We start from the raw sequence: 72,089 nt of genomic DNA, 5'->3' as shown, positions 1-72,089 counted from the left end.
ACCATAATATAATACTTTTAAAAAGCACACAAAATCTAAAATAATATCACTTATAGCTTAGGTGAGAAATTCTAATAAAACACTATCAAATTCAATACAGAATTGTAATTTTAAAAATATTTAAAAACCACAGTGCTCACGAGTATTTCTCACAGAGCTAGAACAAACAATACTAAAATTTATATGGAACCACAAGAGACTCCAAATAGCCAAAGCAGCCTGAAAAAGAAAAGAAAAGCTGGAGGATTCATGATTCCAGACTTCAAGCTGTTATTGCAAAGCTGTAATCATCAAGACAGTATGGTACTGGCATAAAGACACACACATAGATCAATAGAACAGAATAGAAAACTAGAAATGGACCCTCAACTCTATGGTCAACTAATCTTCAAAGCAGGAAAGAATATCCAATGGAAAAAAAAAAAGTCTCTTCAACAATGGTTTTGAAAAAACTGGACAGCAACATGCAGAAGAATGAAACTAGACCACTTTCTTACACCATACACAAAAATAAATTAAAATGGATGAAAGACCGAAATGTGAGAGAGGAAACCATCAAAATCCTAGAGGAGAACACAGGCAGCCACCTCTTTGACATCAGCTATAGCAACTTCTTACTAGACATGTCTCTGGAGGCAAAGGAAGCAAAAACAAAAATGAACTATTGGGACTTCATTAAGATAAACAGCTTCTTCACATTGAAGGAAACAATCCACAAAACTAAAAGGCAAACTATGGAATGGGAGAAGATATTTGCAAATGACGTATCTGATATATCTATAAAGAGCTTATCAAACTCAACACCCAAAAAACAAATAACCTAATCAAGAAATGAGCAGAAGACATGAATAGACATTCTTCCAAAGAATACATCCAGATGGCCAGCAGACACATGAAAAGATGCTCAATGTCACTTATCATCAGGGAAATACAAATCAAAACTATGATGAGATACCACCTCACACTTGTCAGAATGGCTAAAATTAACAACACAAGAAACTGGTGTTGGCAAGGATGTGGGAAAAGGGTAACCCTCTTGCACTGTTAATGGGAATGCAAACTGTGCAATCACTCTCAAAAACAGTACACAGGTTCCTCAAAAAGTTAAAAATAGAACTTCCCTACAATCCAGCAATTGCACTACTCAGTATTTACTCAAAAGATACAAAAATACAAATTTGAAGGGGTACATGCACCCTAATGTTTATAGCAGCATTATCAATGATAGCCAAACTATGAAAAGAACCCAAATGTCCATCAACTAATGAATGGTAAAGAGGATGTATTATATATATATATATATATATATACATACACACACAATGGAATATTACTTAGTCATTAAAAAGAATGAAATCTTGACATTTGCAATGTTGTGGATAGAGCTAGAGTATATAATGTTAAGTGAAATAAGTCCATCAGAGAAAGACAAATACCATGAGAACTCCTCATGTGCGGAATTTAAGAAATAAAGCATAAGAACATATGTGGAAAGAGGAAGAGAAAAGGAAACAAACTATGAAGGATTCTTAATGATACAGAATAAACTCAAAGTGAATGGAAGGAAGAGGGTGAGGGGTGGGCTAGATGGGTGTGGGTATTAAGGTGGGCACTTTTATGATGAGCACTGGGTGTAGTAAGTGAAGAATCACTGAATTCTACTCCTGAAACCATTATTTTACTGTATGTTAACTAACTAAAATTTAAATAAAATTTCGACAAGAAAAAACAAAAACAAAAAACCACAGTCATAATGTTTTTCCGCAGAAGTGCAAAACTGGTTCAACATTAGGAAATCCTTCATGTAGTTGGTCATGCTTACAGGTCAAAGGAGAAGAGATATATAATAATTTCAAGGTAATCTAAAATTTTTTAAAATTAAATTACACATTTTGGCACTTCCCTCCACTTTACCCTAGATCTTTGTAAGCCTTCCTCCTTGAAATTTAGATCTCACCTCAAACAGTATATCCACCTTATCTAAACTAGGATTTCTGTTCAGTATTATATTACCCTAAATAGAAATTCCATGTTCTTGAATAGGAAGATTCAATATGGCCAAGTTGTCCATTCTTCCCAATTTGATCTATAGATTCAATGCAATCCCAATAAAAATACCAGAAAATGATTTGTGGATAGCAACAAAATGATGCTAAAGTTTATATGGAGAGGCAAAAAGACCCAGAATAGCTAACATAATACTGAAGAAGAACAAGGTTGGAAGAACTGACATTTCCAACTTCAAAGCTTACTACCACACTACAGCAAACAAGACACTATGGCATTGGTGAAAGAATAGACCAATAGGTCAATGGAAAGAATAGAGACCAGAAGTAGACTCACATAAATTTAGTGAACTGATCTCTGACAAAGGAGCAAAGGCAATACACTGGAACAAAGACAGTCTTTTCAACAAATGGTGATATAAAAACTGGGCATTTACATGCAAAAAAAAAAGAATCTAGACACATATCTTACACTCTTCACAAAAATTAACTCAAAATGGGTCACAGATCTAAATGTAAAAGGCAAAATTATGAAGCTTATAAAAGATAACACAAGAAAAATCCAAATGACCTTGGCTATAACTATTTAGGTACAACACCAAAGATACAATCTGTAAAAGAAACAATTGATAAGCTAGACTTCATTACAATTACAATTTATGCTCTGTAAAAGATAATGTCCAGAGAAATGAAAAGACAAGCCACATACTGAGAAAAAATATTTGCAAAAGACACATATGATAAAGAACTGTTTTCTAAAAAATCAAAGAACTTTTAAAACTCAACATTAAGAAAACAAACAACCCAATTAACCAATAGGCAAAGACCTTAACAGACACCTCACTAAAGAGGATACATATATTGAAAATAAGCATATGAAAATGATATGATGTTCTACTTCATATATCATTAGGGAAATTCACATTAAAACAAGAATGAGATACCACTACACACCTATCAGAATGACCAAAACCTGGAACACTGAAAACACCAAATATGGGCAAAGATATGGAACAACAGGAACTCCCATTCATTTCCAGTGGAAATACAAAATGGTATGGCTGAGCAACTATATGCTAACAAATTAGGCAATCTGGAAGAAATGGATGCATTCCTAGAGATGTATGAACTACCAAAACTGAAACAGGAAGAAATAGAAAACCTGAACAGACCCATAGCCAGCAAGGAAATTGAAGCAGTCATCAAAGTCTCCCAACAAATGAGAGTCCAGGACTGGATGGATTCCCAGAGGAATTCTACCAAACATTTAAAGAAGAATTAGTACCTATTTTTCTGAAGCTGTTTCAAAAAATAGAAAAGGAAGGAAAACTTCCAAACTCACTCTATGAGGCCAGCATTACCTTGATCCCAAAACCAGACAAAGACCCCACCAAAGAGAATTACCGACCAATATCCCTGATGAACAAGGATGCAAAAATTCTCACCAATGGGGTCCAACAGTACATTAAAAAAGATTATTCACCATAGACTAAGTGGGATTCATTCCTGGGCTGCAAAATGGTTCAACATCTGCAAATCAATGTGATACACTATGTTAATAAAAGAAAAGATAGGAACCATATGATCCCTTCCATAGATGCAGAAAAAGCATTTGACAAAACACAGCATACTTTCTTGATTAAAAGTCTTCACAGTGTAGGGATAGAGGGAACATATTGCAATACCATAAAAGCCATATACAAAAAACCTACAGCAGGGATCCCTGGGTGACGCAGCGGTTTGGCGCCTGCCTTTGGCCCAGGGCACCATCCTAGAGACCCGGGATTGAATCCCACATTGGGCTCCCGGTGCATGGAGCCTGCTTCTCCCTCTGCCTGTGTCTCTGCCTCTCTCTCTCTCTCTCTCTCTCTCTGTGTGTGTGTGTGTGACTATCATAAATAAATAAAAATTAGAAAAAAAACCTACAGCAAATATCATTCTCAATGGGAAAAAACAGCTTTTCCTTAAGGTCAGGAACACAGCAGGGATGTGCACTATCACCACCTTTGTTCAACATAGAAGTAGAAGTCCAAGTGTCAGCAAACAGACAACAAAAAGAAATAAAAAGCATCTGAATCAGCAAAGAAGTCAAACTCTCACTCTTCACAGATGACATGATATTATATGTGGAAAACCCAAAAGACTCCACCAAAAATTTTCTAGAACTCATACAAAAATTCAGCAGTGTCAGGATATAAAATCAATGTATAGAAATCAGTTGCATTTCTTTTTTTTTTTTAAAGATTTTATATAATTGTTCATGAGAAACACACACAGAGAGAGAGAGAGAGAGAGAGAGAGGCTGAGGGAGAAGCAGGCTCCATGCAGGGAGCCCGACGTGGGACTCGATCCCGGGTCTCCAGGATCACACCCTGGGCTGAAGGCAGCGCTAAACCGCTGAGCCACCCAGGCTGCCCTCAGTTGCATTTCTATACACTAACAATGAGACAGAAGAAAGAGAAATTAAGGAGTTGATCCCATTTACAATTGCACCAAAACCCATAAGATATCTAGGAATAAATCTAACCAAAGAGGCAAAGGATCTGTATTTAGAAAACTATAGAACACTCGTGAAAGAAATTGAGGAAGACACAAAGAAATTGAAAAACATTCCATGTTCATGGATGGAAAGAACAAATACTGTTAAAATGTCTATGCTACCTAGAGAAATCTATACAATTCAATCCCTATCAAAATAACATCAACTTATTTCACAGAGCTGGAACAAATAATCATAAAATATGTATGGAACCAGAAAAGATCCTGAATAGCCAAAAGAAGGTTGAAAAAGAAAACCAAAGCTGGAGGCATCACAATTCCAGACTTCTAGTTCTATTACAAATCTGTGATCATCAAGACAGGATGGTACTGGCACAAAAACAGACACACAGATCAGTGGAACAGAATAGAGAACCCAGAAATGGGCCTCAACTCTATGGTTAAATAATCTTTGACAAAGCAGTAAAGAATATCCAATGGAAAAAAGGCAGAGTCTTCAACAGTGTTGAGAAAATTGGACAGCACATGCAGAAGAATGAAACTGGACCACTTCCTTACACCATACACAAAAATAGACTCAAGATGGATGAAAGACCTAAATGTGAGACAGGAATTCATCAAAATCCTAGAAGATATACACAGGTAGCAACTTCTGTGACCTTGGTCACAGGAATTTCTTGCTAGACATGTCTCTAAAGGCAAGGGAAACAAAGGCAAAAATGAACTATTGTGACTTCATCAAGATAAAAAGCTTTTTGCACAGCAAAGAAAACAGTTGACAAAACCAAAGGCAACCAACAGATAGGGAAAAGATATTTGCAAATGTCTTGTCAGATAAATAGCTAGTATCCAAAATCTATAAAGAACTTATCAAATTCAACACCCAAACCACAAAAAAATCCAATCAAGAAATGGGCAGAAGACATGAACAGATATTTCTCCAAAGAAGACATACACACGGCCAGCAGACACATGAAAAAATTCTCAATATCAGTCAGCATTAGGGAAATACAAATCAAAATCACAAGGAGATACCACCTCACACCAACTAGAATGTCTGGAATTAACAAGTCAGGAAACAACAGATATTGTTGAGGATGCAGAGAAAGGGGAACCCTTTTACACTGCTGGTGGTAATGCAAGCTGATGCAGCCACTCTGGAAAACTGTATGGATTTTCCTCAAAAAATTGAAAATAGAGCTACCCTATGACCCACCAATTTCACTACTATGTATTTATCCAAAGGATATAAACATAGTGACTCAAAGGGGCACATGCACCTCAATGTTTATAGCAGCAATGGATTAATAGATGGTGTACACACACACACACACACACACACAGAGGAATATTACTCAGCCATCAAAAAGAATGAAGTCTTGCCATTTGCAATGACATAGATGGAAGTGGAAGGTACTATGCTAAGCAAAATAAGTCAGTCAGGGAAGGACAAATACCATATTATTTCACTCATTTGTGGAACATAAGAAAACAGATAAACATAGAGAAAGAGAAGGGAAAAAAGATGAAAATTAAGAGGGATGCAAATCATAAGAGATGCTGAACTCTAGGAAACAAATTGAGGGTATCTTTTAGGTATTTTACCCTAAAGATAAAAATGTAGTGGTCTGAAGGTGCACCTGCACCCAATGTTCATAGCAGCAATATCCACAATAGCCAAACTATGGAAAAAGCCCAGACATCCATCAACAGATGAATGGATAAGGATGTGATTGATATGTATATCAATCTGGCTGACTACTACTCCAGCCGTCAAAAAAACAAAACAAAACAAAACAAAAAACAAGAAAGAAAGAAAGAAATCTTGCTATTTTCAACAACATGGATGGAGCTAGAGGGTATTTGCTAAGCAAAATAAGTCAATCAGAGAAAGACATTTATCATATGATCTCACTCATACGTGGAATTTAAGAAACAAAACAGAGGATTATAGGGGAAGAGAGGAAAAACATAAGATGAAGTCAGAGAGGGAGACAAACCATAAGAGACTTTTAATCATAGGAAACAAACTGAGGGTCGCTGGAGGGGAGGGGAGTGAGGGGGCTGAGGTAACTAGGTGATGTGCCTTAAGGAAGGCATGTGATATAACGAGCACTGAGTATTATATGCAACTGATGAATCACTGACCTCTACTTCTGAAACTGATAATACATTATATGTTAATTGATTGAATCTAAATTTTTAAATGTAAAAAAAAAAAAACAACCCTCAAAATGGTATAGCCATTTTGGAAGACAGTTTGGCATTCTCTTACAAAACTAATTACACTTTTATCGTATAGCCCAGAAATTAGGCTCCTTGGTATTTACCCAAAGGGTCTGAAAACCTGTCTACACAAAAACCTGCACATGGATGTTTATGCCAGCTTTATGCATAATTGGCAAAACTTGAGAGTAATGAAGATGTTCTTTAGTAGGTGAATGGATAGACAATTTGGTACATTCAGGCAATGGAACGTTATGCAGAAAAAGGAATGAACTATTGAGCCATGTAAAGACTTGGAAGAAACCTCAACATGAGTTACCGAGTGAAAGAGGCCAGTCTGAACAGGCTATATACTTATGATTCTAACTATACAATGTTCTGGAAAAAGGCAAAACTGTAAAACCAGTAACCCAGTGGTTACCAGGGGATGGGGATTGGGATTAAGGGATAAATAGGTGGAACACAGGATTATTATTATTTTTTTTTTATGAGAGACACAGAGAGAGAGAGAGGGAGAGAGAGAGAGAGGCAGAGACACACACAGGCAGAGGAAGAAGCAGGCTCCACGCAGGGAGCCAGACGTGGGACTCGATCCCGGGTCTCCAGGATCAGGCCCTGGGCTGAAAGTGGCGCTAAACCGCTGAGCCACCCAGGACACAGGATTTTTAGGGCAGTGGAAATATGCTATATGATACCAAAACGGTGGATACTTATCATTATACATTTGTCTACACCCACAGAATGTAAACACCAAGAGTGAACCCTCAGGTAAACTATGGACTCTGGATAATAACAATGTGTCAGTGTAAGTTCATCAATTGTAGCACATGCACCCCTCTGTTGGAAATGTTGATATTGGGAAAGGCTGTGGGTGTGGGGGGTAAGGGATATATGGGAAATCTCTGTACTTTCTTCTTAATTTTGCTGTTAATCTTAAAGTGCTCTAGGAAATTAAGTTGACAAAAATAGTATTGAAAAAATAAACTATAAAGCTAAAAATGAAAGGTACTTTTACTAAGGGAATAGGTGAGAGGGGAGAAAGAATAGGAGCTAGACTTCTTTGAATATGCCTCTTTTTGTAGAGTTGATGTTGGAACCAGGTAAATATTTTACATTATTGTAAAATAATATTATAGTTTTTAAGGAAATTCCTAAAAGAAATAAAAATAAAGTTAATTAAATAAACCTGTATATCTGGTGGTGGCAAAACTACACAGAGAGGAACTATTCCAAGTGGCTTTGACTCTGTAATTTGACTGAACATACCCAGTGAGATCTACTCTACAGACAAAAAGGGCTGCAAACAAATCTTACTTTGTTTTCAGTAATTCTACTCCTGGCTGTAATGTTGTAATTATGATTCTGAGGTTGTTATATGTATAGTGTGGGATGAATTGAGTGAATGTTTATGTTGTATCATTGAGAAAGATTTTTCAGTGCAGCTGAAGGGAGATATAGATGAAAGATTAATTACGAATCTAGGAAATGCTTAACATTCCCAATTATATATTATATATTCCCTGATGGAAATACCCAGTGCCATACACAAAGTAGTATTGAAAAAAAAAATCTACCCTGTATTTGTTCAGACCTCTAGATCTAGCCACTGATTTATAAGAAATTGAGGGAAAGGGAAAGGAACATGTTTCATGACACCACAGGAATACGATCAGTAAAATCTAGGCCTGGGAAACATCCATAGGATAAATGACCCTTGCAACAGAAAAAAATGCAAGGAAATAACCTTGAGAAACATATCAACCGAATGCAATGTGTGTATGTGTAATTACTTGGGTACTGATTCAAACAACAAACTTGAAATAATTAAGAAGCAACTGGGAAAATGTGAACATTGATTGGAAATTTGATGATAAAATTTGATTAAAAAATTGATGATACTAAGATTATTATGATGATGATTTTAAGGTATGGTAATTATATTGAAGGTATTTTTAAAAGAGTCCTTATCTTTTAAAAGTTCATATTGAATACTTAATTTAGAGATAAAAATATGATGGAGCTAGGTATTTCTATTTCCTGGTCAAAGGTCATTTCTTCCTTTCTAAAAAAATGTTTTAAGCAATATTTTCCTCAGTGAATGTTGAGTGACCAATTATCACTTTTTATTTGTGTGTTGATGTCTAAATGTATCATAAAAGACCTTGGATTCCAAAGAAAGTCTGTTTCCAGCTCATCCTGAAATTATCATGTTAGCCAGGGAATCTGCACAATACAGCTCTCAGGAGCCTGAGAAAACTTTATAATAAATATTATGTGTTAAATCCTCAGTGTCTCAAAGCCCAGAATTTTCCTTACAATAATGATAATTCAGGGACTCCTGGGGGGCGTCTGCCTTTGGCTCAGGGCGTGATCTCAGGGTGCTGGGATCGAGTCCTGCATTGGACTCCCCGCAGGGAGCCTGCTTCTCCCTCTGCGTGTCTCTGCCTCTATCTCTCTGTATCTCTCATGAATAAATAAATTAAAATCTTTAAAAGAGATAATGATAATTCACAGGGATTGGGAAATCATTTTTATTTTCCCTTATGGGACTTACCTGTTTCCCATTTGGTTGTAAACCTCCTTTTTTGCATATTTTCATTGGCCCAATAAGCCCAGTGAATATATCTTTGGTAGGATCCACAGCAGAATAATACATCTTAGATAGACAGACAGGGTCTTTGTAAGTGGGTCCCACTTCTTCGGGGACAGTCCATTCATAGGTGAATGTTTGTCCAGGTGCCACATGTGAAGCTGAAGGAGGCGTACCTATGAGATATGTCACATTGCAGAGGTTAGGCAGGCTTTCTGAGGTGGTCATTTGAGCCACAGAGTAGACTGGGTTCAGTCTAAGACCCACTTCTCAGTTCCTTATTATGAATTACAATGAAACCCTACTTGGATGGAGACCTACGTGTGCTCCTATGTCAGGTCATGGATGGGGGTGATTTCCTTTAGGACGCTTCCTCTTAACCACGATTGGTGCCTGCTATGGTCTGAATGTTTGTGTCCTCCTAGAATTCACATATTGGAATCTTAATGCCCAATGTGATAGTGTTAGAAGGTGAGCCCTTTGGGGGCTGATTAGACCATGAGAGTAGAGCTCCTCCAAATAGGATTAGTGCCCTTACAAGAGATTGGATCCCACAGAGCTCCCTAGGCCCTGTCACCACGTGAGAATACAGCAAGAAGTCTGAGACCCAGAAAAGGGTCTACATCCAACGATGCTGGCCCTCTGATCTTGGACTTCCAGTCTTCAGAACTGTGAGAAATGAATTTCTGTTGTTTATAAGCTGCCTAGTCTGTGGTATTTAGTCATAACAGCCTGAACGGACTAAGACAGGGCTGCTCTCTCAGCGCCTGAGGATGTCCCCAACACTTTCATGTTAGATTATGTGTACTTCCCCCACAAACAGAACTTCACTTTCTTGAAGCAAACATTATCCCTACATTTCCTTTGTTAGAACAACAACAGAAAACAGAGGGTAATCCATACATTTTCTATTGAACAAAACTGAACTGAAAATAATTTCAGAACTAAAAGGTAACTGCAGGGACAACTGGGTGGCTCAGCGGTTACGCATCTGCCTTCAGCTCAGGGCGTGATCCTGGAGTCTGGGATTGAGTCCTGCATCAGGCTCCTTGCAGGGAGCCTGCTTCTCCCTCTGCCTATGTCTCTGCCTCTCTCTCTGTGTCTCTCATGAAAAAATAAACAAAATCTTAAAAAAAAAAAAAAAAAGTAACTGCAGATGATTCTGTTCAAATATCCTGATTTTTATACTTGGGTAAACTGAGGCCAGAAAGACTGAATAACATGCCCACGGTCACACTGCAGAGGGTGGCAAAGGCGCTAGGCTTCATCAGTCACCCTGACATATAAAAATACCTAAATGCATGCATACCGGAATATTGTGTGTTATTAAAGTTATATCAAAATGTTATAATGCTAAGAAAACAAACTCAGTACAATTACAATGAAAAGTGTTTTATACAGATATGATCTCAACCACATTTAAAATATATATTATATGTACACAGATGAAAGAGTGGAGGAATTATCTAAGAATGTAATAGGGGTTGTCTATAGAACTATAGGTCATATTTTTGGCTGTACCTTTTTATATTTTTCAAATATTCTAAAACGAGCATCTAACCTTATCATTGCAAGAACATTTTTCAAATTTAAAAATCACCCAAATAGTACTCTAGAAGTGTATAGCTGATATAATCCCCATAAGTTACTACCAGCATTGTTAAAAATCATGCAATTAAGGCAGGACCAAATTCCATACACCAATTGGAAATGGAAGAAGAGGTTTACTTGCTTCCTGGCATGGTGCCTAGGAATGATATAGGAGCAGTTTCCTTGGAAGTTTCTGCCTTCGGTTTTTGCAGGGCAGTTATCCCTGGGCGACCAGCAGTGTGGGTTATTAAATGTTGTTTGGTTACAGAACATTGTACTCACTTTCAGTCCTGGTGTTGTTATGTGAAGAATAGTATGTGCCCTCGTAGTTCTTACTGACTCTCACCCCAACTGGCTCAATACTGAGGGGATATTTTCCTTTGTTATAGAAAGTGACTCTGATGGTAAATCCCACCTCTGCCCAAATGACAGGACCTAGGAACCAAGAGAGCATTGTTATCCTTCCTCGGTATAAAAAATACAAAATACACAAGATAGTTATTTTCTTTGGCTCATCCTCTGGCAGAAACTGCTGGGAACAACATCCTATTTGTGGAAGACCTGTTTCTTTAAAGTCCGTTATCAACTTGACATGGCAAGGTTAGAAAGAGGTAAGAAGGGCTTTTTTATTTAAATTCAGGCTAAGGAAATTGGTTATCATTTTTATCCAAGTCAGTTTACCAGCTTTATACAAACTATTCAATGTCTATACTCTCCTCATCCTAGTCTTCTGTTCGCCAGATGTGTGATATTTGTCCCAAGCATCAGGGGGCTTTTAGGTAAACCCTGACCTCTCAAAGAGGGTACGTTAAATTGTCTTGGAGGTGAACAGTAACACTTTGGTGGATTTTCCATCATCAAAATTAATATTCTTCCCAAATACAAAATGAAAACATAGATATATAGTACATATTTTATGTAATACATAAAATGATATTTATTGAGAGCTTCCCATGTGCTTTTCTGAGTGTTTATGTGTATTAACTCCTTTAATCCTTAAAAACACCTTTATGAGGTAAGGCCTATTATTGTTACTATTGCCCCCATTTTACAGAAATAGAACAGGCACAGCAAACCGAGTACTTTTGGAGATCACACAGCTAATAGGAGAGGAGTGAGGATAGTCTGAATCCAGACTCTGTGTGCTCATCCACTACATTCTGTCTGAAGGCCTGAGCAAGAACAGGTGTCTGGGCTGTGCACAAGGCTCTAGGACAGACCCTGCCTTTTTTATTAGTAGCCTGAATTTTATTTCTACAGGAATGTACCTTCAGCTAAGAATAGAGGCTAACAGTTTTGTTGTCTATTTAAACCAAGTCATAAACACACAGTTCTCTTTACCTCTTGAAGAAAAAAAAATCATTTGAAGTCAGCATAGGTTTCAGTGATGAAGATTTACTATTGGTAATTTGCACTGGGAAAGTAATTAGCTGCTGCATTTAATTATAGAATGGCCTTCCACATCCCTAGTTTATATGTAGAAATCATACTGCAGGTCCTGAAGTTTCTGTTCTTTCTGAAGTTGGGTCGCCCAGGACAAGAGCAAGATAGTCATAAATGCTCTGCATGGACTCACCCAGGATGCCAAGATGTTCCTCTTCAGGGCCTCTCTCCTTTCGATTTGTGAAGGAGGCATCTGTGTACTCACGATAAACCAGCTTTTTATAAGATCCTCCAATTCTTGTAGTACCTCGTTTAAAAAATACCTCGGAAGCACTGCCAAAAGAAAAAGAGTTTAACACTGCAGTTGAAAGCAGAACAGAAAGCAAGTAGTCACACAGGAGAAATTGAAGAGAAAAATTATGACCAGTGCCAAATATTTATGATTTGCCAAATATTCAAACAGAAGCAGATGGTACTAGGCACTTCACAGAAAGATGTTCAACATGAGTGGGGTATCATGGTGTAGAAGTTTCACTTTTGCAAGTGAAGTGAAAAATTTTAAGATGGCCTATGCCAACCTCTCTCTGATAGTTATTACTTTTTCTACAATAGACTCTTTTAAACAAATTATGAAGGGTTTAAAAATATAGTAGCTATTGTTTATTGCATATTAACACAGCCGGGTACTTAGGAGCTTTCATTTATTATCTGAAACTTACATGATAAGGTAACAAAGTTGGCATTATTCTCTCCATTTTACAAATGAAGAAATTAAATTTCAGAAAGGCATTTATTTGACTTGCCAAAGTCATCCCATTCATCTCTCCTCCCATTTGACAAATGTACTGGACACCTGCTTCTTGCCAGGAACCTTGTTATGTGCTGATGGCATAACCATAAGCAAGCTGGACCCAGCCCTGTCCACTGTACATCTATCAGAGAAGACAGGCTATGAACCAATCAATATAATCCATCTAATAACATGAAATAAGCACAGGGTGTTATGGAGCAGTTCTCCTGGGATTGGAGGAAGTGGTGGGAAGAGGCCCCAAAACCTTTCCAAAGAAAGCAATTTTTAAAAACTATCGAGAGGAAAGTGAGTTAAAAAGATAAGGTATATGTGGTGGGGAGGATGGGGTGGGTGTTTACAAAGAAGAAGTACCCTATGGAAGGCTCAAAGGAAAGAATGAATATAACCTGTTCGACAAGATATGACAGGAGCATAGTGTACAGGGCAGAGCAAAAAGAGAGAGAGCAGAAGAGAGAGAATGAGGCTTGGAGAAATGGGTGGTGGGCAGCAGGACCTAGTTAAAGTTTTACTCCATCCCAGAGCAGTGGGAAAGCTTAGAAAGATGTGAGCATTCAAGAGTAGTGTTTTAAGAGGATCCCTCATGTGAGGAAAAAGTAGACAATTTTTTGGAGACATTTAGGGTATAACGAGGTAGTGCTTGGTGAGGAAAGGAGGGGGTGGTGAACTGGGGAGTCAGGGATGGTACTCAGGTTTTGGCTTAAGTAATGGATGGATAGTGATACTATTCACAGAGAGGAGGAAACTAAGATATACATAGAAGACAATAGGTTCAGATTTGGACATACTGATTTGGAGGGGCCTCATCCAAGTGGGGTGTCTTTTAAGCAACTGGAAATGCAAACCTGCAATTTACAAAACCCTTCTGGGCTGGAGATCCAGCTTTGGAGTCATTGCATCTGCATGTCAGTGTAGACTGGGACTTAAACTTATGCTTCACGAGTCACAGACCTGGGTAGAACCAAGCCCAGCTATTGACCTGTTGGGGTTCATTGAGTAAGTTACTAAACCTTTCTAAGTTGATAGGTTGCAAATAAGGCTTTCCTTAGGAGGTGATATTTGAGCAGAGGCTTGAAGCAAGGGTGTGATACAATCTCATCAACATTTTCAAAAGACTGGGTGCTTCATGGAGAATGGACAGTAGTAAAGGAAGATTGAGTGGGGAAGAATGACTAGGAGGCTGTAGAGGTCATTGGACATGTCCAGGAGTAGTTTCTGTGCATCAAAGGACACTATCAAGATAGTGAAAAGAAAACCTATAGAACAGGAGAAAATACTTGCAAACCATATATGTGATAAGAGATTAATATCCAGAATATATAAAGAAGTCATATACTTTAATAACACCACCACCAAAACCAAAAGTAAACAACCCAATTAAAAATGGGAAAAGGACTTGAACAGATATTTCTCCAAATCACCAACAAGAACATGAAAAAATGCTCAACATCACTAATCATCAGGAAAATGCAAATCAAAACCACAATAAGATACAACTTCACACCCAATGAGATACCTATTATTAAAAAAATGGAAAATAAATATTGGCAAGGTTGTAGAGAAATTGGAACCCTTGTGGGAATGTAAAATGGTACAGCCACTGTGGAAAACAGTATGGTTGTCCCTCAAAAAATTAAAAATATAATTCCATTCCTACGTATGTACATAAAACAATTAAAAGCAGGGATATAAACAATACTTGTACTTCCAAGGTCATAGTTGCATTATTCATAATAGCCAAAGAGTAGAAACACCCCAAATTTCCATCAACAGATAGATGAATAAATAAAATGTGGTTTATGCATACAATGGAATATTATTTAGCCTTAAAGAGAAATGAATCTATGACATCAATGAACCTTGAAAACATTATGCTAAGTGAGGTAAACCAGACAAAAAAAGGACAACCACTGCATTATTCCACTTGTATTAAGTGCCTAGAATAGGTAAATTCATAGAGATGGAAAGTAGGAGTTATCAGGGATTAGTAAGCCACTATTTAGTGGAATCAGACTTTCTACTCAGGATGATGACAAAGTTCTGGAAATGAATAGTGTAGATGATTGTACAACTTTGTGAATGTACTTAATGCTGCTGGATTGCACAATGCTGTGTTTTCATGAAAGGAAATCAAATGCATCAACCAGTCTACTTATATTCAGTATTTTCTGAGGAATTTGTTGATGATCTAATAATTTTTAAACCCATTTTCTTTCATGAACTCAAAAGTCATATTTCTCAAACTGAGAGTCATAGCAAACACCTTAATAAATATTTAGCAGTCTAGTTACTCAGTTGCAGGTACCAATTAAAATGCTAATTGCTGAATCCATCTTTTTCCTTCCTTCCTTCCTTCCTTCCTTCCTTCCTTCCTTCCTTCCTTCCTTCCTTCCTTCCTTCCTTCCTTCCTTCCTTTTTTTAGGGAGGCATTTTTTAAAATAATAGTTCTTTTTCTGAACTACCTTCCAGGTGCTGTTAAGTTTTCTTTGGTGAAGTTGTTTAGTCCAGAGGGTGCATAGTCCCAGATGATTTCCTCAGCAGCGATGTAGTAATGTTTAACATATTTCCAGCGGATTTTTCTCTCTGATGAAGGCTTCTTACAGTCTTGCACCTGGAAAAAGGCCTGGAGACCAGCTGAAAATCCACATGGAAGGAGACATTGGTTAATGGAGCCAATGTTTTCCCCTTCTATTGCCTTGTAAACACTGCTGGTGAAATCACAGATGGAAATTGAAGAAATATACAGCTAGAAACAACATTAAAAATTAAACAGTTGTAGATGGAAAATTCAAGCAGTAAAACTTCTCTATATGGCTCAGAGAAGAGATTTTAAACACTAGTTTTTTTTTTTAAATACTAGTATTTTTAAAAATATGGAACCAATCTCTGTAGAGTTTCGCTTGGGAGGTCTTTTGATGAGAAAAAAAAGACACATTGATAGATAAGTTAATGAAGAGAGATTTGGCCATATTTAAAGGGGCAGGGTAGAGTGGGGTAGGAGGAATTGAATGAGCATATATGATTATTGTTCTCAGACAAAATAAAAATGGTTATGCACCCATTGCCCTGGGTCTTCTGAGGCCAAAGTCATATTTAATAGGCGAGGTTATGTTTGGAGGTCAGAGTTAACATATTAAAAGATCCAGGTTAGAGTTAATTTCTTCAGGAGATCATTATTTCAAACTAATATTTTTTAAGAGCTAGGAATGTTCTCATATTGAAGGATGGAGGAGAGATTTAGCAAGTTAAATCAAAGAGTAGCTGGATTCAAAGAACAAAGTTGGTAATATTTGACAGAACCAAGTAAAAAAGAAAAGCTACTTTTTTTCACAACATGCAGATCTTCTGGTGTTTACAATATTGTATATTTTACAAAGCCGAGAAGTTCTATACAGCACTATACTTTAGGACAGGACTCCACATTCAGGACCAGTTGTTCTTTTCCCAAAATTAATATGTTTTCAGATTTCATTACTTTATAAAATTCCAGTCTTTCAGTCTTTTGTTTTATTACATTATGAGGCATATCATCATAGGAACAAAATTATCCGTTCAAAGTTCAGATTATTCCAAAGACACTGAACTTTTACATTCTGATCCCCAATAATCACCCCCATTGGTAGTGTAACTGAGACATGACTCGTTTTTCAGCTGACAGTTCATTGTAGGTAAAGATGCCTTACCTTTCAGGTGGTTTAGATTCTGACAGCTAAGCATCCATTCTCCAGGATTCTGGGCCACCATAAAAGCTTCAAAGAGGGTAGCAGGAAAGAGATTGACTGTATCAACCCGGTAGTTCTTATTAGTCAACACTTGACCATGGAAGAAAGCTGCATGCACGTCCACTTCATTACCCATGCCAAAAAGATACCATTTTACTCTATCCTCTGCACACATAGAGAGTCCCGGGAGACTTCCAAAAGTGTATCCATTCACAGCTGTGAATCAAGAGCAGAGATTGTGACTAACAGACACGAATACCTGGGATAATAGTCACCCCTATAGAAACAGAATGAAATTGGGGTGGAAAACACCTGGCACACATCCTGCTGCTATTCCTCCCTCCTATACCCACATCAGACATTGCTAATCAATTGTAGCACCCTTATTTTGGACCTGAATTCAGCCTCAGGAATTTTTTCAACACAACATTAGCAGATGAACACAATACTGAAGATGAAACCTATTTTCTCTCTCTGTTATAAGCTATACATATTAGTTTGTTTACATGTGTATGTGTATTTGAAAATACAAATATGCGCATATACGCATACATATATACAAAATGTACACACATAAACTTTAAAAAGACTGAAGGTTGTTTAGGAATCAGTCATGTATCATGTTGATAGTTGTAATATGAATGATTTCAATGTTTTCTTTTTGCTTATTAGAACGTTGCCGATTTTCTACAGTGAATATGAATTTTGTAATGAGAACATGAGGAAAACTTTTTTTTTTTTAATATTGGAAGACAAAAGTGGAAGAGATATGAAGGAGGGAAAAAGGAATTCAGGAAAAGGATCCCAAGGACCAATACCAGAGCCACAAAGCTCTAAAAGTTCAAAGGCAGGATGACCCAAGCAAGACCCTTTGAAGGAACTTAGTATCACTATTCAAACCTGGTGGTCTAGAAGTAAGGTGGAAATTAGTTCTGGAAAGCACCATGAATGTACCTGATACAATAGAGGTATAATCAGACCTCCCCAGACTAGACATTTGAGTATCTTTTTCTAACATCTATTTATGAATAGTGCATAACAGAGGCAGGATTGAAGTATAGAAAGAGGGCCTTCTACACAGAAATAACAAAGGCTGGGGAAAAAAAAATCCGTATACTTCATTAATTAGTTTATTTTTCTGCTTTGGTCATTGTTTTTATATTCCCGATTTCTGAGTAAAGATTGTTTTGAAGAAGCTAAACACAAATAAAAATCTATAGTTATTGGTCTAGTTGATGTTAACAGATGTGATTTCTTAGGCAAATTCTGAGGGATAGGCAATCTTACTAAGCTCATCATTTTGTGTCTGGGGACACTTAAGATTTAAGAATTAAAGAGAAGCCTAGGAGGTAAAGAAAGCATTTCTAAAAGAAATAAAGTGAATTAAAAGATAGAAAAAATGATGCAGAGGAACAGTGTATATGTAAAAGAAATACCTTTTAGAACTATGTTCCTAAATGCAGTTCAATGCTTTATGATATAAGTATAATTTTAAACATTTAGTTTAATAATTTTAGGCTGCCTCAAATAATTTTTGGAATGAGATTAGAGGATAAAGAAATATTTATAAATAAATATGACATGCATATACATTAAACCATAATTGATGTTTTATCTTTATTAGTTTGGGAACAGTTTGGGATTCCTTTTTTTTTTTTTTTTAAAGATTTTATTTATTCATGAGAGACACAGAGAGAGAGAGAGAGGCAGAGACACAGGCTGAGGGAGGAGCAGGCTCCATGCAGGAAGCCTGACGTGGGACTTGATTCTGGGTCTCCAGGATCATGCCCGGGCTGAAGGCGGCGCTAAACCGCTGAGCCACCGGGGCTGCCCCAGTTTGGGATTCCTAGTTTTACCTGACACAGAGTTTTGATTTGATCTGTTTAGCTGATATGAAGTTGTATGTTTAATATGCCTCCTTCTCAGGGCCAGAGATTAGAAACACACTACTTATTCATGTGAAGGAATAAACCTAGCAGACTTAATGGATCAAGAAAAATAAGATAAAGTTAACACATTTTCTATGATCTTACAATACATTCTGTTACTCTCCTGGAAGTCTTCATCATCTTTGTCAACTTTCTCTGGTTCAGAGCAATAGGTCTTAATGTTGTCATCTAGGTACCAGCTGAGATTTTCATCCACCACAGAAAACATCACCACAAACTCTTGGTCAATATTTTTTTCTTTTTCATTATCCAGGGTATCTGAAGTGAAAATTGCTATTTTAGTAGAAGTTAATCCTTAGCATGTATTTTTTAGTAGATGATTTATAGCTTTAAAGATTTTTTCTTATAGTCAAATCTGGATTAGTCACTTCCATTTTACAGATGTGGAAATTGGAAATTTTACATTAAGTATCCTGGGATTGGAGATACTTATATACCTGGATGTCCACTGACCACATAGCTATTTAACACTTTTTGGCAAATGAAAACGTTGGAATTCAAAGTCATGTGTATCTCTTCTGGTGCATATAGCCATAAGCTGAGACAATAAGTCTTTGCAGATAACTCATAATTGTTCAAGAAAGATTTATATTTCAAACTCTTGAGCTATGTTGTCTTTTTTATTTAGAAATAGAGACTGTGATCTTATATTTACCAACACAATATGGATAACTACAAACCTATCACCATGGAGTGCTGCTAAGGGGGTCACATTCAGTAAAGTCACACGTCTTTTCGACACCACTGTTGGAAATTGGACACAGCAAACCTCTCTTCCAGGAAAGCATGTTTCTTGCAGCTTAGCAATGTAGTGAATGCTTATTCCACTTATCCCTTCTTTTCCTGGCCTGCTCTTTCTTTCTTTTCTGGATTCACTCCCTTTCCAACTTACCTGGCTTATGTTTTAAAAACAAACTGCCCTGTCACTTGCCTTTTGGTGATACATGAGGATGAATAAGGAAAAAAATGTACCTTTTCTACAGACTATTAAAGGTCCGATGAGTCCTGAGGCAATATCTTTTGGCGCATCAATGTGAGAATGGTAAATCCTGGTCACACAATTGCTATCTTCCTCACCAGGACTGTGATCTTGGCTGGCATCCAATATGTATGTGTACTGCTGACCTGGAAGCACTTTATCATCTGCTTTGTGAGAACCTATGGTGTTATCAGGATAGATGGCCCCTAGGATGGGAAAAAGTTATAAAGTGAATGTATTTGAACTTAAATGAGAGAATAGATGGTCCATTAATTTACTCAGCAAACATTTATTCAATTTCTAGTATGTGCCCTCTTGGGGGTGTAGTGATGTCCTATTTGAACAGAGAAGAGTAAGAGGCTAATGACTAGGGGGTTTGGAAGTTTTACAGAAAATTTGGTTATTATTTTTTATACATACTGAATCTTAGGGGAGGAGTAATAGAGAATAGCGACTTTTGGTTTACAATTTAAAGAACCACTTTTGCTCTGGGGTCATGGTATGGAAGTATGAGCAAAATGGCTACTCTCTCATAATTTGAAACATCTTATGTGATATCAAATTTTTTCCCATGAAGCAACTATGGATTTTTTAAAATTTTGTACTTTTAATTTTGGAAATTTCCAAAAATATGTAAAAGTTAAGAAAATAATACGATGAACTTTCATGTACCCATCAACCAAGCTTCAACAATGATCAACTCAAGGGCAATCCTGTTTCATCTATACCCCCACTCTTATTTCCATCACCATCGAATTATTCTTTAAAATTTTTTTTTAAAAAAATTTACCTATTCATGAGAGACACAGAGAGAAAGGCAGAGACACAAGCAGAGGGAGAAGCAGGCTCCCTGCAGGGATCCCGACATGGGACTCGATCTGGGACTCCAGGATCACGCCCTGGACCAAAGGCAGACGCTAAACCACTGAGCCACCCAGGCATCCCACCATCAAATTATTCTAAAGCAAATCCCAGGCATCATATAATTTCATTCATAGATACTTGAATATGTACCTCTAAGGATAAGAACTCTTTTTTTTTTCTTTTAACAGAAACACAATGTAACTACCATATCTTAAAAATGAGTAATGCCGGGATCCCTGGGTGGCGCAGCGGTTTAGCGCCTGCCTTTGGCCCAGGGCGCGATCCTGGAGACCCAGGATCGAATCCCACGTCAGGCTCCCTGCATGGAGCCTGCTTCTCCCTCTGCCTATGTCTCTGCCTCTCTCTCTGTGATGACTATCATAAATAAATAAAATTAAAAAAAAATGAGTAATGCCCTAATATACCATGAAATTGTAAAAAAAAGAAATAAGATGGCAGTAAGCCTCTATGCTATGAATGTGTTTGTGTCAGAGGAACAAACAGAAATATATGGTCAAAACAACCACTTTCTAAAGCAATACCTCTTTAAAAAAGCTAATAATTGATTTTAAAAATCTAATTTTATTTTCATTTCCAGAGTTAATCTTTATAATTTCAATTAGCATAGCCTCCGCATTTTCGCTTATGATAATACCTGATGTTGATTGAGCTATTACTATGTACTATTATTGTCCTTGTTTTATGGGTGAGGAAACTGAAGCACAAAGATTTTAAGAAACTTGCCTATGATCATTCAGCCAGTAAAAGCAAGGCTGTCTTCCAAGCTTGGTCTATTGCTCTCAAAGCCTTTGCTCTTATCCACAACAAAACACCACTTCTTTTCATCATTGTTACCATCATCAAGTACTAAAAATGAGATCAGAGATGTCAAATCTAATCTGTGTCTTCCTATACCATCCTTAAGGTTTCTAAGTCCTACATTCCTTTTTTTGTTTTTGTTTTTCTAAGTCCTACATTCCAATGACCTTCTGGTTACCTGTATCTCAGCCGTGACTCTGGGGTCATGCAGACACATGGACCATTTGGCTGATGTAGGAGACTACCCAGACCGCCTTAGCAGAGATAGAGTTTATCCCCAGTTAGCCTGGGACGTGACAACGGCCACATCATGTTCTCACACAGGAATTTCAGAGGTGAGACGATCCTGATCTCGAGTCCTGTTTCCTTCCTTTGAATCTTTGCCTTTTCTAGGCCTTAATGCACAGTGCCTAGCTCTCTCACTCTCTTTGGCTGGCGAGTTGCGGGGCACTGGGAGGGAAGTCCCAGTTCTCACTGACTACCTTACCAGTCTACCCAGAAGCCCCACCACGTTCACAATGCACACAAGCAAGCACCACCAAGGGAAACATGGCATTATTATGATGAACCAAAATACTTATTAATGAAATAGTTTCGAGCTAAACGACATAGTTACAGGTCTTATCCAGGAGGGGAGGATAGAAGTTTAAAAAAAAAAAAATGCTCCTACTGAAAAGAAGAAATTCCAGCTAGGATATGAGCTGAACTTACCCTCATATTCCTTACGGTAAGTTATTCCATGTGGATGAAAAGTGTAGGGCCTAGAGGCGAAGTTTTTTAAGTGTACATAAATCTTATCTCCAGTTTCAGCTTTGATAATAGGGCCTAAAAACCCCAGCCAGACAGGTTTTTCTATAACTGTCTTAAAGGTTTCGTTCGTGTATTGAAGATAAAGGGCCTTCTTATATAACCTTCCAATTCTATTTGGGCCATTTTGAAGGTAGATATTGGAATGTTCCCTGAAAAGGAAAAGAAGACAACTCTATCAGGAGCCATCACTTCTGGGGATACATTATAATTATAACACCTCATGTAATTAAAGAGAAATTAATAACTATATCACATTAAATGTTTGCCTATCATTTGTAGGGATGCTTCCAAAAGATGAAGAGGTGAACAGGCACTTACCGTGCTATTTTAATTATGTGAGGCCTCCCACGTCAGGTGTGTAGCAGAGAATCATGTGGTATCTTACTCTGGTAAGATACACCTTTTTACAGGTTTTTTATGTTAAAACACAGAGGCATTATGAAATAGAAGACAAAATTAAAGTGAAATATTAAGATAAAGCAGGTAAGACATTACTCACTTAGGGTCTACCTCTTTCAGCTGCTAGAAAAGAAAAGTTTATAAGCAGTTAATCTGGATATTTGAGACTTCAACACGTGTATATATTTGTTTTCCTAAATAACATTAATGATGGTAAATTAATTCTACCATTTTTCTTTCTAAAGAAAAGTACTAAACCAAGATTGGAATTGGGGATCCCTGGGTGGCTCAGCGGTTTGGCACCTGCCTTCAGCCCACAGTGTGATCCTGGAGTCCTGGGATCGAGGCCCGCATCCGGCTCCCTGCATGGAGCCTGCTTCTCCCTCTGCCTGTGTCTATGTGTCTCTCTCTCTCTCTCTCTGTGTGTGTGTCTCTCATGAATAAATAAATAAAACCTTTTTAAAAAAAGATTGGAATTGATGCGTGCAATATGTATGGGTTTTAAAATTATCTTGCCCTTATGTTCTTTTAATCCCTTGCTACTGAAAATACTTGAACATTGAATGTTTATATTCTGCTTTCACGGCTGATTAATAGTCACTCAAAACTTTTCTAAAAATATTCGCAAAGTAAATGGTAGCCAGGTTGGAGGAGCAGAGGGGAGAGGACGAGAAGGACAAGAAAGGAAAAGAAGGAGAATTTGGTATTCAGACTTTTTTAAAAATTTAAATTCAGGTAGTGGTATTCAAACTTTTAAAGTGATTCTTATGTTGTCCTTAACAGAAAGCTCTGGATAGCTCAGTGAGATGTTTGTAACACCATCTACCCATTTAGGAGGACCCGCTTAAACCCGAATTTTGGCAAGCTCCCACCACAAATGAGATCTCCCTCAGTAGAATAAAAATGCTAACACTCAGGCTGATGATATGGAGTTTGTGTTTCTTTGTGTGAGTGTATGTATGTGTGTATGTATGTGTGTATTTTGCTAACTTTCACCTCAGTGACTTTTGATGCCTTACGGTTTCTACTTAATCCCTGTGGAGCCGGATGATCTGACTGAAAAATAAACTTCGTCTTCTTTTCTCAGCTGTAAGTTCATTGGAAAGAGTGAAAGATACTTTTGCTTCTTTTCTTCAAGACAAGAGGAGCGCTTGCCTGGGAGTTCTGGACTTCTGTTGCTGCAGAACTTAAATGGCTAGTTTTTCAAAAATCTAGGGCTACAGCCTAATATTTCTTAAGTTTTAATGTGCATGGGAATCTACTGAAGACGTTGGTGAAATGCAAGCTCCTGAGCCCAGCCCAGATGCGCACCATCAGAATCGATGGGCCTGGGGCTCAGGCACTCGTAGTGACCGACCGACACCCCAGTGTGTTCTGTTGTGGGCAGGCAGCTCTGGGCCCTGGGTAACATGAGACTCCAAAATGAAGGGGAAGAGAGCAGCCTAATCCCAGAGGCAGTGGGATTTCTCAGGACTGTGAGATAGGAAAGTGGCAGGCTCTGTTTCTAGAACATAGGCTGGCAATGGCCAGACCCCTGTTGGTATAGTTGCATGAGGACATCAGATTAAAGCTGAGTCCTGGAGCCAGGGAGCCCAGCTGCCCCGCAGTGGCTCTGGTGGCTGAATTCGGGCAGCAGCAGGTGTTGAAAACAGCAGAGCACAGGATGTCTGGGTGGCTCAGCAGTTGAGCATCTGCCTTTGGCTCAGGGCATGATCCTAGGTTCCGGGATCGAGTCCCGCATCGGGCTCCCTATGTGGAGCCTGCTTCTCCCTCTGCCTGTGTCTCTGCCTCTCTCTCTGTGTCTCTCATGAATTAATAAAATCTAAAACACACACACACACACACACACACACACACACAAAACACACACAAAAAAACAAAAAACCTAAAGAAAATAGCAGAGCACCCTGCCCTGAGTTGAGCAGAGGACTTTGATGAGTATCTCATCATTGTCCCCAGACACCGAGGACCCCACTTTTTCCAGATTGTGTGAACTCCAGGATTCTCAAATTGTTGGCTGAGAAATGAACCCTTTTAATGGAAAGGGGGCCAAGCTGGAAGTCAGAAAACAAAGGAGGGACATCTCTTGCTTCGTTTCTCCTAATTTGTCTTCATTTTCTAATTGTTGGAGTTTCCATTTCGTTAGAACAAAATAGAAAAACGAATTCAGGGAGGCTCAGAGGGACTTCAGGGACATCAAAATGCACAGGAAAACAGCAGGCCAGGGATGTGAATTGTTCCTCTCACACTGCAGCGTTGGTATGAACGAGAGCAGTCTTAATAAGCAGATGTTTTAACAGCAGCAAAACGCTGAGGCACTGAAGGCCGCTGAGATTAAAAGCAGATTCATCCAGCCCGTCCTGCTGCGAGGAGGTGCCCGAGTACAGTTTGAGAGAGACACACAAGAGCTGGAGCACAGCTCCCAGGGCAGAGATAGGTTCTTCCCCAATCACACCAGAAGGCCCGGGCCCACGCGGTCTCACACAGGCCCATCTGAATCTGAGGGTAAATTTTCTCCGGTGTCTCCTATTGGTAGAGATTCATCCTGGTGATACTTAGAGATTCAAATCCATGCTCTGAAATGCCCTGTTGATACACATTTTACATAGGCCAAAGTTTTAAAATAGCCCTCAAATTCTTAAGGCTTCACTCCAATACACTGGGTGTTTATATTTTCTGAATGTGACTCTGAAACACCTGAGAATATGTCACATCCCGTTTCAATAAAATGTAGTGGGTTTTGTTGGAATGCCTTCATTGTAGGGAAGTTCCCCCCTGTACTAATCCCCTCTCCATACAGGAGGAGCATTGCAGAAGCTTCGGGATTCATTCTTTGTACACAGAGATTTGGGGGGAGGCAAAAACTGTTTTTGAAATAATTGATCTGGAGTTACAACACATTCGGGGTTGTTAACATTTGAAACTCCTTTTATATTCACAGCAATATGCAAAATGTTTCCCATCTTGTTTTTTTTTTTTTTTTAATAAAATTAACCAAACGGGGAAATATTTTGTATCACATGATAACTCTGGGGGAGGTCTATTGGATTATGTTCTGTCTCCAAAGGAACATCAAAGGATCATTAGAAGATGGAAGATGTCTATTTAATTTCAAGAGCACAGCTTGGGGACAAGGGTCAGTTACTGGAAGCTTGCAGGAAGTTTGCCAGTCAGATATTCAGTCAAAAGAATCCATTACTGTTGATCTTTGAACCAGATAATTTACATTAATTGCGGTTCTTCCTGTTGACAATTGTAACATACTCTTTTCTACTCATTACAACAGATAGTCTCCCTCTCAGTAATCATATCCCTCTTTTTTATCCCCCACCCCAACTTCTAGAATCCTATAGCCAACTCTTACAATTTTTGGTAGATTCAGACTCAGAAGTGAGTTTTTAATGGTAGTGGAATTAAAAAAAAATTATACTGCCTTATTAAGATGGTAGTAATGCTACATCCTTCCATAAATTCAGAATGCACTTGGGTGGTCTTGGTTTATGTTTAGACATGATTACTAAAATGTGGATAATACATGGGAAAAGTTTCTGGATTCTTGGCTTTATCAGTTGAGACACAGAACATTAGTTTTCTATTGACAAATAATAAATTATCACATAGCAGCCTAAAACAACACCCATTGGGGATCCCTGGGCGGCTCAGTGGTTTAGCGCCTGCCTTTGGCCCAGGGCGCGATCCTGGAGTCCCGGGATCGAGACCCACGTCGGGCTCCCTGCGTGGAGCCTGCTTCTCCCTCCTCCTGTGTCTCTGCCTCTCTCTCTCTCAAATAAATAAATAAATAAATAAATAAATAAATAAATAAATCTTTAAAAAAATAAAAATAAAAAAAATAAAACAACACCCATGGATTATTTCACTGCTCTGTGGGTCAGAAGTCTGGCACGGCATAACTGGCTTCTCAGCTTAGGTTATCACAAGGCTGACATCAAGGTGTTGGCTGGCCTGAGCGCTCATCTTGGAGGGGCTGGAGAAATCCACTTCTAAATTCATCCATGTTATTGGTAGAATTCAGTTCACTGTGGTTCTAGGATTGAAATCTCCACTTCCTGGCTGGTGGTAAGAAGAGGACCTTGGCTTAACCAGCTCTTCATGGCCCCCCCATTTTCCTTCTCAAGTAGCCTCTTCTATATGCAAGTCAGTAGCAGTTTGTTGAATCACCTCAAATCTCTTTTCTTCTTCCTCTTCTTCTGCTAAAGAATTCTCTGGTTTAGATTAGGCACATTCTTTCTTTCTTTCTTTCTTTCTTTCTTTCTTTCTTTCTTTCTTTCTTTCTTTCTTTCTTCTTCTTTCTTTTATTTAAATTCAATGTAGTTAGCATATACTGTATTAGCTTCGGGGATAGAATTTAGTGATTCATCAGTTGCATACAACACCCAGTGCTCATTACATCATGAGTCCTCTTTAATGCCCATCACCCAGTTATCCCAGCCCCCCCCCACACCTTCAGCAGCCCTTCAGTTCTAGAGTACAGCATCTCTTATGGTTCGCCTCCCTCTCTGATTTCATCCTATGTTATTTTTCCTTCCCTTCCCCTATGTTCATCTGTTCTGTTTCTTAAATTCTACATCTAAGTGAAATCATATGGTATTTGTTTTTCTTAGACTGCCTTATTTCACTTAGCATAATACCCTCTAGTTCCATCCACCTGGTTGCAACTGGCAAGATTTCATTCTTTTTGATGGTTGAGTAGTAGTCCATTGTGTATAGACTCTTCTTTATGCATTCATCTGTCGATAGACATCTAGGCTCTTGTCATGTTTTGACTATTGTGGACATTACTGCTATAAATATTGGGGTGCATGTGCCCCTTCGAATCACTATGTCTGTATCCTTTGGATAAATGCATAGTAGTGCAATTGCTGGGTCTTAGGATAATTCTATTTTCAACTTTTTGAGGAACCTCCATACTGTTTTCCAGAGTGGTTGCACCACCAACAGGAACAAGAGGGTTCCCCTTTCTCTGCATCCTTGCCAACATCCGTTGTTTCCTGAGTTGTTAATTTCAGCCATTCTGACTGGTGTGAGGTGGTATCTCATTGTGGTTTTTATTTGTATTGCCCTGATACTGAGTGATGTTGAGCATTTTTTCATGTGTCTATTGGCCATTTGTTTGTCCTCTTTGGAGAAATAGCTATTTATGTCTTCTGCCCATTTCCTGATTGGATTATTTGTATTTTGGGTGTTGAGTTTGGTAAGTTCCGTATAGATTTTGGATACTAGCCACTTATCTGATAAGACATTTGCAAATATCTTCTCCCACTCCCTAGATTGCCTTTTAATTTTCTTGACTGTTTTTTTTTTTTTGCTCGGTTATCATCCTATTTTAAAGTCAACTGCACCATTGAATTAGTATAGATCATGAGAGTGATAACTCATCATATGCACAGGTTCTGGAGGTTTAAGGCCACCTCTAATGTGATGGATAAGGAGATGGGGCCTTTGGGATGTGCCTAGGTCATGAGAATGGAGCCCTCATAAATGGTATTAGTGCCTTCTGAAAGAGGCTCCAGAGAGATTCATAGCTTCTTCCACCATGTGAGGACACAGTGAAAAGGCTATGAACCAGAAAGAGAGCTCTTACTAAAACATGGCCATGCTGGTAGCTTGGCTTTGGACTTCTTGACCTCTAGAACTAAAAAATATATTTCTATTGTTAATAAGCTACCCAGTCTGTTATATTTTGCTATAGCAGCCTGAACAAACTAAGACATGCTGGTAATTGGAGACAAAGAAGGGAGAGCAAGTTGCTACCTACACTTGTCTATACAAAAAAGTTTAGTATGCTATTGGTGAAATTTCTAAAGCTCTGTTAAATAGTCACAGTTTAGATATTTTTTTAAAAAAGATCACAGGCAGAATGAGCAGTGCCATTTAGAGTTCGTATGACTCTAGGCTGTTGTTGAAGCCATAGATTACCAAACCAATGTTGCATAACCTCCCTAAACACAGACAAGACAAAAGAATATTTAAAACCAAAGGAATTCACAGCCCCCCAACCCCATTTCCCACCATTCTTAATAAACTCTCTCTTCTTTCACTTTTGGAGTTACATATTTCTTTATTAAAAGTTGCTTGGGGCAATGTCTTGCACTTAGTTTATGCCCAGCAAAGCTGATTGGATTTTTGATCATGAATAACAGCAGAAGAATGGTGGATGGGGGCAAGGAGTATAGCAGTGCTTTTTTTTTTGTTTTGTTTTGTTTCCTTATAGAAATATAATGTATGTTGTATTTAATCAGGGAAAATACTGCATTCGTACAAAATAATTTGGTGAAATCATGAAAATAGGTCGTTTTCCGAAGAAGAGAATACTACCTCAAAACCAGATTTAAGAAAAAATTATTGCAAGAGGTACTAGTTTTGTTAACAATCAGTAATTTTTAGGCCAGAAACTTTTCTTACTGTATATTATGAAATTAATTATTTAACAATTAGATATTATTGTCAGCTATGCATTTATTTCTTACTGTGAAAATTTTCAAACACACATAAAATGAATGAGAACAGCATATACCCCGTCAACAGAATCAACAATTAAGAAAATTGGCATACTTGCTTAGCTATTTTTAAGGATATAATTTTACCAGCTGATGGTCATTGGGTTCATTTGCGCTTTATCACCATTAAAATACATTTTTTAAAGTAGTGAGCATTGGGTGTGGTGAAAAATAATTAGCATTAAAAGTAATGACCTCAGTATAAATTTCCATTATAAAAATGTCAAGGAGAATCATACTCTTGTTTTTCTATATGGTGACTATTGCTTAAAATAAGGGGCCTTTCACCTAAAACATGAAAACATTTAAGTTACACAGAGTCTTTTTGGGGGGGACCATTGCAATAGATAACTCACAGTTTTTGTTCATGTGTGATGTACCAAGCACTGTACTAAAAGCTTTATATGTACCCACTCTTCAAAGAACCCTATGAGGTCTCCTTTATCCCCATTTTACGGGTTAGCAAGCTGAGTCTGAGAGAGACAAACTAAATTAACTGTCCAGAGTCATCCAACAGGTATTGGGCACAGTTATATTTGTTAAAATTGTGTTTTATTTCTATGAATGACCTTTTAAAGGAATGAAAAAACACATTGTATTCTTATGTACTAATAATCAATAAACGGTATAATGAATATAACATTTTACATAGCCATTGCTTAAATTAAAGAACTTCTGCATAAACAGACAAGAAGACTGAACCCTGATGAAAGATGCAATAATAACCAGAGGAGGTAATAAGGAGCCCCTGCAGACTTCCCAGGACCAAAGGGAAAGAAGTAGGACAAGCCTTCCTCCTCGACAAAAAATGCCCAGGAATTTAGAGAAGATTTATTAAAGTTTCCTGGATTTCAAGTCCACATTTTGCAGTTTCTGTAGACAACAAATTAATAAAATAATTTATCTTACTGTTTCAATTTTTTAATTGACAGCGTATAAATTCGGTCTGTAAACAATAAAAATAGTGACTTACGTGTCAACTGAGATAAGTTTCTTCTCCTTGTTGTCAGAGGCATAGTCCCAAGTTGTTTCAACAATTCCGATGTAATAATGCTTCTCTTTTGCCCAGGCTGAGTTACTATATAAAAACAGAAAAATTCCCAGCAGCAAAATCTTCATTATTTTTCTCCTGGTGGAGCCTGAGAAGCAATAAAGTGAAATCAGAAGCAGACAATTTTATAAATAAGGCTTTCTTCCTTTATTTGCTTGATTGACACAACTTAATGTTGCACAAAAGTAAATGGTTTCGTCAAAACAAATAACGTTTCCCACTTAGGCTCAGTTCTCGTAAGCCCAGAAAGAAAAGTTTTCTGTTGCCAGGCTTCTCTGATTACAAATAAAAAGTCAACAGTTATTGTTGGAGCCACTAGAGTGTGCATAACACTGCTTTCTTCCATTTATTGTGTAAATTCCAGGAGGGCAAAAATCATGTCTAAATGCTCCCTTTGTTCTTTGAACAATAAGCCACAGTACAGTGCCCTGCACGCAGCGAACTTTTAATAAATTGGGAGGAAATTATGCAAAATGGTTTAAAACAGGTCACTCTTTACTTTTGAAATGGCTAACAATACTTAGTTGCAACTTGATGATACAAAACATGGTATTTAGCATGCCAAATTTAAGTACCCCACAACAAGAATCTTATTTTGAGGGATTTATCTATTTTGTATGCTCTGAACACACCTGCATAGAAAGTTTACCAGATTATTCGGCCTTGCTATATGCAAATAACCAACAGAGCATAACAGGGGTTGCTAATTCCGCTTTATCATTAAAGATATCAGACATCAGTAAATCTGTTTTCAAAGGCAAAGGTTGGTCTTAGTAAATGGTAGTTTATTATCAGAGTAAACAGAAGTTTATTAGCAGAAAATCCTGGTTGTAACACTGCACACTTTGTGTTAATATGACCTTTGCCTCCAGAATCCTTCAACGCACTATTATTTGCCCAAAGTTTATAGAAATAGATTGGTATAGGAGAAAGGATCCTGATGTTTGGACAATTCGTTAATTTAATAAGTATTACAGAGAGAGCCTGCTGTGTGCCAGGCCCTGTTCTAAGTGCCTGAATCCCTACCTTCATCAGCTTACCTTCTACTTGTTGATAATGTACAAATGAAGAGTGAAATAGCTAATATCAGCAGCAAGTACTATGGAGAAAAACCAATCAGAGAGGGACAATAATGAGTGCCAGGGAAGACAGCGGGATGAGGATCAAAATCTCATGGCACCATGGCACATCAGGCAAGATACTTAACCTTGGCCTCAGTTTCCTCACCTGTAAAATCTCAGGCCCAGGAGACTGATATCCAGGTGGTAATTGAAATGATCCATCATGTTAAGGCACATAGTAGAGATGCTTCTCTCACCAGGTCCTAATAATGGTAACTAACTGCCCTGATACAGAAAGCTGAGTCACATTGCCCAGGATGTCCTGAGACCTCCTTCTAGAGCCACCTTTAACTATTGTGCCCCCATGCCCACTGAGAGGACCACTGCCCCAAATCTACCCCTACAGCAAATGCTGTTCCCTTTCAATCCTGGAACCTCAGAAGGGCTCCTATTTCCAAATGGTCTACTCAGAGGGGACATCTTTTAGCAGTTCATTCCCCCAAAGGAAGAATGGCACAAAGCCACCATATGAGCCAGCAACTTGCTGGGCATTTCAGTCTTTCTCATTGTCTACTCCATGCTCAAACTCAGCCGCGAGGGATGTGAGGACAGTGATCAGATCACAGCAATAGTTCTGTCACTTTTTTCAGCTCATCTACCTCACTGCCCCCCCCCACACATTAAATTAAATTAAAAAAACATTAACAAGTAGTTACTGAAGTCTTCTATAGCATCCCTTATATTGGTGGTGAAATGAAATGGTTAAATAGTAACACCTCTGCCCAGTGGGAGTAAATATTTTATGTTGCAATGCAGAAGGAGTCAAGAAGTCCATATTTCTGTCCTCTTTTGTGACAGTTACCTTTCCTACTAAAAGGCAGAGAGCTGCTGAATGGCTGGGAGTAGGGGGAATGCTCTGAGCCTCAGGACTGTCTAAATAAAAGAGGCCGCTGTGGGCTAATGAGCAACCAGCCATTGATGGGGTCATTTACTGCAAACCCCCTTACAGTGATTCCAGAGTTGGTACTCAAAAGCGAACTTTGAATAATGTTGCAATTGAGAACTCCTGTGGTCAAGAAATGTGTCCCAGCCTCCGCATAAGCTGGGGTGAGACGGGAAGGGCAGGGGGCCCACCAGGAGAGGCTCCGCAGCCCCAGAGCATTGCAAGAAATAAGAGAGGAACCCTGATGGGACCAAATAGCTCATCCACTTACCTGCAGCTGTCAGAAGGTTGTTACCTCAGAACCCTGGGGGACACCTTTGTAGTTTGTTATAAGTAATTACTGCACACCCAAGGTGACTGTTTATAACCTGAGTAGAGTGACATAGCACAAGTTTTCATCATTTTCCACAATTTCTTTCTTTGTTGTCCTAAAGATTTCTGGATTGAGTGAGTCTTACCTGTGTTTAGCGATTAAAATCCTGGGGTTGGGGGCTCCTGGGTGGCTCAGTCGGTTAAGGGTCTACCTTCAGCTCAGGCGATGGTCTCAGGGTCCTGGGATCAAGTCCTCAGGTGGGCTCCCAGCTCAGTGAGCATCTACTTCTCCCTCTGCCCCTCTCCCCCAACTGGTGCTGGTGCCCACACGCGCGCTCTCTCTCTCAAATAAATAAAGAAAACCTTAAAAAAAAAGATTTAAAAAAGAAAAAGATCATGAGGCTGATAATGGCTAAAGTCAAGGAAGCTTTAGCTTTATATCTGTCCGGCAAGATTCAATCTCTCCTTACCTCCACGATTCCTGTTTATACCCTCGAGTTTCTTTTTGGTTGATCCATGAAAACTGGCTTTTAACCTAGTTTACCAGAGTTACTAAGAAACAAGCAGCCAAGGACAGTCTTTCACTTTGTGACAGCAGGAAGCGCTGAGTATAAAACAGCAGGTCATTCTGTACATGACCAGTCAGACCACCACGATGTTATCTTTTTCAAAGGAAATTGTGTAACTCTGGAATTTTATCAGTGAGTGTGGTTATGTACAGAACTCTGATAATGAGTCCCCTGACTTGAACTAGTATAGCACAATCTCGACTGATCCTCTCCTCTTCTACTGCTCAGTTCATGACTGTTTAGGGACTGATCACACAGATTGGTCTTTGGTTGCTCCATATCCCCTTTGGCTGCCCATTAACAGGTCAAGGTTCTGTTCATCACCCTCTGCAAAATATGTGACAGGCAGGAAAAGAGAAAAGTCTAGATTCCAATCTAGCAAAAGCCTCGATGGTGTTGATGACCCCATCACAACGGGAAAGATTTGTTTTCTAACAGCTTAAGTATTCCATTTCCTCCATTCTTGTTATGCTGTGAGCAATGTAGAAATCAAAGTATATGATTTGTTAGCAATGAAAGAGAACTGAAATAGTAGAGTTATTTTTATAAAAGATTAAAGAATAACCTATTCACAAGGTTTGATTGCATACAACTTCAATGTGTGACTTTCTTTTAAAAAAAAAGATTTTATTCATTTATTTGAGAGAGGGAGAGAAGCAGGAGCAGGGGAGGGGGAGGGGGGAAGGGAGAGGAGAAGCAGACTCCCCACTGAGCAGGGAGCCCAATGTGGGGACTCCATCCCAGGACCCTGAGATCACGACCTGAGCCGAAGGCAGATGCTTAACCAACTGAGCCACCCAGGCTCCCCTCAATGTGTGGCTTTCTTGAACCATTTTTTTTCTCTTGCTGTGCTTAACCTCATTCCCTCTTGCCTCTATTCCATGCTGGGGTAATACATTCGGTATATCTCTTGACACTTTGATTTGTGCCTGAGTCTTAATTTATAAAAGATGACTCTGTGATGACACAAAGAGGCCAATGCCATGGAAAGAAATATTATAATTCCCCTAGAAACAAGAGGCACACATGTCATGCAGGGCTGGTTGTTCAGGAGGCAGAAGCACATACTGGGGGAAGGATAGGCCACAGCCTTTACTGGGGTTTGTGTAGGAAAGGCAAGGTAGGGCAGAGTAAATAGCTTATGACTGATCAGTTTAAATGATCTCAGAGGGCTTTGGGGCATAGGAACTGTCTCTAGCTGTTTGGAACTTGACTCAGATTGAGGTAGGGTAGAGGAAATATGGTTTGGTGTGTGATTTACATAAAGGAGATGGTTGGGGCTATGGATTCGGGGATGAGTGAGTTCACATATTAAAGTCTGGCTCACCTGCAAGCTGTTCACTATCTCTAGGAATTAACTAGCTCTGGGAGGGGCAGTCTTTTCTCAGCTAGCAAGGTCCTCAAATATGTCAAGGCATCATTAAATAGTGAAAATTAAAAACATGATTAAGACATATTTCATATCAGAATGATCTGTTTATGTGACTATTTCCTCCTCAATTAGACTGGGCTTTCTTGGGGCCAATGACTACGCCTTATTTTGTCTTAAATCCCAGGCACTTAGCACAGTTCTTGCCACACGGCTTAATAAAAACTGAAAGAATGAAGAAATGTTAACTCTAGGAAGAGTCACTAACATTTATTAAATGATTACTGTGTACCAGCACAATTCCAAGAGCTTTGTAAATTTTATTTCATTTAATCCTCACAACAACCAATTGAGTAGTAGATGTAGTAGTGTTCTTCTTTATTGCTGTTTTAACAAATCACCACTAACTCAGTTGCTTAAAACAACATAAATTTAATACCTTATAGTTCTATATGTCAGAAACCTGACACCTATAGCACCGGGCTGAAATCAAGGTGTCAGTGAGGCTGCATTCCTTTTTGGAAGCTCTAGGGGAGAACCCATTTCCTAGCCTGCTCCAGTTTTTAGGGGCTGCTCACATTCCTTGGCTCATGTGGCACCCTTCTATTTTCAAAGCCAACAATGGCAGGTTGAGTCCTGACATGGCATCTTTTTGACCTTCTCCTCTGCCTCCCTCTTCTACTGTTAAGGGCCCACCATGATAACCCTGAATAATCTCCCTATCTTAAAGTTAGTTGATTGGCAGCCTTAATTCCATCTGCAACCTTCATTCATCTTTGCCATAGACAATAACGTAGTCATAGGTTCCAAAGATTAGGATAAGGACATCTTTAGGGAGCCATTATTTTGCTTGCAGAATATCACAAATAGATATTATTATTTTTATTATTGTCCTCATTTTACATGAGGAAACCATGGGTAAGAGAGATTTTGTACCTTGTCGAAGACCCTGTAACTAGTAAGTGGCACAGATGGAGTTCAAGTTTGGCCTGCCTGACTCAGAGATGCACTGCGATCCTGAGAGCATTGGAGCATGGATTCAGATGTTGTTTCAGTTGGGCTTCCCAGTATCTCTGTGCTGTTATTTCTGCTACAAAGGCTATATAGCTCTTTCCCAGCCTTCCTTGTAGTTAGTTAGGAATAGTCAGATGACAGGGGTTTGACCAGTGAGACACAGAAGTTGGCTGGGTTTCCTCAGAAGATTTTTTGCTTTCTTGATAAAAGGAGAATGTATGGTTGGTGCTACTCCATACATTCTTCTTCCTTCTTCTCTGCCTTCAGTGTGGATGCAATATTTGGAGTTGCAGCAACAATCTTGCAACCATGAGGCCACAGTCATGAGGGAAAGGCCAAGGGCATTAAAGACACCGGCCCTTGCACCATGAAGTTGCTGAACCAATCCTAGCAGCCTCCTGATTTACTTAAAATTTGAGACAAACACCATTGATAATCCCCTTAGCTGGATTTTCAGTTACTTGTAGAACATATCCCAAATGTTAACACTGCTAGATACAGAGTCAGAGCATGAGTCCTTATTTTTGGTTCTGGAAAACTGACATTCTAATCTGTATTATAGTCTAACAGTAATATATGGATTTGCATTTTAAAGACTGATTCAGATTCTCATCCATGCTATAAGAATTTCACTTTTTTTTGTTTGCTGATGTTGCAGTTTAGATTGTGTGTTTTTTTTTCTAACTGAGCTAGACTTCAGATTGTACCTACCCTCATTTTCCTTTTGCCACCCCCTTTGCGATGTTGTAAACTTTGTTATACCACTACAGACTCTACTCCAGTGGCACAGTTTACATAAAGAAGAAGCAGCTTGCACACAAAATTGACAAAAACAAAAACAAAAACAAAACTTTATTTCAAACTAGTTTTCCTGGGAGATTGCCATGAAAGTCTTTAGCCAGGCCCTCCTAAATTCCTTCATCCTTGGTTTTCTTCTTCAGCAACTTTCCCTCTGCTCATGGACTTGTCAACATTCATATCAGAAAGATATTTGTGCTCTGGAAAAGAAAGTTTCATCATGTTCTAAGGAGTAACTGAATCAAAATATTACAATCATTATACCAAGAGACCAAAGGGTAATGACTTCATGGATAGCCTAAGTAATGAAGGAGCTATTGAAAATCTCAGAAACAAAGATAGTATTTTCATCCTAAAGTTGTTATAAAATGTGTTGAAGAAAAGGGAGATAGGAATGAGAAGAAAAAAAGTGTTACTTGAATATGAAAAAACATGTAACCATTATTCAGTTTCTTTCAAGAGCTGTGGAAACACTTTATACTTCCTACCACTGTATATGCAATGAACCCATCTCACCACACTGTTACATTATCTTTGAAAAAAATAAATTTTTGCCAAACCAATAGCTTCCTTACTCAAAAAAATGTATCTGACTGTAGTTTAAATGCAATTTTTAAGTAATTTCTTATTAACAAGGCTAAATATCTTTATAGGCTCAATAGGCATTTATGTTTCATCTTCTATAAATTGCTCAAATCCTTATGCATATATTATATGAATCTGGAAATAATGCATTTAACTCTAGAATATCTTTGATCACATCAGAAACAGGTATCTAAGTTTGAGGAAGAAGATAAAACCAGTTTCTTGGTCATCTCAAAGCAGTAATATATTTTTTTAAGATTTATTACTTGAGAGAGAGAGAGAAAATGTGAGAGAGCATGGTGGGGGAGGGGCAAAGAGAGACGAAGAGAGAGAATCTCAACCAGACTCCTAGCTGAGCACATAGCCCAACATGGGGCTTGATCTCATAACCATGAGATCATGACCTGAGCTGAAATCAACAGTCAGATGCTTAACCAACTGAGCCACCCAGGTACCCCTCAAAACAGTATTATTTGAATAAATGAGTAATGTGTCAGATCATGTAAATATTCAGTGGATCAGATATCCTTATATAAACGTCGAATTTATTTCAATACTATCACTTCAAATTAGTTTGGCTTACCTTTTCATTCAATTACAGTGTAAGTGCTTTCCATTCCACCCTCAATGTGAACACTAACATGGCAATGAAATAACCAGGTTCCAACATCTCTTGGATACATTTTTACAGTCTGATATACTCCAGGAGGAAGGTCATAAACGTCAGAGCGATACAGTCCCATATCCTCAATAAGGAGACAAAACACCATTAAATAATTTATAAAAGGCATTAGTCATTTATATATCCTATCAATTCTAAAATACTTTGTAAGACAACAATGAGAAAGCATTAGGTGCCCTTGCATTCTCTCTGAGTTCAATCGAAGGTTTAGAGGAGAAGCAAAACTGAGAACATTTTAAGGAGAGGCCACAGAGAAACATCTCAACTCTAAAGGGATCCTGTGTCATAACCAGCGTAGATACCTTGTCTGCACCTCCTGCAGAAGAATGCTCTAGATTTCAGACATCTGGTTTTACAAATCCCAAAAGTTTTAACTGAAGTATTTCTTACTAAGGATGTTGGTTGTGTGAAAACGATCATTCTTGAGATGTAACTAATCAAAAAAACTCACGGTTACAGGAAAGACAGGAGCTCATCTGCTTTCTGGGGTCAGGCCTGCAGACTGGGGGCCTCAAGGGCTATTTATTCTCTTAAACAAAGAACCAGATGTTCAGGAGACTACCTCCTCTGCAGGCTGCTTTTGATTTTGAAAGATGAAGCCCCAGGGCCCGGCATGGCTGGATTAGGATGGATTTGGAAGAGCATAGGAGGGAAATGAATTGCTCTGAATAATGCAATGGGATGTATTTGGAGGGTGGGGGTGTTTTGAAGAGTGTAGCTCAAGATGGCATCTGGGATGATTCAAGGAGAGGACAGATGTCAAACAAGCATGGAGAGGTAAGAGTGTGAGAAAAGAAGTCCTGAGTGTCAGTAGAAAAGGTGGAGAGCCAGTGTTCCTCAGTGAGGCATGGGGAAGGGATGCCTGAAGATAGAGGTGTCTAATGTCAAATGATAAACACTTTCACTGTGTAATATCGAGGGAAAAAGAGCCTTCATCTACCTCCAAACTTTCACTACAGGTCTATGACCCACAATGGCCTTGTTTTTGTGGTTGTTAAGGAGAGTCAGAGGAAATGAGCCTGTGTTCCGTTCCTGAGATGCACAAAATTAAGAAAACACCAGCCATGGGAGGCAAGAGGTAAGGGAGATGAGCAGAAGCAGAAAGTGACAGTGGGAAAAACAGGCTCTCAAGATACCCTGGAGATACTGGACAGAAGAGAGTAAGGTTTTCCACTGGCTGCAGATTGGGGCCTCAGTCACTGTTATTTAGGAAGATTCATCTTACATCTACAGTGACAACAAAATGGGTGGCCTGGATACATTTCTAAGATGTCATAAAATGTAGAGAACAATACAAAATCATTTTAACTAAGAATTGACCATGTTCAAGGAAGGCACCAGTAGATGTGCACAATGTACCTGGAGCATGGCATCAAGGGATACCATGACCTTATGGAACAGGGGACTGGCTATTCCAAGACCAAGTGAGTAACCCTACAGGGCTGCTTTACTGTACCCGGGAGTTCCAGAGAGCAGAGCCCAGAGGCTGCATTAACGCTGGAGTAATTAAATTCCACCTCAAGGGAAAAGACTATTCATCATCATCTGAGATAAGTTTGGGGTGAGTGGCTAGAGCTGACATGCTGGTACTAGGCTCTGTGGTATTAATAAGATTATTCTTTTTATCTTAAATACAAGTATAGGTAACATACAGTGTTATATTAGTTTCAGGTGTACAATATAGCAATTCAACAATTCTATACCTTTCTCAATGCTCTTAATCTCCTTTTTTTCACTCATCCTCCTACCCACCTCTCCTCTGGCAATCACCAGTTGTTTTCTGTATTGAGTCTGTTTTTCTGTTTGCCTTTTTTCTTTGTTTGTTCATTTTGTTTCTTAAATGTAATAGGATTGTTCTGAAAAGAGCAGTTTTGTGAAGAGGTTAAGAGTGAGGACTCTAGGGATGCCTGGGTGGCTCAGCGTTTTAGCGTCTGCCTTCGGCTCAGGTCATGATCCTGGGGTTCTGGAATTGAGTCCCACATCAGGCTCCCTGCAGGGAACCTGCTTTTCCCTCCGTCTATGTCTCTGCCTCTCTCTGGGTGTCTTTCATGAATAAATAAATAAAATCTTAAAAAAAAAAAAAAGGGAGTGAGGGACTCTAGAGTGAGAACCAGGGATTCAAATCCTACTACTACCAATTATTGCTTATAGGAAAGTTCTTTGTCTTATTAATCCTTCACTTCATTCCCTTATAAAACAGTGATAAAATAGTGCCTAGCTCTGGGAAGTTTCAATGAGAAATCCATGCAAGAACGAAGCATAGTATGTGGCACTTAAGAAGTACTTAATAAAGGTTGGCTTTAATTAACATCATAGAAATGTTACCTTAATTCCACTTAATTTGATGCCTTATAATATAATCACATATGTAGAACTAGCTCCTGAAAGCTAACTCTTTGATTCCCTCTCATCACCACACAACACTTGGCATGGTTCTAGGAATGTCAGAGGCATTTTCTGATCGTAACTGATCAGAACTGAACATCAAATATACTGTGAAATGCTATAACTAGAGTTTAGATCTCTCTCTTTTGTTCTAATTTTTAAAGTCTACTGTAAACACTTATCAGTAACAACTCTAATATCAAGGCTTTTCCTTCAAAAGTATGGGGAATGTAGATTGAAGTACAGGAGGAAGGTCATGATTGTTGGCCCTGGGTGGTGGGAAAAGGAGTTCGTTATATTATTCTGTCTACTTTGTCATATAAAACTCCCTAGAATATTAAAAATAGTTTTTTAAGCCAAAACAAATAAGTTTAAGAGGAAAGAATTTGTTTATTAAAGAATAGAAAAGAAAGCAGCCTACCAATAAAGCATTGTACAGATCAAGTCATGCACACTCATTTAATTTATCTAAGATATGGGGATCCCTGGGTGGCGCAGCGGTTTGGCGCCTGCCTTTGGCCTGGGGCGCGATCCTGGAGACCCGGGATCAAATCCCACGTCAGGCTCCCGGTGCATGGAGCCTGCTTCTCCCTCTGCCTGTGTCTCTGCCTCTCTCTCTCTCTCTCTGTGACTATCATAAATAAATAAAAACGTAAAAAAAAAAATAATTTATCTAAGATAGGCCCTAAGCATTACAGAAGATCTGAATATAATACGTCTAGAATCCAGGAAAGCTCTATGTAAAACTTTCATCTGTTCCAAAAGATGGACTGTGTTATGCCAAGTGGCTGGACTGAACATCTGAGGTGTCAAATGCATGAAATATAATTGGTCCTCAATTGTACATTAAATGTTTGTATAAGGGATTAGGATGAAGAGATTAGAAAATACTCCTCAAGTAAATAAGTGACAGCCCAGATACTGAAAAGGGTAAGGATAAAACTTAAAATACTTGTAATAAATTAGAGAAATGGCCAGGCTAATGTGATCAGTAAAAAAACAATGGTAAAGAGTATGATGGTGGAGTGATGGAAAAACAATTCAGAGGTATGAAGAAACTAAGAATATTTAAAATAGAAAAAGATGAAGATAATTATAGAAAAGTTACCAATAAAGCCAATTGTCATCTAATGCCTCATTTTTATTTTATAAAAAATGCTGAAGGAATGATAAAATTGGGAAGCTATCATTTGTAACTTCTACTGTAAAAAAATTGATTCTAGCAACAATCATCCATGAATCCTTTTTATAACTACAAGGTGAAACAGAGTTGGAGAATAAAATATGTGAAAAAAAATCACTTCAGAGATTGTTTTTTAATTACAAGAAGGTACTTTTAAATGAAGAGAAATGGTAGGCATCACCTCAATAAAGTTATCCAAATGCCCCAACAACATCAGCACCTGTTCACAGCATATGTACCTTCTGGTGTGATGCATGGGAAATACATAATATCACCTATGTAGTGTTCATACCAAGAATGCTTGACGTGGATCCAATCATGAGGAAACTATCAGATCAAGGAAGATTATGGGGCATTCTACAAAACAACTGGCCTGGACCCTTCAAAAATGAAATGCCATGAAGGATCAAGAAAAAAAAAAAAAAAAGAGATATGACAATGACAACCAAATGCTAAGTATAAATGATTAGATCCTGGATTTTTTTTTAAACCCACATGGTTATAAAGGACATTTTGGGGACAACTGAGGCTATTTGAATGGATTATATGATAGATTATATTTTTGAATTAATGTTAGCATTGGAGGTGTGATAATGTTATCATAGTGGGACAGAGATTCGCCTTAGTTTTATGATGCACATGGCTTTACTATATAGGGGTGAAGAAGCATGATGCAATTTAATTTAGGTTCAGAAGACAGAGAAAGAAAGAAAATGTGGCAAAATGTATAGGAGTGTTCAAAGTGTTTTTCTTTTATGTTACTAAAGTTTTGAAAAAAAGTTGGGGTAGAAAGAATAAAACTAAAGATGATCATACAAGTCTTATTTACCTATTAATTAATACTTAGAGTGAGAAATGCACTTCATGCATTCAAAAGCATTTACTAAGTGTCCATGGGACACAAAGAGCTGTAATTATGTACATGCACCTGATATATTATAGATTGTAGGTATTGAACTTCAGTTCTGGCTGGCTTGACCCAGAACTTTCTAGTTATTATCCTGCCATGCTGCCCCAGTAACTGCTTTATAAGACATGACAATAATGAAATGAAGCTGCCCAAGGCTCTTACCGTGTATTCAAAGCTGTGGCCATGAAAGTGAACAGTGTGCAGGTCAAATTCACCCCCCATGCCAATCAGGTACCAATTCACTTCATCCCCAACGTGGAATGTCAGACCTTGGTTATTTCCAAACATTCTTCCGTTAATTGCTATGGAGGGACACAATTTGTTATATTCAACAAAGATTTAAAATAATATAGCTTTTAAAACAAACAAGCAACACCTCATAGAAAGTATCACAGATGTTTTCAGAGTCCATGAGGATTTTCAAGTCAGCGTAAGGAAGCTGTTAAACGTGACCAAGCCAACCATTCACGGATGAGTCTAATTCTAGAGGAGTTTATCTTGCCTGAGGAAATGAGGCATTGACTTTGCTTTAACATAATTGGGTTGGAGTAGAATATTTCACAACTACGGGTACTTAAATGGATGGATATTTAAATGTGTCTGCATATTTAAAGCATATTTAAAGTGATCACAAGAAGCTTAGATATTGAATGTGTTCCTCTCTAACTACTCTAAGTCAGACCTTCGTGATTTGTCACTGGTATGGCTAGAATGGCCATTTAGCTGAGGTCCAGGCCTTTTGTCTTTCCCTCTCTCTCTCTCCAATCCTCTGTAAGTATGGCTTCCCAAAGGTAATAGGAAGAAAATATTAATTTAATTATATATATAAAATACATATAATTATATATATATTCTCCTTTTTACTTTTTTATTTTGTGTTCACCTTTCGAAGCACTAAAAAATGCATTAATGTAGTGGTACAAATATATAATTTATAACCATATATCGATGGAAGTTGGGTTCATTTTATTTATTTATTTATTTATTTATTTATTTATTTATTTGAGACACAGAGAGAGAGGCAGAGACACAGGCAGAGGGAGAAGCAGGCTCCACACAGGGAGCCTAATGTGGGACTCGATCCCAGGACCCTGAGATCACACCCCGAGCCAAATGCAGACACTCAGCCACTGAGCCATCCAGGCATCCCTGAAGGTTGGGTTCTAACACTTTAAGCCAATGGAAGGATGGAAACAAACAAACAAAAAAACTAGGAGACTTGTCCTTAGACCTTGCTTCCCAGACTTTAATATGCTTGTGGCCTGAGAATCTTGTTCACATGCAGATTATGATTTACTAGGTCTTCTCTCCCTCCCTCTCTCTGTGTGTCTCTTTTGAATAAATAAATAAAATGAATACATAAAAAGTTCCCTCCCCTTCATGAAAACTTTCTTCCAAATAAGAATTTAAAGCGCAGCACTGTGTTTATGTTTCTGTGACAGCATCCCCACCCCAACCCCCAAGTCGGCCTTGCACTATAGCAAGGCAGAAGGGTGCTGGCCCTGTGCTGTGAACACTTTGAGGGAAGATGCCTCATCTTATGGCCTTTTTACCTCCCTAGCACCAGTATGGTGCTCTGTGCCCTCTACAAGGCTTATTAAAAGGTGATATGTAACAAGGATGCAATCCTTGAATTAATTTCAAATTTACTATATGTGTCTTGGGGCAAAAAAATGAAGAAATTGAAAAAGGTAACATTTGCATTTGCCTTACGTAAGGATCCCTTATCTAGTCCCTGAGCTTCCTCAGGTGAAAGGCCTGGGACCTTCAAAGTCCAACTGAATGTGACTGTGGCTAAGTGAAATTGTTTATGTGCTTTCTCTTTGAATACTTGTCTCATTACTATGATTCTAGATGGGAGGGAGGACATAAACAGGACGTGCTTAGTCACAAACCACCTATCAAAGAATTTTGGTTGATGAGCATGGGGTTTTTTGAAGTGCTGCCTGGTGGGAAGATTGGATGGGGTCATGTGCTCTCCAGTTTGCCACAAGCTCCACCTCTCTCTAAGTTCACTTAGGTAAAATACTTAGAAAAGTGTGTAGGAAAGTTGTCTAGAAATGATAGCTGATATTCTTAGTTTTACATCACCCGCATGGTTCCAGAAGCATTGGAATTTGCCTCGCTGCTAAGTCTACAGCCCTTAGGCCAGATCCAGCCCTCTTGCCTCCTGTTTTTCTATGGCCCAAAAGTAAAGGATGGTTTTTAAATTTCTAAGTGGTTGAAAACAAAAGCACACAAAACAGAATATTTCCCAACACATGAAAATTACATGAAATACACATTTCAGTGTCCATAAAAGAAGTCTTACTGGCTGGTAGCCACTTGCATTTCTTTACATCTTGTCTGTGGGTGCCTTTGTGCAGAGTGAAATAGAGCCTATGGTAGAGACTGTGTGGCTTACAAGTCTAAACTCTTTACTATCTGGGCCCGTATGGAAGAAGTTTGCCAACCCTTGGTCCATGTGATCTACACAATGGCCCTATGCAATTGCCTTCTCTCAACTACTGAGTTTGACAAGTGTGACCCTTCATTCGTTCCTTTTGTGTGAAACAACCTACTGGCTATGGTTGCTGAGTCAGCTAGTAGACATTACCGTGCATTTGGTTGCTGAGGTCAAACTGTTCATCATTCCTGTCTATGTTGTTCGGAGCTGGAGAATAGGTATTGACATTTTCTTCAAAGTACCAGGATTTGTTCTCATTAAAAATCATAAAGTGGAGCACACGGTGAACTATGCTGGCTTTGGTGTTTTTGCGACATACGATCAAAGGGCCTACCAGTCCACTGTTCAGATCCTGGAGAGGCAAAGCAAGATTATCCGCTGTGCCCCCAACTAAAAATTTCCCCCAACCAGTGAAATGAGGAGAATCAACATTGAGTTCTAGAAGGTTCAGATCCTGAGTTTTTAGTTATTAGGATTCTGAGAGTGAGGAAGAAAATGTTTGACATGTTAAATCCTTGACTAAGGAAACTGTCATCTCACTCATTCGATTTGAAGTCTGAAGAGAACAACTAACTCCTAAGAGAGATTTTAGTCACATTCCTTGGTGGATTTAGCTCTATTTTTGAAATTTTAATTAAAAAAAAACAAAAACAAAGCCGAGAGTTTTGTTTTTAATTAGAATTTCTTGGCATTGGAGTTGGTTGGCAGCAAAGTCTAAAGGTCTTAAATCCTTTGCCCTGTGATGCCTCTGCCCCCAGAGCCGCTTTCAGCTGGGAGCCTTGGTTTGTTTGTACTCATTCTGGTTTTGAGTTGAATGTCTGTGTAGATTCTTGTTCTGGGCAGAGAGTGTGCCAAAGTAACTAAAAGTTTGGAGTTGAAACTTTTGTTGTTGTTGCTAAATGAAAATAAACTGAACTCCAGAGTTGATGCTTTAAAAAAAATATACATACGCATGTGTTTATTTCTCATTAATTAGAGACTTTTAACTCCATGCTTTGTTTTCTGTAATCCAAATCCAACAAGACAAAGGAGAGGATTATTACATTTTCCTATTCACAGTGACACTTTGGAAAATGTCATGAATCGATATAATCATAATGCAATGACTTTGCTCTTGGAAAAATGCAAATCTCTGTAGAATTAAAAGCTGAGCAGTATTGAGGCTACTTAAAAGAAAGATTACATAGAAGTAAGTTTTTTTAAACACACATAAATTCCTTCTTTCTTCTATTATAATTTCTAAGAGGAGATAGGAGAAAAACTATGACTTGATTTAAAGTGTACCTTAATCACATCCACGGTCGAATAGTAAAACCAAGGTATGCACTCAAAGTCCTTTGAGGCAGGACCAGATCTCTCAGGAATCTGCCAAATGTATGTTTGGAGCTCTCCTAAAATAGACAAATGCAGTGTATATAAACAGAATCTTTTAAAGCACTTGTTTTTATGGAGAAGCAGATAATGAGCAAACCCCAAAGCCATACAGATATCGAGCAGCACAGTCCTAGTTTTCACTTCTGGCTCTCCTGCTCCTAGCTTTGCCCATGTGTTTATAGTTTCTGAGTTTCTGCTTCCTGCTGCACATAAAATGAGAATTTAGGGATTAGATAAGATAGTTCAAATAAAGCATTACTTGGGTCACAGGGTGAAGTTGATGTAACCATCACTGCTGGCTATTATGTTCCCAGGGTTATTGAATGGAAACCTTAGAATGATTTTGCCATTGAAAAATGTCAGTCACTACATATCTAACTCATTTGTTCAACAAATATTTATTGTAGTGAAGGTATCTCAGGCTTTGAAACGTGACAGATTTGTTTTGAATATCAGCTGAACCTTCCAATGTATAGATCACATGTGCCTCTTCCCTGCTCCCAAAGCAGTTGCATTAGCCCCACTGAATCTAAATCCTATGCCTATTTCGGAAAAGGTCTTTTGGATACCTCCTTCCACTCCTGCCCCTTGCTGTATAATCTTGCATATCCCCCCACTTCCAGAGGCTTAAATTCATTTTCCTAAGCGCTTCCACTAACTGATCCTATCCCCAACTTCCCTGCTTCCAAATCTTTAACAATCAATCTACTTAGTACCAACCCTCACCTTCCAGGGCACCACACAGTGCCTGGGCACAGCAGGTACTCAGAAGTGTTTGTGGAATGTAAGCAATGCGATCCTTCTCTGACTAATGAGAACAGAGTGCTGACTTGCGAACTCCCTTGATAGGAGATTCATGTTGGTACTACTGTGGGACTGTCTCTTTTTTAAAATCAAAAGGGAATATTTCACTTGCCATCAAAATCTCAAAACAAAACAAAACAAAACAAAACAAAAACAAAATCTCTCTTTCATCCCTCTGCCCCACACACCTTTTCTTTCTGAATTTAGGTCTTTCCTTGATTCCCCTAACTCCCAGAACTAGTTGTTTCGGTAGGCAACTATGGTAGACATTCTGGATGCCCCTCTCAGGTTCCCCATTTAAGAATGAAGGAATCTTTGCTCCACAGGCTGTCCACTTCCTTCCAAGACAGCCTTGGTGGAAGAGAGCCACCTCACCCAAGCTTACATCCAATGACAGATTCATGGACAGAGAGGCCCAGCTTCCTCACCCCAACTCAGGACTGCTGAGTGCTACCCTCTCTTTGGAACTTCTAGGGGTGGCTGTGATTTCTATTAGGCTATGTCTCTGCTTAAGCTCTCCCCCTGCCCGATTCTGTTTCGTTGTCTTTCTCTCCATAGGCTTTGATCTCAAGACCACTATCTTCCCACAAATTTTTGCTTCAGAGTCTACTTCCTGGGCATTTATATTAAAAAGTATTTGTTTTTGTCTGAGGTCTGTGGAATGCCATACTGTATAGTGGTGACACCATAGGAATGTTAATACATGAAGTCCATTATTTTCTCTTAGTGGCTCTCTTTCTCCCGCTCCCTTCTTCACACACTGCCTCCTATACTCAACTCCTACTCTAGCACTTGAATTGGAGAGATGGGGCATAGCCTAAGAATACCTGGCAGCTGGATGGTGGAGAGATGGGAGGGTAGGTGGTTCTAGAAAAGAATTGTAGACACTGGGGAGTTTTGTACATGGAACCCATCCTGGAAGCAAACTCAAGACTTGCAAAAGGACCTCGCTCCCAAACTCCTTCTTTAGACCCTTCCTACTAGTCCACTGGTCTCTGTCATCTAGAACCACACCCATACTTAAGAAAGAATATTAGCACATAGTCCTGCTTCAAAACTTTGAAGCTTTTCTCTGTCCCAAAGCAGTTACCTGGCTGTGTTGGAACAACAGTGGAATAGTTTGTTTTCACTCCATGAGCATGAATTGAATATGGTCTTGAGGCTTTATTTTTAAAGATAATTCGGATTTTTTGACCAGGAGTGAGAAATATTAAAGGACCTGGGGAATATAAAAAGGAAAATGTGTGGAAATTGTTATTTATTTTAAATTATGAGTCATCTGTCCTCTTAAGTATTTACACAGCAACTTATTTTTATCCTTTTTCCTTAACATGCAGCCAAATAAAACATACTTTTAAACAAGTGGATTATTGATGGTTTATGAAACATGGTTTTTGCCTTGAAAACTTAAGTCTCTAGAAAACTTAACTTTGATGAGCATCAGTTAATGCCTATGAAAACCCACAATTTAGAAATGAAATATTTTCTTTTCTTTCTTGACCAATCTTATCACTTAAGCCTTTTATCCTTTTCCCCTTTGACCCTAGTGGAGAGTTAGGAGGAGCTGGAAGGCCTTTTTATTGACCCAAAGTGATTTTTTTTCCTCTCAAGACTGAAGACCCCTTCATTGTACTCTCTCTCCCAACCATTCCAGGCCAAGAACTGGAGGTAAAAAAAACTGTTTTAAATCTTCTTTCTTTGTAGAAGCAGGTTATATCAGTGACTCTAAAAATTCTGAAACAGAGATGGTTTTGATATGAACAACTAAGCAGTAAGAATTCTCTTCAAACTTGCACTATAAATGTTGAAATAAGAGCCCTGAAGATACCTATTGGACATTAGATGCTAGCTTGGGACATCCTCTCTTTGTCCGCATGGCTATTCCATCTTCCCAAACACTAGAGAATTGTTATTACCTTTTCCATAAAGTGGTTCATTATTTTTTTGGATAAATCATAATGGAATCTAGAGGGTCACATTGTATTACTTATCTTGTTGCAGTCAGCTAGAATCCTAGTGAAAACTAACATCCTGCTGTTATTAAAGATAGGGTCACACCCAATAGCAGTGGGAATTGGATAGCACAGCCACTTTCTGGGGGTTCCAAAGAGACAAGCTCAAGAGGCCAATGAGGATCCAAGAAGAACAAGAATTTCTCAACAGCATGTAAATCCATCTTCTCAGGGTCCCACACCAGAAAACAGTCCACAATAGGGGCACCTGGGTGGCTCAGTCAGTATGTGACTCTTGCTTTTCAGTTCAGGTCATGATCTCGGAGTCTGAGATCGAGCACCGTGTTAGGCCTCTTGCTCAGTGCGGGATCTACTTGAGATTCTCTCCCCCTCCCTCTCCCTCTGTTCCTCCCTTGATGCATGCTTCTGCATTCTCTCTCTCTCAAATAAATAAATAAATAAATAAATAAAATATTTAAGAAGAAGAAGATACAATAGACACACAAATATCAAGACCCAAATAAAATTTGACCATATGGAAATGCCATTTGACTTCTGGAAATACCATGCAACATACAGAAATGTCATTGACATATGAACACATCATGTGACCTCTGCAAACGCTGTGTGATTTAGGGAAATGTTACATGTAGGTGCTTGGGGGTGACTTGTGATTTTCCTAGCTGACCTGTCAAGGGTGGAAGAAAGGGCTATACTTTTCCTCACTCTTGGAAAGAAGATGAAACTTTAAATGTTTAAATTAAACACTTAAATTTAAACAAAGAGATCCCCCTCCTCACTATAGCAGGGCTTCTGGGCTTCATTTTAACAGTGAAATGATCTCAAAATGCTACTTCTAAGCTCTCTGGAGTTCTTGAGTCCTGCGGCTAAGAAGCCAGGTAATCTGAAACTGACACATTAACTTTCCATGGTCTTTTCAGTTTCCATGAAACAACACTTAAATCAATTCTCTTTTCACACTAAAAGTGCCTATTAGCAAACAAATTAGAATTAGCATTATAGGCACTTTCCTCTGTTAAGATGGAGGTTGACAATATCCCAATGTGTACAACAGTCTCTGGTGGCTGAGGACAAGAAGAAAAACGTGAAGATCAGTCTGATTGTATATTAATACCTAGTATGTCCAGATGTTTTTCATCTTCATTTCTTTGTGTTAGATTCTCGAACGTGATATCATCATACTGACGGTATATGACTTTCTTGTATTTGGACCCAAGATACGTCCCAATTCTATCCAAATATATGCTCGTTTTACTTTAAGGAAATAAAAACAAAACAAAAAAACCCACAAAGTTAGCTAGTTTAACCATTAAGTTAGGAAACTGTCATATGGAAGAACTAGTTTAACCATTGAGTTAGGCAAATTGTCATTTGGAAGAACTCCTTAATGAAACAACACAATTGATTAATATTTAGAGGCTACTTTACCTCGGAAAGTAATTCTTCTTAAAAAAATGTATTAATACTGGTAAGACTGTTGGATAAATTCTGTACTTTAAAACATGTTTTGTGGATGAAATTTTAGTTTTGATATATGAATAAATAGTAAAAGTGAAAATCAGAAAAAGAAATCAAGTGCTACAAAAAGAAAAACAAGGGTCTGCCAATAGAGGCTCCTAGAAGAGAGATTGACAGAAACAAACGAAGACAAAAGGAAAACCTGACTGCTGCCAAATGTTAAAGGTAGTTGAAGTGATGTTTATTACACCTCAGAGTGGTCAGGTTGGATGATATCACACACACCAGCCAGACTGGATGCAAGGAATGAAAAGAAACACAGCAAGAAATAAAGCACAGAAGTAAGTGACACAGATTTTTAGAAAGAATTGAAGCCATTTATAATTGAAGGTAAGACACACAGATACATTGTGAAGTTATTTGTAATGGGATGAATCCTAAGCATCCTCACACCTACCACGCACACACCCATCACTCACATAGCAAACAAATACACAACACATGCACACACGTTCACACATTTTTGTAAGGCTGGAAAGAGAGGGTGGAGGACTCCCAGAAAGAACTCTTGTTGGTTAGAGACGGAAGTTATTGCCATACTTCTCTCCTTGTAAATGCTGCAGTCGTTTCTCCCACTTCCTGCTAGGAGAATAATCCCACACAATTTCCTCCGCAGCGATATAAATGGTTTTTGCTTCCTCATACTGTGTTTGATCAGGGTTTGACTCCGCACATTGCCTCACGTCATATTTATGTTTCATGCCTCCTTCATAGTGCTCTGTCGTTATACAAACCACATCAAAAGTTCCTAAAGATGAGTAAGAAAAGAATGCATAAAGCTTTGCATTGAGATTTCTTTTCTCTAAGAAGTCATCTGTAAGACATATACTCCCAAATGTAATATAGTAGGATAGTCCATTGATTCTTTTTTCCCTTAATTTGACAGATACTTCTTCATGCCAGGCTTGTTCTAGGCACTTGGGAAACACCAGTGAGCAAAATGGTTAAGAAAATGCTTGCCCTGGGGGTTTATATTGCATGGTGGGTATTGTCGAGATAAACAAGACATAGCAGGTGATGTTTTCATAGGTTGGAGGCTGATGAGCGCTATGGATTAAAGAGAAAGGCAGAACCATGTCAGAAGGATTGAGAATCCTGGGCGGGGTGGGGTGGGGCGGGGGGAAGTTCCAGGGAGCAATGAGCAATATATTATGGGATGATCAAGGTAGGCCTTGATGGGAGGTGACACTTGGACAAAGATGAGAAGTGAGTGTTGGGCCCAGGGAAAGAGCAATCCAGGTAGAGGAAACACACAGCAAAATCCCCAAGCTGAGGGCCTGCTTGGCGTGTGTGCAGACCATTCAAGAGGCCTGTGTGTCTGGAGTGGAGTGAGCAAGTGGGAGAGGAGACAAGCTTGGTGCAGGTGGGAGGGGTGGGGGCCTGGGGGCCACTGAAATTCTGTGGCTCTGTGAAATGGGGGGCCATTGTGGGATTTTGAGCTGATGAGTGATAGGGACACTGACAGCTGTGCTGAGAACGGATGGTAGTGGGCAAGCGTGGAAGGAACGAGACCTGTTAGGATGCTGAGAGGGTAATCCATGAGCGATGGTGCAGCTTGGATCGGAGTGGCAGCAGAGGGGTGGTGACGGGGTGGTGACAGGAAGTAGAAAGCCTCAGAATCACACTTTCAAATCCCCAGGCAATGACCACAGTGAAAAAACTCCAGCCTGGTTCCTACCAGTAAATTCCACCTGAATTCAGGTTGTCTTTCAGGAAGACTGGCAAGGATCAACCCGTCAGACTCAAGGGTTTGGGAAGAAGTATTTGTTTAGAATGAACTGACGCCCATGTAGCACAGCACTTGACACATAGCAGGTGTCTCCACACTTTTACTGCAGCTGATATTGTTAAGGAAAGAGATGACGAGCACAGCAATATTTTTTCTTTTTCTTTTTTCTTTCTTTCTTTCTTTCTTTCTTTCTTTCTTTCTTTCTTTCTTTCTTTCTTTCTTTCTTTTTTTTTTTTTTTTTTAGTCCAGGAAAACGTCTCCAAGGGAAAGGAGAGGAAGAAGTGGGGCGGGCAGAGGCAGGAAACTGCTTGCCACCTAACGAGGGCACAGGGCAGAGAGGAGAGCCAGTGCTCTTAATCACAGGTTCTATTTATTTGAAAAGTAAAAGAAAAACTTTTTAAACATAGAAAATGTAATCAAATGAATCTGTGGTGTCACAAAGAATTCAGATACCAATCTGTGGCATTTATGGAGTAGCTAGCTTATTGTATAGCCAGCGTTTGATTTGGTGCCACTAGCTTTTGACCAAGATGTATGGACTTTTATTTTATTTATTTATTTGATTTTGGTGAAGGTGTATCTGCAGGATAAACGAAGGAACTAAGATTTTATTGAACATCTAACATATGCCAGGCATTTTGTGCTACATCTATCTCACCTGCTCCCTGTCTATTCCTTTTTGTGGATTGTAAAATATTGCAATCCCTATTTTACAAATGGTGGTATTAAGCTCAGAGCAGAGGGGAGGCTCCTCTGATGCCTCTAGCAATTTTCTTTCTTTTTAAAAAATTTTTTTTAATTTTTTATTTATGATAGGCACACAGCGAGAGAGAGAGGCAGAGAGAGAAGCAGGCTCCATGCACTGGGAGCCCGACATGGGATTCGATCCCGGGTCCCCAGGATCACACCCTGAGCCAAAGGCAGGCGCCAAACCGCTGCGCCACCCAGGGATCCCCTCTAGCAATTTTCTAATAGGGGGTGCCTTTTAAAAAATTTTTGCCCCAGCAATTGACCTCACTGAAATGAGAACATTTCCCTAGAATGCTAAGCCAGCAAGGAGAGGGCTAGAGAAAAGGCAAAAGCAGAAGGCAGGTCTGGGAAACAAATGGATAGAAGAATAAGAAATGGAGTAGATAATAGAGTGAAAGCAGATTTAAAAAAAAAAATCTTCATCACTTTTGAGGAGTGTGGGTTGATTTAGAGTCTGGAGGCCAGGAAGAGAAAACCGAGAGGGGTGAAGGTGATTTTGTGACCTGGGAAATGCTATATTACCGCTCCTATAAATTAAATGGAGCAGGGGAAAGGCTTTTTAAGTATTGCTTACATATGAGTTCCTTTTTTTCTGTACAAACAATATTCAGCGCATGTAAAGACACTGCTTTTCATAATCTTGACATGTTTCAGTCTAAAAGAGAAGATCTACTACTTACCTATGGAATCGGGTGTCATAAAAAGTGTCTGGGAGGTGTGGGGAAACAGAGCTATGGTGTCATCCCTTGATCCTAAGGAAGTAAAGGTATTTCCTGAAAAATATATCCCATGTAAGTCTTTTACGGATCCCACACTAAGAACGTGCCATGAAACGTTGTCTCCTAAGCACATATCCAATCCAGGCAGATTTCCATACATGTATCCGTTTATGGCTAGAAGACATTTGTGACAAAGAAAAGAATATTTAATTTTTTTATAATTGGCATCCCTTCAAATTCCACAAAGGATTAATCATAAGGCAGCTCAATCATGTAAGAATCTCAAGATTATCTGAATTAACTCCTTCCTTTTAGATACGAAGAAACTAATGCCAAAGAAGCAATTACTTGTCCAGTGTCATTAAGCTAATACTTGGAACAGTTAAGATCAGAGTCCGAGTCTCTAGACTCTAGACCTTTCCCCCTACACTTGCAGTCTTCAAAAACCAACCAAACAACCAGTCAGCTAACTAACCAACTCAATAAACATTCCACCCACCTATGTCATTAATTTGACAGTAGAAAAATACATGACTTTTCTACCTCACATTTAGTAATAGCTAAACAATATAGTCCACCAACAAGACATTGTTAAATATTCAGTAAACTGCATGTAACGTAATCATCCTAGTAGATAATATTTTTATTCAGAAATTATCTTTAAAATAAACGTGAAACATATTAGTCAGCCCTTGGGGGCAAAAATGTAGGTCTTTTTTAATCTGTAATTCTTTAGACATAATGAAATAAAACAAGTGCTTAATATGTGTATCTTGTAAATTGTATGTTCCCTTACAGTGCATCTTGTTGGACTCTTTGAAGTCTGGATCCTTTTTATTCACATTTTCAGGGTTTTTGATAAATGTTTTGATATTTTCATCCAAGAGATAATTTTCATTTTCATCAAATATCGTGGCAAGCAGGTAAAACTCTTTGTCTTTTCCTTTCTGTGAATAAGAATAGAAAAAGAAATAGCCCCCAAATCTTAATGCTCTGTATACAAGATCTAGTCAGATAGTTGATCTGCATACAGGATTTCCTATACAAAGTTTTTTGATACTCCTGGAAAACCCCAGCATGGATAAAGGCATGAATCCCACTGAATGGATTGATCACAGAATGAAGTTAGGAGAATTATCTACAGCTGTTTTCATATAAAGCTTTTACTCTGGGAATTCATACTGCTGAACTTCATTAAACTGTATGATCATAGGCGATTATAGTGGCTTTTCATAGGATGCTTTGTAGAAAGTGAGTTAAATAAAATGTTTTCAATTCTAGAAAGTCTGCATTTTTAGCATTTATGAAGAAATTATATATGTACTATAAGAATTATGAGATTTGTAATGCTTCTATTCTGTGGATGCCTGTTAATATATCATCTCATTTTCTTTTTTTCTGATTATGATTTTTTATTTATTATTTTTTTAATAAGAAATTTATTTTGTATTGGTGTTCAATTTGCCAACATACAGAATAACACCCAGTGCTCATCCCGTCAAGTGCCCCCCTCAGTGCCTGCCACCCAGTCATTTTCAAATAAAATATACATTCAGTTATATATATATTTATTTGGGGAGATTTATTAGGCTTTATTACCTTATAAATTACAAATGCAAAAAAGAAATTGGATATTAGATCACTTGTGAATGGGGAACAAGGGAAATTCATTACTCAAACATTTATTGAGTACCTACTACATGCCAGAGAGGGGCTGTGATTATTACAAAAAATTAATAAAACCTTGTGTATGGTTTCAAGGAATTTATGGTCTAGTGGGACAGAAAGGCTGACAAATATAATTGAATAGATAAGTGTTCCAATAGAAAAAATACACAGGGAACTATGGTAACCTGCAGAAACCACTTTAGTCAGTGAATATTGTCTGAAGGGCAGGAAGGGACCTTCAGTAGGAGTTTTAAAAACGTCTCCCCTTTTGGGGCACGTGGGTGGCTCAATGTTGAGCATCTGCCTTTGGCTTAAGTTGTGATTCCGGGAACCTGGGGTCGAGCCCTGCATTGGGGTCCCTGCAGGGAGCCTGCTTCTCCCTCTGCCTATGTCTCTGGTTCTCTCTGTGTGCCTCTCATGAATAAAAAAAAAAATCTTAAAAAAAAAAAAGATTCCTGGGTATATTTCCCTCTCCATTTGCCCCTCCCTCTGCTTATACTCTCTTTCTCAAATAAATAAATAAAATCTTAACAAATAAAAAATAAAAACATCTCCCCTTTTAACGGGCAAAAGCAGTGAGGAAAGGTGAGTCCGGAGAGAAAGAAGAGGACAAAATCAAAGAGATGTAAATTAGCCTTTCTTACTCAGGGACTAACAAGCCAGTTCTGCAGCAGAACCAGAATTGCACACAAGGCATGAATCTGGAGGGATCAACAGGGTCTGATGTGCTGACTTCAGAGTCCACGAACTGCAGAGGAATTTTTCGTGTAGAGAGTGCTATTGTTGGATTTGAAAGGAAGGGATCTGGAGCTATGTTGAAATAAGGTGAGAGTAGAAATGGGAGTGAGAAGGTTAAAGGAATTCAGAAAGAGGTGATGGTCCCTCAAATAAGGCAATGGTATTGGGAGTTTGGTGACTAAATGTTGGAGGTGAGAAAGGAGTTGTTGATGGAAGTCCTAGCTTGGGTGGAGTCATCAACTAAGAGACAGAGTAGAGGAGAGAGAGGCAGGCAGTGGTTGTCTGGAGGGAGAGGAAGAGATCAAGCAGTCAAAAGGAATTCAAGGTGTCTGGAACATGCTACGGTGAGGGCTCATTGGGTAGAGAAAGATACAGGTCTGAAGTTGAGAAAACGAGAGAACGTGAGAATCAGCACACAGAAGAAATTGAAACTGCCCATTGCCGCATTGTTTTTCCTCTGTAGTTCTGTCTCAGGCAACCTCTCACCAAGGCATATCTGGACATAGGTCCATGACTCACCTGTTTGCCATTCTTTCCAAGAGTTCCATTTCTGCACACGAGGAGAGGCCCTACAAGGCCACTGTTGACATCTTTTGTCATATTTACCGAGGAATAGTATAACCAGGTCAGGCAGTTGGGATCCGTGGAGGTAGGACCCACGTCTCTTGGAATTTCCCACGTATAGACAAATGTCCTCCCAGGATTTACATGTGAGGAGGGTGGAGGAGTACCTAGTAAGAAATGAATATTTCTAAAATAGGACCTAGGACCAGAAGTGCCCTAGTCTAGACTGTGCGATCTCTGAGAGCAAGCACTGTATCTGGCTCACCTTGGAGCACCTTTGGGTGACAGCTGAAAGGGGCTGAAGAAATTACCACCATAATAAGGACACAGAGCTGTTATGAATTGAAAAGTGGGCTGCATAACGACTTGAGGAGGAATTTTACTTTCTAGCTGACATCATATTGCAGTGTGGCTTGCTTGGGCTCCCTCGAGTGCTACTTACGTCTTCCAGGGGTTTTGTAGAACGAGCCCTCGTTGTTCTTGTTGTAACGTAGTCCATGAGGGTGAATGCTGAGTGGCACGGAAGCCTTGTTATAAAAAGTGATCTTGATGATCTGTCCCACTTCTGCCTTAATAATAGGGCCTAGAAACCAACAGAACTGGTAATTGTGCTCAGTTTTCACAGACATAATTGTCAGGTGTGTTACTTGAGTGACTTTCTTCTAGGAACAAAGAGATGATGCCATGAACCAGAGATGCATCCAACTGCAAGAGCTCTAGATGGTTCCGGGTCTTAGGACATCACTTGAGATCACATGAATATCTTAATCTTATTGGATATATAGGAACAAAAGAATGTAGTTTAACATTAGGTGAATCAGAGTGTATTGTTTCCATAAGGTTATAAGATGACAGCTGAAATCTCTAAAACTGTGAGATGTGAACACCATTTTGATTGCACAGGATATGTATAAATGATGTTTATGCTATAAAGAGAATTTTACCAAGGATTCCAAGGTGCTTTTCTCTCGCCTTCTGTTTTTGGAAGGAAGCATCCGTGTATTCACGGTAAACTAGTTTTTTGTAAGTTCCTCCAATTCTAGTTGGGCTTTTTTCAAAATACAGCTGAGATTCACTGTGCAGAGAAAGTAAACAGGCAAAGGACTTTTCAATTAACAGTGATCATTCGGAAAGAAGGCCAGAATCTACATACATCTGTTTTTAAATTACTTGTAATTTATTTACAGAAACAGTGCATGCTCATCATTGAAAATTTGGAAAATAAGAAGAAAACTGACCCCCCCCCAAATTAAAATCTTCAGAATCCCATTATCTGCATATAACCACTGCAACACTTTCTGTGGATTTCTTTTCAGTCTTTTATCTATGCATGTGTACACGAGAACTCATGTCTGTCTACCTGGTGGTTTATCCACATACTTTCTTCTGGTATTTTTTCAGTCAGGTAGTAACAAACACCACCTCTAAAACAACTATGTGCTGAGATTCAAGAATATTAAGATCGGAGATGTCATTCTTATTTTAAAATTATATTACAATAAAATTAAATGGAGTCCCCTGAGAAAAAGTGATCCCTAGCAGTGAAGTAGTAGTAGAATTCCATAGCCAGGACAATCAAGCAAGCTGAAAAAAAATCTATTAATTCATACTTATTTTAGTCAATATAAAATGAGAGTTGTACCTAACTCTGAATCTAATTTTTGCTCTAAGCCCAGATACCCTTCATACAGTTAATACAAAATTTCCATCACACAGAATGAAAAATTTATTGATGAACTTAAAATATAAGAGAATAAATATTCACTTGATAAAGCATTCTCAGTTTTCTCAAATTTTCTGTGGGTAAATTAGAGAAAAATAAATACCATGGGAAACACTGCCTGGTGATTTTAGAACTTGATATCTTCTGACATATAACTTTCATACAATAGACTAGAAGGATTAAAATTCTTGTAATCTTTGAGTTGGCAGATATAATTATAACCGTTGGACTATCAGAAAAACTTTTTGAGCACTTTTAAATTCTGATGCCACAGTAATATATTTTGGTCTTAGTTTTTGGTTACTAAAATAGTCACAGGAAAGAGTAAAAAAAGTAATAAAAAATATCAGTGGAAATTAATTATATCTTCAGATCTTAGCAGGAAAGCATAAATTATGCATGAGGAATGTTTTTGAATTTTTATAAAATTGTTATTGATAACATTATCCACTATGTCTCAGAACTATATATAATAAATCAATTTAAATTTAATTTAATAAAATTAATTTATTGCTAGGAAAAAAATGAACTGTATGTTTTATTTTGCACTGGCTATTGAGACATTTAGAGAAAAATTGTGTGTGGTAATGATCCTTAGATTCGGTATTTTCTAATTATTGATATAATTATCTTTGGGGGATCCCTGGGTGGCTCAGTGGTTTAGTGCTGCCTGTGTCTCAGGGCGTGATCCTGGAGTCCTGGGTTCGAGTTCCACGTCGGGTCGGGTTCCCCACATGGGGCCTGCTTTTGCCTCTGCCTGTGTCTCTGCCTCTCTCTCTCTCTCTCTCTGTGTGTGTCTCTCATGAATAAATAAATAAAATCTTAAAAAACTAATAATTATTTTTCTATCCTTGTTTTATCAATATATTTTAATTATAAGATGCCTAAATCCTTTTCAGGAGTAGCTGGTTACAAAAAAGTTCCATTATCTTTATTTAATCATAAATATTTCAATCACTGAATTATTACCTTCCAGCTGCTGTTAAATTTTTTTTAGTGAAGTAGTCTACACCAGAGGGAGCATAGTTCCAAACAATTGTTTCAGCAGCAATATAGTAATATACAACATGTGTCGCAGTAATGTGTTTTGAACATTTGTGACAATTCCTTACGTTGAAAAAGGCCTGTATACTATCTGGAAAACAGTAAACCCAAGTAGAGATTGTTACTAAGACATTTCTCTTATTCCACACATATTTTATATTTTAACCAACAATACTGCAACTTTTTCTTTTTTGAGATATTGGATGCATTTTACTTATGGAATCTGTGTAATAACCTAAAACGTATGAAACAAATACAGAAAAGCACGATGTGAAGATGAACATTAGAGGAATACATATTACCGGAGAATAATCACCAGCATTGGACCAGTCCCTAGATGAAGACGGTGCCTGTCTACCATGAAGAATTTTAGAGTCTATTTGGCCAAAAACAACTCTCCTCAGGGATACGAAATTACTACCATTGGCCGCTAATGAATTAGCTGATTTATTAGATTAACTAGTCAGCAGGCAGGAAGAAAATCAAGGCAGGTACCTTTCCATGAGGGCATCAGTCCTGTGCTTTGATTTCAGAGCACTGTCGGTGGGAGTGTAAACTAGGATAGACGTTTTGGAAGGCAATCTGGCAGCATTTGTTAAAACTACAAACCTTCCATTACATAATTTCAATCCTTGGTAGTCACCAAGAGAAATATTTGCACATATATAAAAAGATCCAATAAAAAGATGTTAATGCAAAAAATGTGAAAGCAATTTAAATAGCTATCGGTAGGCAGATGGGTAAATAACTTAGGATACATCCCCAATGTGGAAAACTATACAACAGTGTAAAAGAAGTTAGATGTATGGGGAATGTCATGGAAAAGATTTCAAAACATAATGAAGAGTGAAGAAAGCAACAGCAGAAAATTTTATGCAGAGTGATCTACTTATGTAAAACAAAACGAAATATAGCAATGTGTTTTTGTTTCTATATGTTCTTGTATATTATGTGAGAATGCATAGTAAACAGGTGTTCAAGTACTCACACCCAGTATTTACTCTCTGGGGAGGAACGAGGATGGCGATGGGAGGGTTGGACTAATGGTATTGTTCTTAAACCAGCTCTCTAAAGACAAAAAAACACAATATTTGATTTATTTGCTAATTTTTGTGGTCTAAACACTCCCACCATGGCCAATTTGAAGTTCCAGAGTTTACCAGCTGACTGACTTAACTATCAGCCCTCTTGCGCTGATGTGAGCTGGCTCCCACACATCACATTAGATTTTTACTTCTTCTGTCTTCTGTCCTCCTCCTACTTCTCCCCCTACCTTATTCCTTCCTCTTTCCATCCTTCCTTTCTTTCCAGGCAAAGTCTAGTCATGTATTCCTGTGATTACTAGTAAGATAAAATAAAAATTTAATAAATTTTATTTTATTTTATTTTATTTTAAATTTAATAAATTTTAAATAAAAATTTTAAACAGGGTGGAAGTAAATTTGAAAAACCACACACAACTTGAGGATACAGGAAGAGAATGAAACACACGAGAAAGCTATGGAGTCAATCAGATCAGCCAAGGAACTCTCAGAAGTTTCTCAATTGTGCCTAGGGCTGACCCTACTGCAGAGTTGAGGGCCAGACCTGGCATGAAGTCACCATCTGCAAAGTAAGTAAATCGGAAGAGTCGGGCTGAGCATACATTTTCACCTGAAAATGATATTTCTTTTTAAGTGAGAGATTTTTTACTATTAAATTCAGTCCTCGAGTTGCAGTAGCTGCAAGGGGTTCTCCTTTTCCCCAGAGCGCTGGGAGGGCTCCAGCACACAGGAAGTCCTGATAACTACTTGCTGTGTACTTATTTAAATAATTAGTGGAAGCATGATTCTAACCAAAGTATGGGACTAAGAAGACAGATTTGATCACAAAAGTAAACCCCATTTTCGTACACAAAAAAGTTAAATTCTTCGGTTCTAATAAAACCATGTTTTTCGATTGAAAAGGTAAGAAAACATTTGCATGATTGTATGTAGAGTTTGGTCACATTTAAGTTTAGAAAAGATTAATAACTTCATAACTGGCCATTGTATTATTCAGTGGAGAGTGTTGACTGAAGAGGGAAATAAATGAAAATACAGAGGTTTCTTGAGTTCTGGATTAGTATTGTTTGGTCCCGCAAGAATCCTGGCAATTCTTCTTATAGGGTTTTGGACAGTGTTTTAACCTCTTGAAACTCATTACCTCACCTAAAAATAAACAGTAAAAATACCTGCTCTGACATTCAGCCTTTCTGTAGGGCTCACCGGCTAAAAAGTATAAAAATTTTTTTGTAAAAATAAAACAAAACACCCTGATATACCTAGAAGGGTTCATTATTATGGTGTTATTTGTCAGAGACCTGGGTTCTAGTTCTGATCCCATCACTGACTTTCCAAAAAAGCAATCCCATCACCTTCCTAGAAATCAGTTTTTCCATTTGGAAGACAAGGCGTTTGTGATGGGTTGTAACCTTGAAAGTTCTGTGTAAAGGTCATAAATTCCTACCATGTATCTGACATCTCAGCTTCCACTCTCCAGGGCCTTTGGCTACCATGAAGGCTTCTTGCAGCGAAGCAGGGAAGACGGTAATGGTGTCCTTTCTGTGATTCCGAGATATCAGAGTTTGTCCGTGCAGATAGATGGGGTGTGTGTCCAACACACCACCCATGCCAACAAAATGCCACATGACCCTGTCCTCAGCACACATGGTGAGATTGGGCAGATTTCCGTACATATATCCATTTACCGCTGAAAACAAATATATGTTTTATTTAATTTATTTTTCAAGTAAACTTTACCCCCAACACAGGGCTTGAACTCATGACCCTGATATCAAGAGTTGCAAGCTCTACTGACTGAGCCCACGAAACAAACATGACTAATTTTTCACAGTAGATGAGGACCATATGCTGCACATTCTGCACACTTCCTCTTAAACCTCATAATGTCAACTTTATTCTCATACATAATCTACCATGGGATTTGATTGGTCTTTCACACAAGAAAAGGCCATAATTTTGTATCTAATTAGAAGTCTTAAGAGCATAAAGAGTTACAGGCAAGAGGAGGAAAAGTGAGCTGAAAGTCAGAGAGCAGAGATGAGGGGAAAAGAATAAAAAGAATCTAAGTCCCAGAAAGCAGAGAATAAGGATGGATGACTGAGAGAATAAGAGTATCTTTTCTGAAAAATCCTATATAGAAACGCATTTTTCTTTTAGAAACACATTTTCATTGAATATCTGCTCCGTTATGTTTTTATTCTTCCATAAGATTTTATCACCTTAAAATTACATCTTTCCTGTTTTTACCATCTACTTTTGATCAAGATCGGACTTCAGAAAACTAATGCATCTACCTAACTTTACATGCTACGAAACTTTGCAAACCAGCAAGATTTACTAGCTGCCTTGCATATCAACCAGCAATAACCTGAGTGAAAGACTGGAAAACGTAAACTCAACCACACAAACTTGAACAAAAGAAAATCACTAAGTAGAATCACAGAAGTTAGAGTTATAGGATATTCTGAATAGGAAAGCTTTCTTTAATCTTACAGTGCATGAGGTTGCTCTCCTTGAAGTCAGGATCACTGGCATTAACTTTGCCGGATTCAGTATATGTATTAATATTGTCATTGATATACCAGCTTTTGTTTTCATCAGTTATAGAAAACAGCAAAGCATAAGATCTGTCGATATTTTTTTCCATGTCTCCATCCAGCGTGCCTGAAACATTAAGAACAACAAAACTTGCTCTTTGCACCAATTATTTTTGCTATGAAATAAACCGGTGATTCTAACTGATTCAACTTAATCTTGCACACCGAGGGACAGAACTCTAAGGAACAGGCCCACGGCCTCTCTCCTCTTCCTACTTTCTTCTACTCTGCTGATTCAACTCTCCTCTATACAAGAAAGGGGTCAGTCATTTGGAGAGAAGTTGGCTAAAGTGAAGTCTGCTGGGTTGGACTACCACCTAGTGACCAACCTGCATCACTGGACTTGAACAGAGGTCTTGGACTCACCATCGCCATCCACTGCTCAGAGTCTGAGAGGGCAACTTTACTTTCTTGACTGGAAATCAAGATCAAGGTGGAAAATGGAGCTTATTTGATAGATAACATCTCCACTAGGAGAGCAGGGGAGAGCCCACTTATTCTGGTTCTATTGCTACCATGAGATTTTTTAAAACATGTTTTAACATGTTACCTCTTTTGCAAGTCAGAATTGGTCCAATGAGACCCGAAGCCACGTCTTTTGGAGTGTCTACATGGGAGTGGTAAATCCTTGTCACGCAGTTACTGTCATTGGGTCCAGGCCCCTGATTTTCTTCTACATACCACTTGTAAGTGTATCGTGCCCCTGGCTGCAGACGGTCGTCTTCCTTTTGCTCATCCGTCGTGTTATCAGGATAGAGAGCGCCTACAAAACATAATCCACACTGTGGTCACAGTAACCACTGGGCAAACACTATTTTGAATGTGACTCATGCTTTCTGTATTAAGCCATAAGTGTAGGTTAATTTGTATCTTTAGAATCAAGTGTGCATTTCTCCCTCCTTTTTTCCTGCCTCCTGTCTCTTCTTCCTTAGCTGACTTCCACATGAATGCCCAGCTTGTCTAGTTTCTAGACTAAACTGGAATGAGACAGGCAGTATCATTACAGACTGTTGATGTAATGAATCCATCAATGGTGGAATCCATTGATGGATTCCAAAAATATTTACTGTTTGTCTACTGTATACTTGGACTTCACATACATAAATCTAGGCACGAGAGTTGCCTTCCATATTTTCTTCAGACTTGGGACCCAGGGCATTAAGAGACATTCATGTGTCCTCCAAGTAGACCACTGGAAACCAAAAGTGGCCGTCTGCATTGCATATGTTACCCTGAGCTATTACCCCAGTTCTGAGTCTGGAGCCTTTCTCTTCTTTCTTTCTTCTTTTCCTAGAATTTTGCCTCAGATCTTTATCTCTTGAGGCTAGAGTCCTCATAACTATGAATAAAGTTCCTACATTCAATAGAACACTTTGAAGCATGGCCAACCTCTCGTATCTACCCATCTTTCAGGATGCTTCTGCTCCATGTTGAACATAAACCTTATTCGTTGGCTTTCTTTTCCTTTTCTTTTCCCAATATTTTTAGGCAGCTGTGAGTGTAGATGTGTAGCAGACAAAAACTGTCTGGAAAATAATGATTTCTCTTGACACTGATGTTTTCAAGAGGATAATCCTCACCCATTGGGAAATAAAGTGAGGTGGGAGTAGAATAGTATTTCTGGAAAATAATGGTTTCTCTTGACACTGATATTTTCAAGAGGAAAATCCCCATCCATTAGAAAATGAAATGAGGTGGAGGTAGAATAGGATTTCTGCCAACCTAACATTTGCTCATGAGTGTCTCCCACAAAAAAAAAAAAAAAAAAAAAATTGAATGTGATCCATGCTTTATCCATTAAGCCATGAATTACATTAGTTTGTATTGTTATTATTATTATTGTTGGCGAAAAGTGTGTTTTCTTTCCTAGGAATTGCACAAAGGTGAGTACTTACCCAAGATGAGAAATTGGAGAAGGACTGTCTTGGGTTGAAGCTTTAAAGACATCAAAAAGAAGAGTCTGTATTCACCCCAAACTACTCCCAGCTGATAATTACCCTGCTTTCCCTGAGGTATTGGGTCAATACTTCCCATTAGCAATGGCTCAGGAATTTAAGAAAAAAGGATCCACTTACCTTCATTGTCTTTAGTGTAGGTGAGTCCATGAGGATGGAAACTATATATTCTTGAAGCAAAATTTTTTACATGAACGTAAATCATGTCTCCAGTCTCTGCCTTAATTATTGGACCTAAAAATCCCAGCCAGGATGGCTTTTCAATGATTGTTTGAAATGTGTCATTGGTATACTGAAAATACAAAGCCTTTTTATAGACAGATCCTATCCTGTCTTGGCTTCGTTGTAGATATATGTGGGAATGAAACTCTCTGTAAAAAATCAACAAAGAAACAAAAAGGGAGAACTTTAACAAAGTTTGACAGGAAAGAACAAAACGATTAAATCAACTGAAACTAAAAGACTAAAGACTGTTTCCAGTCTCAGCCACTGGAGAAAATGTGAAGGGAATCAAAAAAGGTGTTATAGGCAAGGAGAACATTGGAGTCTGTGATGAAGGGATCAAATACAAATGTAGCAAGTGATAAACTTGGCATTTTTGTTTACAAGACTTAACCAAATTCTTCATACTGAGCCACATAAAAAGGCTTCTAACCCCACTTGAAGGGGACTTTAGATCTGGAGCATTAGATTGATCCCCATGACTTAGAATTGTTTACACATTTAAATGGGTTTGTGGATTTGCTGGTAGACTTAGGGTCATTTGGGCCAACAAACATGATAAATCCAAACCCCACACGTAACCTCTAGATTTCTCCCTCCCAAATATTTGAAAAGAGAAATCAAGAAACACAGCTGCAATGTTAGAATCTCTGTCATACCCTCCATTTCAGAAGGAAGAGTGTTGATTTATATCTTGACCCCCACACAAACAAAATTGATGAGAAAACGCAGAAGTAGAGATGATCCCTAAAATAACGTGTCACGATGACAAGAGTGGCAGCAATTCTAAGAAGGAAGAATTTCTGATTTCTGATGACATCTGCTTTCCATGCCATGCTTACAAGGAAACAAAGGAAGCAGTTCTAATAGCAAATGTATCCTTAAAGTGTCAATCGTGGGAAATTCTTCACCAGCATTTTATGAATAATCATTACCATCTCCTGTTTCTGATAGTAACCATTTCACTGCAAAGGGATTACTTACTGATCTTCTGAAAAAGGCTTCCCATTGAGCATATTTTTACCAGTAGGAGCGTAGTTCCAAGTGGTTTCTTTGATGCCTATACTGTAGTGCCTATCTTTTGCCCAACCTGGAGAACTAATAAAAGCCAGAAAGAATAATGGTAAAAGGGCCTTCATTTTCAAGCCCTAAGCCTGGAGAGCCTAAGTGAGTGATGTCTGCCTTTCTTTTATAATCCAGGCTATCTTCCTTTGTTTGTGTCCATTTACATAAATCAGAGTTGCATAAGAGCCCATCATGTGTTTCATCTACACATACGTCATTTCCACTCTGAATGCATTTAGTTTTTCTGAGTCAGGTTGGGTGAAATGTTTCGCAACCAACCCATAGAGAATACGGGTGCTTGGCCAGGATTAGAGCTTGCTTGAATTACTGGATAAATGGGCTACCCAGATCATCCATCATCCCCTGACAATTATTATCTTTTCCTAGGTTATAGGAATCATCTCTGGTTTATTCTCCAGACTCTCCTTTCTCACTGTTCCAGTCCATTCTACTACATGCCATTCCCAGATTCTTCATTACATGTTAATTTTAATGATTCAGTCCTCTAGATGTTAAAGTCTTTGTCATTTAATACTTTAAGTTATTCCAAATTAGTTGAGATTCAAGATGCTCCATAATCTAGGCCCCAATCTGATATTCCACGTTCATCTCCATAATTCACTTACAGGACTCCTTCCTTCTGGGAAGTTGACTTATTGTGGATACAGTGAGGGGCTAGGGTGGTGGTGGTGGGGGCACACCTGAACCCCAGAATCAGAGAGCTCTAACTTAACTTTGCCATTTACCAGCTGTGTAACCTGTGTGTAATTGTGGAGCTCAATTTCTTCACTTATAAAATGATAATCACTCTTGGAAGTTGTGAAAATTAGACAAAACAGCACACATTATAGAGGAGCTCAGGGACATCTAAGGAGTCTGGTACACAGTCAGCATTTAATAAATATTATTTACCTCCTTTTTCCACAATGTGAGCTTTCTGAATTCATCAGATCATATGCACACCCATTCCCCAGCCTGATATTTCCACATTCTCCTTCTCCCTTCCTTGTTTAATCCAAATTTTCCCCATTTTTCAAGATTCCTGAAACTCTACCTCTTCAGTAGATTCTCCTTGATTATTTCAGCCTATAGACACCTTTCTGTTTCTGAATTCACCGGCTATGTCCAGGTCTGGCAATTAACCTCACAGTTTTGTACTGTTGTTTAAATTTTCACATATTTTCTCTACACTCAGTAGGTTATAAATCCTAGAAATTACTTCTTTTTATTCTATATATCTTCTAGAAATGTCAAGAAACTATTCATAACCAAAAAGGACGAACCTGAGCTCTCATATTAATATCACTAAATGTCAAAATTTTTGGAACAAATAAATAGAGTAGCTTGGCTACAGTTGCAGTTCACAAGGAAAGGAAAAAGAGTCTTTGCCATTGATTTATGTATCATCATTTACTGGGATATCTATCACTGTTAGGTCTTGTTTGAGACTTTACAGTTGCAAAGCCACAATGCCTTTCGATAGTTAGAGTGGTATTCTGTTTAGGTTTGAAATCCACATTTAGAAATATTAAGGCAGGGCTATCATATGGCTTGTATTATTTTGTACCTTGCCTTTATTCCTCAACTACATTTCTTAGAGACCTTTATATATCATTGCCTAGAAGTCTACTTCCTTCATTTTAATTGAAGCATTTTTTTCTATTATGAATATAATTCATTTATGTTTTAAAACACACAAAATTAAAAAATATTTTTCCTGGTATACATATAGATGTCTATACACACTTAAGGAAGTGCCCAGAAGGGCACATATCAAATTAAAAACTTAAAACTTCTTCTCTGAGAAGAGAGAGGATTATATTTAAAGGAAAATATTTAAATTATTATTTACAAGGAGAATACATTTCTATATTACTTGATTTAAAAATCAACAAAGTATTTGCATTTTTTTCTTTCTTGGATTAAAAAATAATGAGGCTCTGAATCTTCCCTATAAGCAACAGTTACTAAATTCTGCAGAAATAAAAACTTCTGGGTTGTTATGTCACAAAAATTCACATTTGTGAATTCGTAGGTGAGTTTTAAAAAGAAGTTAGGTAAATAATCCACTGCTTTGGAAGGTCTTAACGTCACCAGCAGATGCTGGAAGGAATTCAGAAAACCTAGACCTGGAGGGACCTTAGTGTGTGGAAAAACTACCCACAGGAAAATCAAGAAGAGTTTCACAAATGGCACCCTTTGGAAAACAGTTGAAAGGGTTGAGAAGAAGACCCAGACCAGACATAGTAGATCTCACAAGAGAGAGGGGTTAGAAACTAGCTCTCTAGACTCAAGGAGGAGATCCATGGATTTGCATAGTTGGAAGCTACAGTCTCACATATTTAGCTCTGTATATGGAACAACCTAATCACCTTCCTCATCACTGTGGCCTACCCAGCAACTGGGAAAGAATCCATCAGGCAGAAGGGCGGGATTCCTTAAATTGGCTTTTCAATATCCCTTTGTCCTGAAATTCTGTGACTTCTTTCCTCATCCTCCCAGAAACATTAATTTTACTCTGGAATGTGGATAATAGAAGACCCACTCAGCTGACTTTTTTTTTTAAGTACCCCCAAGAAGTGTAAAGTCTACATTGTTCAAATCAAACAGATGTATCCCCAGTTCCCAGCTCCACTGTATACTAGCTATGTGATTTGGGATGACTTGAATAATCCTTCTGAACCCAGTCCCCATATCTGTAACACAAAGATAATAACAATTGAAGCTCAGGGCTGCTATGAGGACTTACCTTCAGTCTATTAAAGAAAGGGAAGCATCCTCCCCCCAGACAATGAAAATGGTGTTGATAAACATTCATTGTGTGTTTTTCTTCTCAACAAATGACTAGGGAGACTGGCTTCTTCTTGTTGTTCTTCTTCTCTCTTTTTTTTTTTTTTTTTTTTTTTTTTTTTGTGAGTCAGTGGGTAGGTGAGATTGGAAGGAAGCACTTTTTCTTCTCTAATATTATATAATATGGCTTGGCAAGATGACAATTTCTGTCCTTCCCTCCTGCATAGTCCTCAATAGATCCGTCTTTTGGCACAGCAGTATTTGAAGTTGGTCACCATTATTTGACTATATTCTTGGTTGGTAGCCCGAGAACATAAGGCAACTTAGTTAGCTAAGCTTTGTTGAATTTGGCCCAAAGGTGTAAGCTCAAACACCTTGGAGGAAAATTTGGATTCCTTCCTGGTTTTTCCATTCCACAGCTGAAAACCATTTAAGAGGAAAGAGAGCACACAAAAATATGCATAAGGATCTAATGATACTAGCACCTTATGTTTGTAAAAAGCTTTATAATATATAAAAATACCATTATTCTTCAAAATGTAATCTTCAGAACACTCCCCCTCACCCTTACTCTTATACCTGCTTAATACATGAAGTATCTAAAGCTCAGAGGGTCAAGTAACTCACTGCAGGATGTACGCTTCCAAGTTATGGTGCCAGGGTTCAAACAGAAATCACTGGATTCCAAGTCAAATGTTTCTTCCATGTGATGTTATTAATTGGCTTCAATAGTTTAAGTATATATACTTCTATATTACCAATAAATGCTAAGTTTTTATCAGAATATATAACTTTAATTGTATCTTCCAACAAGGGAGACCAATGGGATATCAATCACGTGGGGTTTAAAGACAATGGGGAAGATGTTAGCAACTTTTACATCCATTCTCATTCTTTCTATTTCTTCTACCAATAACCACTATTTGTTGAAAGTCAGATCGTCACTTTCTAAACAGTAACTTTAATTGTGTCAGCAAATTGTGAAAGGGATGTTTAGAGTTGAGGAAATGAAAATTTGGGGGCTTTTAAAGAACTTACCAATTTAAACCCAGACCTCAAAGCTTGGTGGACATTCTTACTACCTACATTCTTACTACATTCAAACTCCCTACCTGCTACTCTGGGCAACTCTGAGCAACCATCAACCAGATTAGAAGAGTTTAAATCAGTAGAGCAACTGGCAGCTGGGGCAGATAGGTACACTTAGGCTAGAGCCCTGTGCCCTTCTCACAGGACACTGTGAGACACTTAGAACTATGTAAACTGTAAGCTTTTACAGTATGGGGTAGACTCCATAAGGAACCAGATGCCCACAAAACAAGGCATAGAAGGAAATAGTGGGAAGATGCTGAAGCTCAAAAGAAAGAAAAAAACAGCCCCTGTTATTTGGAGCTGGCCTGATACTATCAGGTAGGCCTTGTCCTGGGACTCACAGTTAGATCTTGGTGTTTTCCTCCTATCGGATACATAAAATTTCCAGAACTGTAACATCAGACAACACCACTGTGACCACACTGAATCAAGACCCCCCCACCAAAAAAAAGGTCCATTCCCAAATAGTGTCTGAACACACATGAGGAATAGGAACATAGTCCAAACCTTTAAAATAACCAAGTATTCCCTTACCCTGACAATAACTAACTGTTGCTTCTTCACCAGTTATAACTTTGGCTTTGCTTCTTTCCTCCTGACTTATAGATAAGATTTATTAAGACATCTAATCATAGAATCAACCCTACCACATCCAATACAGAGCAAAGCCCTGCTTTTATAAACATCCCTCAAGTCACCTAACACAAGCACCAACCCTATAAGTCTTTTTGTAATCCTTTTTCTGAGATATTTCATGGTTCTCCATGGTATGTGTTGGCTTTCAGTGCAACAAGCAATAAACACAACTTATTCAATAACAAGTGTATTCCTGTGGTTTGGTTGGAGTGCACTGGCACTTAGGAAAAGAAATCCATGACATGGCTACTAATAAAATAGTGTCAACATGACAAAAAATCAGAAATGTATGTCTCCAATCTGGACCTCCCTGCCTAATTCCAGTATACTTGGTGGTCTACTTGACATCTTCACTTGGTTGTTTAATACAGCACTTGGGAAACATTTATGTGTAGATGAATCCCCCCAAAATCTGAGGGTCTTCTAAAATGCAGATTCTGAGTCTGCAGGTCTGAGGTAGAGCCTGATGTTCTACATTTCTGTGCTGCCCCCCTAGTGATGCCAGGGCTGTAGGCCCGTGAGCCACACTTGAAATAGCAACAACCTAATGGACACCTCAAACTCAACATGCCCAAATATGAACTTTTAAGACTTTCATTCTTAGGTCCAACATGTTAAGAGCTTGGAAGTCATCACTGTCATCCTTATAACAAGAAACGCTGGACAAACCAGCAATCAACAACTTTTCTTTTTTTAAAAAGAAAATTTATTTATTTATTCATGAGAGACACAGAGAGAGACAGCGGCAGAGACACAGGCAGAGGGAGAAGCAAGCTCCATGCAGGGAGCCCGATGTGGGACTGGATTCCGGGACTCCAGGATCACACCCTGAGCTGAAGGCACACACGTAACTGCTGAGCCACCCAGGCATCCTGACAACTTTTCTTAAACCTATTAGAAAAGTAATGTAAGTAGAGAGATAAAAATTCAAAAAAAAAAATTAAAAAAAAGAAAAGAAAAAAGAAAGAAAGAAAGAAAAAGAAAAAGAAAAAAGAATCAAAAGAAAATGCTAGAAATCAAAAACACTGTAACAGAAATAAAAGTGCTTCTAATGCTTCTTTAGACATACAAAGAGAGAATTTGTGAGCTTAAGGATCAGTCAATAGAAATTTCCAAAAGTGAAATGCAAAGAGAAAAAAGAATGAAAACAAAACACATGCATACCCACAATATCCTGGAACTATGAGATAATTTCAAAAGATGTAACATAATTGGAGTGCCGGAAGGAGAAGAATGAAAGAAATGGAGTAAAATATATATTTGAACTCATAAGGACCAAGGACTTTCCAAAATTAGTGACCAATACCAAACTACCAACTCGAGCAGCTCAGAGAACAAATGCTGGAGTAAATATCAAAAAACCATCAAACTACAGAAGACCAACTCTAGAGAGAAAATCTTGAAAGAAGTCAGAAAAAGGAAAGCATCTCCCCTATGGAAAAACAAGAATAAGAATTATAAAACCAGATTGATCTTGCTCATCCTCCTAAAGCCATTCCATTCACGGTCTTCTTCAGCTCAGTTAATGGCACCTCCAGTCTTCTAAAAAGCCAGGCCAACAATTTGGGATTCATCCATAGCTCCTCTCTTTCTCACATTTCACATCCAGTCTGTC

At 38.4% G+C, this 72,089-nt stretch overlaps 2 protein-coding genes and 1 long non-coding RNA gene across 10 annotated transcripts in view; 1 reads left to right on the top strand and 2 right to left on the bottom strand.

The window, feature by feature from the left end:
- The window catches only part of LOC144293736 (uncharacterized), a 31,562-nt gene extending 8,466 nt beyond the window's left edge, over positions 1-23,096 (top strand). The window contains exons 1-3 of one of the 2 annotated variants that reach the window (XR_013360971.1): positions 10,604-11,522; positions 21,586-21,770; positions 22,890-23,096. This is a non-coding gene — a long non-coding RNA (uncharacterized LOC144293736). Of the gene's footprint in view, positions 1-10,603; positions 11,523-21,585; positions 21,771-22,889 lie in introns of those variants that run through there. The other variant, XR_013360970.1, reaches the window with a different exon arrangement.
- Positions 1-33,148, bottom strand: part of LOC144293734 (ceruloplasmin-like) — a 63,741-nt gene extending 30,593 nt beyond the window's left edge. For 3 of the 7 annotated variants that reach the window (XM_077864736.1, XM_077864738.1, XM_077864741.1), the window contains exons 1-11: positions 33,000-33,147; positions 32,676-32,892; positions 30,136-30,301; positions 22,147-22,394; positions 19,746-19,958; positions 18,858-19,031; positions 16,786-17,040; positions 15,565-15,736; positions 12,488-12,627; positions 11,194-11,346; positions 9,286-9,497 (exon numbers count right to left, since the gene is read on the bottom strand). In XM_077864736.1, the coding sequence (XP_077720862.1) occupies positions 9,286-9,497; positions 11,194-11,346; positions 12,488-12,627; positions 15,565-15,736; positions 16,786-17,040; positions 18,858-19,031; positions 19,746-19,958; positions 22,147-22,394; positions 30,136-30,281 (1,713 nt within the window). In that variant the 5' untranslated portion in view covers positions 30,282-30,301; positions 32,676-32,892; positions 33,000-33,147. Of the gene's footprint in view, positions 1-9,285; positions 9,498-11,193; positions 11,347-12,487; positions 12,628-15,564; positions 15,737-16,785; positions 17,041-18,857; positions 19,032-19,745; positions 19,959-22,146; positions 22,395-30,135; positions 30,528-32,675; positions 32,893-32,999 lie in introns of those variants that run through there. The other 4 variants (XR_013360962.1, XM_077864742.1, XM_077864739.1 and 1 more) reach the window with 3 other exon arrangements.
- Positions 33,149-36,304: 3,156 nt separating this feature from the next.
- Positions 36,305-66,074, bottom strand: LOC144293733 (ceruloplasmin-like). The gene is made up of 19 exons (XM_077864735.1): positions 65,876-66,074; positions 64,790-65,040; positions 63,265-63,477; positions 62,611-62,781; positions 61,562-61,804; positions 59,000-59,165; positions 57,252-57,382; positions 56,750-56,890; positions 56,263-56,474; positions 54,134-54,284; positions 53,299-53,511; positions 50,680-50,887; positions 49,736-49,875; positions 47,739-47,867; positions 45,755-45,861; positions 44,621-44,822; positions 42,187-42,326; positions 37,448-37,610; positions 36,305-36,479 (listed from the first exon to the last, which is right to left on the bottom strand). The coding sequence occupies exons 1-18, from the start codon at positions 66,028-66,030 to the stop codon at positions 37,452-37,454; spliced, it is 3,132 nt and encodes a 1,043-aa protein (XP_077720861.1). The 5' UTR covers positions 66,031-66,074; the 3' UTR covers positions 36,305-36,479; positions 37,448-37,451.
- Between the last annotated feature and the right edge of the window lie 6,015 nt (positions 66,075-72,089).

The sequence above is a fragment of the Canis aureus genome, chromosome 22 (genome assembly GCF_053574225.1).
Source record: "Canis aureus isolate CA01 chromosome 22, VMU_Caureus_v.1.0, whole genome shotgun sequence".
NCBI classification, from domain to species: Eukaryota; Metazoa; Chordata; class Mammalia; order Carnivora; family Canidae; genus Canis; species Canis aureus.
This window is presented reverse-complemented; position numbering and strand designations above follow the sequence as displayed.

Excerpts from the sequence above, each read along its gene's own strand:
- LOC144293733 (XM_077864735.1), bottom strand. The coding sequence starts at position 66,030 with ATGAAGGCCCTTTTACCATTATTCTTTCTGGCTTTTATTAGTTCTCCA. Across the intron at positions 63,478-64,789 it reads CTACACTAAAGACAATGAAG|GCGCTCTCTATCCTGATAAC; the intron begins GTAAGTGGATCC and ends TATGTTTTGTAG. Across the intron at positions 42,327-44,620 it reads CCTCAGCAACCAAATGCACG|CAATTAACGGAAGAATGTTT; the intron begins GTAATGTCTACT and ends GTCCCTCCATAG.